Source organism: Urocampus carinirostris, chromosome 1 (assembly GCF_059441175.1).
Source record: "Urocampus carinirostris isolate Australia breed hairy pipefish chromosome 1, RoL_Ucar_1.0, whole genome shotgun sequence".
NCBI classification, from domain to species: Eukaryota; Metazoa; Chordata; class Actinopteri; order Syngnathiformes; family Syngnathidae; genus Urocampus; species Urocampus carinirostris.
Window position 1 is genome coordinate 41,711,289 of NC_142349.1, and position 70,608 is coordinate 41,781,896.

Here is a 70,608-nt window from a genome sequence, read left to right on the forward strand (position 1 = left end):
CATGCCACGCATGAGTCGACCCAGTCCCGGACGTCCTTTCTCATCCCTTTCCACACAAACTTCTGGGCCACTAGCTTAATGGATGCTTTCCTGCCAGGATGAGACAGGCTGTGTATTGCCTCAAAAACAGCCCGACGCCAGCCCGCAGGGACAAGCGGCCTAGGCCAACCCATGGAGAGGTCACAACAAAGCTTGGCCCCTGAGTCTCCGACCGCAACCTCCTCCAGCCGCAAACCAGTGTCTGAGCTCTTGAGCGTTTGGATGCCGTTATCAGAAGCCTGGTCCACACTCATACTGGAATAATCAAGCCCCAATTGCACAGCGCTGATGGTTGCTCTGGACAGGCAATCCGCAACCACGTTGGACTTCCCAGCAATGTGCCTGATGTCAGTCGTGTATTCCGATATGAATGACAGCTGGCGCTGCTGGCGGGCGGACCACGGTTCGGACGTCTTGGACATGGAGAACGTAAGAGGCTTATGATCAACAAAGACGATGAACTCACGGCCCTCCAAGATGAAACGGAAGTGGCCAATCGCCAACCAGATGGCAAGTAGTTCTCTGTCGAATGCACTGTATTTACGTTCTCTGGGGACCAGCTGGCGACTAAAAAAGGCGAGTGGCTGCCAAGCATTGTCAACCCACTGCTCGAACACGGCACCCACTGCTAGGTCTGATGCGTCTGTAGTCAGTGCGACTGGGGCTCCGGGGGCTGGGTGAGCCAGCATGGCTGCGTGGCACAGCGCGGTTTTTGTGTCCTCGAATGCCTTGGTCCTCTCAGCGGTCCATTCAACAGCTTGATTGGGTGACCTACCCTTGAGGGCCTCGTAGAGTGGGCGCATGACATCAGCGGCTCGGCGAATAAACCTATGGCAGAATGTCACCATGCCGAGAAACTCCCTGAGGCCCCGTGCTGTTGGCGGCTGAGGAAAGGTGGAGACGGCCTCTACCTTAGACGGTAGGGGGGAAGCCCCATCCTTGGTGATGAGATGCCCGAGGAAGTGGATGGAGGGTACGCCAAAAACACATTTCGCGGGATTTATAATCAGGCCATGCTGACTGAGCTTGGTGAAGAGGTCTCTGAGGTGCTCCAAGTGTTCCTCTTCTGAGGAGCTGGCAACAAGGACGTCGTCCAGGTAGACGAACACAAAAGGCATGTCCCTGAGCACTGAATCCATCAGCCTTTGGAAGGACTGAGCGGCATTTTTCAGTCCGAACGGCATCCTGAGAAATTCGAACAACCCAAATGGAGTTATCACGGCCGTCTTTGGTATATCTGAGGGATGCACTGGCAGTTGGTGGTATCCCCGCACTAGGTCCACCTTGGAAAAGAGAAGTTTGCCCGCCAGGTGTGCAGAGAAGTCTTGAATGTGCGGGACCGGGTAACGGTCGGGCGTGGTAGCCTCGTTAAGGCGGCGATAGTCCCCGCATGGGCGCCAGCCACCGCCTGGTTTCGGGACCATGTGTAGTGGAGAGGTCCAGGGGCTGTCTGATCGGCGAATGATGCCGAGACGTTCCATGTTAGCAAATTCGGATTTAGCAGCTGCCAGTCTTTCTGGATTGAGTCGTCGGGCCCTGGCATGAACAGGGGGGCCCTTGGTTTCAATGTGGTGCTCAACCCCATGTCTGGTCGTGGAGGCTGAGAAGGTGGGCTTCGCCAGACTGGGGAACTCAGCGAGGAGCCGGTGGTAAATATCACCGTCCAAGAGAGAGCTGGACAGACACTCAAAAATCCCTTTGTCGCGGACACACGCGAGAGAGGAGAAATTCAATGCGTCAACGAGGCGGCCATTTTTCACATCGACGAGTAATCCATTGGCACACAGAAAATCTGCACCAAGAAGAGGAAAAGCAATATCCGCAGTGACAAAGTCCCATGTAAACTGCTGACCCCCAAAACACACGTCCACTGTCCGTGTCCCGTATGTGCGGATGGGGGTGTCATTAGCAGAAGTTAATGGAGGTCCATGTGTTCCCCCCCCCACATCGTCCACAGTGGCAGGGAGGACGCTCCTCTGGGCGCCGGTGTCACACAAGAACTTTTGGCCGGAGATGGCGTCCCGGATGAACAGTAGCCGGTTTCTTGCACCTGCACTCACGGCCGCTACAGAGTGCAGGCCTTGAAGTTTCCCGTCGCGTTGGAGGTGCAAGGGGGACGGCACTTCTTGGCCCTGGGCCCAAAACGTGCATGGTAGTAACACAGACCTGACACATTCTGATCGTCAGTGGCCGTGCGTGCCTTGCTGGCTGGGGGCATCGCACTTGATGGTGTGTAGGTGCGTGTAGGGGCCAGCACCTCATGTGTGTATCTATGTGTGGCCAGGAAAAAACGGTCCGCTTCCTCTGCCAGTGCACGCGGATCTGTAATGGTTGTATTCGCAAGCGCCGTCTGTACATGCGGCGGCATGTGACGCAGAAAAAGTTCAGTGAAAAGAAAATTTGGCTCTTCGGTGCCAAGCAAGTTTAACATCATTTCCATGTGATCCGATGGCTTACTGTCTCCTAAGCCCTGAATAGCAAGGAGGCGTCGAGCACGCTCAGAACGCGACAGTTCAAAGATTCTGAGGAGATATGCCTTCAGTCCCTTATATTTATCCAGTTCAGGAGGGGATGTGATGAAACTCACCGCTCTGGCTGCAGTTGAGCTCCCCAGAGCAGACACCACGTGGTAATAGCGAGAGTCATCATCAGTGATTCCGCGCAGGGCGAATTGAGCCTCTGCTTGTGCGAACCATGTTAACGCCGATGACTCCCAGAACTCGGGGAGCTTGAGAACGGGCGCGTATGCCATGTCGGTATGCTCAGTATTATGCACGGCCTCGGAAACTTCCACGAGACTAATGTCGGGGTCACCAATGTAGCGAGCAGAGACGGGAGTCGTAGGCGGAGTGTCAAACAAAGGTGCCAACGAAAGCTGCTTTAATGACAGTTAAACTTGCAATAACAAAACAAAACCAGAGAGCGGCTCGAGCGGGCCGAATTGAGAGTCCCCCTAGGAACTCGCTAACTAAACAATGGTTCCGTGGGTGAATTATGTAAAACCCACTACAACCCATTCATTTTTAGTAACGTTAGCACGACGGGGAGATTTCACGCCGGCGAGGCGTTTTTCGGTTCAACAGACTCTTGGAAGTTTCATTTTTCTCGCACTTTTTAGTTTTTGTTGCCCTTTTCTTCTTTTAGCTATTTTGCTTTTTATCTTTTTCGTTTATTCTTCTTTTATTTATTATTTTGCTTTCCTCCAAGCTCTATACTTTTCCATTGATTGTTTCCCCCTTTGTTATTTTTTTCCGACCTATATTTTTCTTTGCTTTTTAATTTTTCTTGCTTTATCTTGTTTTCTTATTTTGTTCTCCCTTTCCCTATCTTTTTACTTTTTTGTACTTGCTTATTTCTTGTTTTTTTCTTTCTTTGATTCTAGATTTGTACTTTTAATTGTTTTCCCTTTTCCTTTTACGTTTTCTACCAGCTTTTTACTACACTTGTCTTAAATTTTCTACACATTTTTCTTCTTTTTACGGGTTTCTTTTGTTATTTCCTTGTTAGTAAAATTATGTGGAAACGTTGACATGGTTTCATTTATTGTATTATTCATTGTAATCTTAATTTTTTTATATAAAAGAATATAAATCATTATCATTGTACTGCATCTTGAAATTATAATTAGTACATAAAAATAATTATCCGGGGCGGCAGTGGATCAGGAGGTAGAGCGCTTGTTTTGGGAGCAATAGATCACAGTTCGAATCCCGGCTCCTCCGTGTTACATGTCCAAGTGTCCTTGAGTAAGACACTGAACCCCTAATACCCCAGGTTAGCGCCTCACATGGCTGCATGGCCGCTATTGGGAAATGTGAAGCACATTGTAAAGCGCTTAGGGAAGTCTTCATTGACTTGAAAAGCGCTATATAAATGCATATCATATCATTTCATCTGCTGCCATCTATTTGGCTGGTCATTTGAACCAAAAAACAATGCCATGCTTTTTTTTTCAAAGATAAAATTAGTGTCACAGCATACTAGTGTGCACTGGCACGCTGGTTTAAAACAGTGCAATACTGGATAGCAATCTACAATTAGCCTCTGCTACCAGCGACTGGGACTATGTGGATTGTCACTGAAATGGGCAAGACTGATTCTGTCTTTCAAAAACATCCATCCATTATCTACACCGCTTATCCTCAATAGGGTCGCGGGCGTTGCTGGAGCCCATCCCAGCTATCTTCGGGCAGTGGGCAGGAGACACCCTGAACTGGTTGCCAGCCAGTCGCAGAGCACACAGAGACAGACAATTTGCTCGCTCATTCACACCCAGGGACAATTTGGACTAGCCAATTAACTTAAAACGCGTGTTATTGGAAACTGGGAGGAAACTAGAGAGCCCAGAGGGAACCCACACGAGCATGGGGAGAAAATGCAAACTCCACACAGGAGTTTCATGAGACACAGCCAAAGACTCTTCCCGGCACAAATCTATTTTTGCTTTATTAATTTTGTGTTGAGATATAATGAATACATATTTTTACATATAAGTGCTTCCCTTTGTAGTTGTCAATCATCCAGTAATTGTGACAACTGCCTCCATCGATATTGTTGGGAATTAATTATCAAAAGGTACCGTTTACCAAATTGTTCGAATTAGTTATCTGACTCCATTAACCAAACACAACCTACATTCACCCAACAATCATGCGCGCTCGTTCCTGGAGAAAAAAATGAACAGGAAAGCCGGCATTTGCACACGGGGGCAGATTTATTTTCCCTAACAGAAGACCCAAGTGTACTCCATCGAAGACGGCCGAAGCCTTCTTCTGAAGTCCTTTAACTTTCTATTACTGGCCCACGTCTCTCCGCAAGATGGCGTCTCGGCTCCGCCGATGGGCATGCCAAGGAATTGTTTGCACCCATCGTTCTCTAAACACAGCCCCTTGATGTATGGCTTCCCAAAACAACATCGCATCCACGAGTCCTGTTATCAAAATATTAAGCATTTTCGAACAGCCTGTCCTGACCTTGTACATTGAACTAAAGCCCACTCAGTGAAAATCTTCATTGCATTATGAGTCAATCGTATGAAATCATTTATAGTCAAATGTATAAAATCCTTTAATATATTAAGTTCAACAAATACCAATATGATTGACTTTCTTCGAAGTCCACTATTAACACCAGTGCTTCATTGTTCTCAGTATACCTCCTTTGATTGACTTTCGTTTCGATTGTACTCATATTATAACAAAATCACAAGCATTTCGGAGAATGCGATGTCTCAATCATGGTAATTAAAACGCCTTAAAGGTTCTTGTCGCACTCGGCAAACGAGAAGTATGTCTGGATACTGTCAACCTTCGGGAAATGTAGTTTATTTTTTCTTAAACAATGCTGAAATAGCCTCATGTGTTAAAGATCAAAACTACAATCCCAAAAGGCTGCACACTGTAATGCACAAGGACTCCCTCTTATTTTGTAGTTTTATCGAAGAGAAAACATTCGATAGAAAGCCACTCGACCTGAAGTTTGGACTACAACTCCCAACACTTATTAAAGCCGGTCGGACCTCCTCCACACTCCCTGTTTCTTTCCCGGAGCGCCCCTGTTTCCTCGTTTTGCTAAAGATGGCGTTAGCGGCTAACACAGGCGATTGCTTTATGTATCACACAAACTATTCGAACTGTTGCAGTGCAGTAGAGAGTAATCATAGCTTTGCCTCGTCATCCGGTGTGTGAATATATGAAACATTGGACAAATACGCGTCAGGGAGCCTGAGAAAACGATTGGCTGGCCTTCAACACGACATAGGCCTGTTTGCAGAGAACTGAGAAGAAGCGACTGTACTACATTTCCCATGAGCAACCGCAGCATCAGGTGGTACATTTTTTTCCCTTCCTATAAGACCGGAACTTGTAGTTTTTTTTAAGCACGTGGGCGTGTTTTTTTGTTTTGTTATTGTTTGAAACAAAAAATTAGGAACAAACTCAGTCATGGAACTACCAAAGCACAACAGTCGACAGATTGCTGTTGAGAGCCTCCAAATAGTGGAACAATATGACACATATCCAACTTGGTTAAGTTAATTAACCTACTAGTGTGAGCTTTTAAAATACTGGGTAATAGGAATCATGAGTACTTTACCCATGCAAAGTGTTCGAAAGCCATCTCGAGGCCCTTCCAGTAGAGAAGGATCCCCATCAACGCGCGAGTCCTCCTTGACCTGGTGTCTGGCCCACCTGTGCAAAGTCCCACCTGTCTCAGGAGGCGAACAGGAAAAGAGGTCTAGATTGTCGCAGTGGCGAGCGTTGGTTGCCATTCGAACACAACACATTAAGGGCGACAAGGCCGGGATCCGCCGTTTTCGGACTCAGGGGGGTCTGCGGCCCCTCCTGGAACTGCTCGGACAGCTGGAGTGTTCCAGGAAGACATTGGACCTGGCTCTCAGCATCCTGGCCAACTGCTGCACTGAACCGGAGACCCGTACAGAGGTGGGCTGAAAAGAATCACACACTCACGCTCCAGTTTTTTTTTATAATGTTGTAAAAAATGTGTGAATCCTTGTACACATGGTTAAGGAAGGACACACAGTATTCATCAGTGTCGGGGCGTCAGGACCTGCAAGGCCTTCTCTGCTTGCCTAAAACAGTGTTTTTCAACCATTTTTGAACCAGGGCATGTTTTTTACAAAATTTTGCGGCACACCAGTAACCAAAAATGTTATAAAATGACACTGAACAGTATGTTTAATCACAATATAATTTATACTTCCCCCATTTTTTACTGGACCGACTCTTGACAATTACATAACATTTGCAGAAAAGGATTCATAAATGTTTTATAAAATTTTAAAAAGTGACTTTGGATAATTTCTCACGGCAAACCCGACGATCTCTCGCGGCACCCTAGTGTGTCGCGGCACAGTGGTTGAAAATCACTGGCCTAAAATAACTGAATCATGTGACGCAATTATATTTCGTACATGAATACTTATTGAATAATTCAAACTGTATGTTTCCATACTGTCATTGTGCTGCTTCCAGATGTGCTTTCACATTTAAACATTTAACCAGTCACATTTCAGCCATTACTTGTTTTCAGGTTTAGTAATCTGCCCGGAGGCTTTCACACAGACTTCTAAAGGTCGTAAGACATAAAATCAGTGTTCAATAGAGTCTTTGGTTTATCCAATCAGATTTTGAGATGGCAACAATAAGGCCCTCTCACTGGCGTAAGGAAACGTCAGCTAGGAGGGCAGTAATGTACCAAAGTCTAAAATGTATTATTCTAATAAATTATATCATCTATTTTTTCACTCAACAGTAAACTTTTAACTCATTTAAACGTTAAACTTTTTTTTCTTAAGCAACTTTTAGTCACTTAAAGTAACTTAAAATCTTTGAAAATCACACAAAATGTTAATTAAAAATATTGACTTTTCAGTGCAATACCACTATAAAATACAAGAACAAACCATACATTTGTTAAGCAAAACACAGTATTCCTGAAAAACACTGTAAACCTAAACTAACATATTAACACATTTACCAAAAAAGGGTAAAATAAACATTTTTAAAATCTTTTTGATACTCAACAAATTTAAAGTATACATCATAGAATCACTGAAGAAAAAAAAATGCATATTGACCAATCTCAAGAGCAAAAAAAGTGTCCCGAAGGAAAACCGACTCTTGATTGATGGGGAGCCAGCTCCTATTGTTCACTTCCAAGAGACGGCTCATAGCCGTTTTTTTTCGTGAATGACATTTTACTAAAGGCCATCACAGTAGACCTAGGTGCGGCTGGTATACATTACAATTGGACCCAAGTTGAATTTTTTAGTGGGTTTTATTTTGAAGGGGTTTTTTTAGTGATAAACTCCACAAAATATGTCTTGTCCCATTGGCATATCATTATTAGAGATTACTTTAGTGTATATTTAAAAAATGATTGTGTTGTGTGAGTAAGAAACGTGAAATATTATATTTCCTACATGTAATAATATGATACAAGTTTAACCTTTTTCTAGTAAACCAAGAAATAAATAATGAATCAAAGCAAAGTTATGATATAGGCAATATTTTTTTTTCCAGAATTTTGGTTGAATATATGGCGCTAGAAACCTAAATTTATTATAGAAATAAATAAAAAAAATGTATGCTTAACTGAATGAATGTATCTACCATCATATAATTTGGATTTTGAGGATAAGTTAATTTCTTAATTTATGAGAGATTTTTGATAAAAGTTAGCTTTAGTTCTCATAGTAAAATAGGGAACAGTACCAGAAACCTAAATTAAAATACTGTAAAATCAGAAGACAATACTTTAAATTGTGCAAAGTTGTCAGTGGGACAAGATTTTTTTAACGGTGTATGAGTAGTGATTGGTAAAATGTCGACCTAAATCGCTTGTTACAAGACAAATTTATTATAAAAACGGTAATTCCAAAGGATTCATATACATTTTCTTTCAGTTGTATTCAATTACTAAATCTTTGTTTAAATTTCTAATATAGATTCGCAAGCTTGACGGAATTAATATTGTCGGTGAGTTTCCTTTTTGCTTTTTCTGATGTAATTATTATACGGGGCATATGGGAAATCTCCACCAATGCATTTATTGTTCACAAATCTAATAGCACATTTGCTTGTTGGCCCAGTTGATGTGATGAAGAGGAATGTAGCCCGAGAGAGCATCCAGAACCGAGCTGCCCGTGCTTTGGGGAATCTGGCCATGGATTCAGAAAGCTCTGCGCTCATTCACTCGGCTGGTATGTCCACATTCAGGGATGAGAGGGTCACTCTGAAATCGTAATCCCATACAGTTACCTTTTGAAAATTGTAATCAGTAACATAATCAGAATACTAGACTATTGAAGTAACGTATCTGGACTACTTTGGATTACTTTTGGATTACTCCACTACCAAATATGCTAATAAAAAAAAGAAATTATATATATATATATATATATATATATATATATATAAATACAAAAAAAGTCCTCCAATTTTAATAAAGTAGCATATTTTATTAAGTAAAAATAAAACTTACTCTATGACATGGCAGACAAGATATGCTGTTTTAGTGTACATTAAGAGGACATTGAGAACACAATATTGCTTTAAACACATAAATTGTTCACTTTCCAAATTTCCAACAATTGTTTTACCTGCTTTAGTGGGGATGCCAAACGTTTTAAAAGTACACTATTCCGATTTATTACGCTTGATTAATTATTCTCTCAACATAACAATACAGTGATCAAATCCTGGATTTTGAATGACTATTAACTGTCTAATACTAAAAGGAGGTAATCCATCAAATTTATACAATCTCCCTGAACGCTTCACTAGCGAGCAACTTTGCTCCCTACATTGCAGCCTCACGAAACTGCAGGCTCGTGCAAATTCCACAAAAGTAGTGCTACATTGAAGGAGAAATAGTCAAGTCATGTTTATTTGTATAGCCTTTAATCACAAGGAGTCTCAAAGGGCTGCACTGACCACAGATTATTGCAAACCACAGACTATTATGACACCATCCTCTGATTTAAGACCTACACAAGGGCAAAGAAAAACTCAAAAAACAAAAACTATAAAACAAAACAAAAAAACCCAAACCAACATTGCAGTGTTGGGGAATGTCTTCCATGTTTAAGTCATTTTTAAAAGTCCAGTCTTCATTTTGTACTATTTTCATAGTAGAAGTTTTGTGGTAGATCTGTAATGTTTTGTACTATTAATGTAGTTGTATTTTTGTAGTATTTCTGTCGTAATATTTAAGATAAAGACAAAAAGAAAATTATTTTACCTGCAACACACTCCGAAAAACATGCATTGGTGGATGAGGGGTCAGTCTGTACAATCTTCGCAACGGTTCATGCACGTCGTGTGTAAACCTAATCTCTCTCCTAGTCTCTTTTGTGTCAGTGATTGAAATTATGACACAATTTGTCTATCGGCGCATTATGTATATGAATCCTGCAAAGTAATCCTTATTTCAACTAAATGTACCTGTAATTACTTTTTTTAATCACGTTAAAAAAAATTTTTCATTCATTCATAATTTGATGACATCTTTGTTAATTGTAAAAACACAATTACATTTTTTGTATCCTGATTACATAACGCTGATACGTGTATTCTGTGACTCCCAACATTGTCCACATTTCACGTGCACCAGGTGCTTAAGTAACTGATTTAACAATAGAAATAAATCAAACGTTTAAGAGATTCCAATACAGCTTCCATGTTCTTGCTAGTCTTAAAAGTTTGTTTATTGAATTGTGCAATGTTTATGATTAAGCTAGCTAACTTTAGGAAATTCTGTTTAAAGAGAATTTTTGCCCAAAGACATTTTCTTTACCATAAAACTTTCCTTGCCGGCCCACTAACCTGCTGTTTTTAGTTGATTGTAGCAATTGACAAATGTAGATTAAATAGTGAAATAAATCTGTTAAATCAACTTCCAGGGGCGACATTTTTTATACCTGCGGTCCTCTGAAAACATCATAATTGTTTATAGAGATCGAAGATCATCGTCAACGTATTGGGAGATAGCGGTATAAGCCTTTTTAATCCGGGTGTGCCACATCATCCGGGTGTGCGCAGGGCCAGAGCTAGGGAGATCCGCGGGAGGGGCCGTGTGCACGTTCTGGTTTCTTACTGCACCGACACCCTTCCCCGTCCGCCTCTGCGCGGGGATCTATCATAATTGTAAAAAAATTACGATTGTGGGTCCTTTTTAGAACGCGATCCTGGGAAAAACGAGGGGTAACTGTGATCTTTTTGGTTAACCTTGGCTTTAAGTTTGTCAGTACGGGTGCTTGAAAACCTTTGAAACTTAGTAATTGGGTAGTCCACATATCATGGAATCCCAAAATAAAACCATATCTTCTCAGAACATTGCATTTATTCAATTATTTAAATTAAAAAACTAATGTCATTTGCACCTTGTCCTTTTCCTTTACTCAGGTGGCGTCCCTCTCCTCCTCCTGTGTTTGTCTTTGTCATCAACCCCGTCCTCGCCTACAGTTGTTTCACCTCAAGACTCCTGCCCCAAGCTGGAGTGCGCCCAGTCTGCCTCACGGGCGCTGCTCTACCTCTCGGACACGCCGGCCAACCGCATGTCTGTTCTCACTCAGGGCGCGTTTTCTGCCTTGGCCCCTCTCATTGCACCAGATTACCCTGAAAGCCTGCGCAGGGCGGCCCTCAGGACACTCCACGAGCTCTCTCGAGGGTGCGGTCCTGAATGTGCCAGGGAGGTGTCCAGCTCAGGTGTCCTTGCCCAGTTAGGAGTCATGGCATCTGGTGAGGCTGAGAAGCCTTTGGAGGAGTTGGCGCTTAAGACCCTGGCCAACCTGTGCTCTCAAGGCTGTTTGCGGCCTATGGTGGGCTCCCTTGGTGTCATCCCCAAGTTCACGGCGGAAGCGAAAAAAGACCCCCTCAAGTCTATGGTCTTCCTCAAGGCCTTGTGCTTGTGCTGCAAAGAAGCGGTAAACCGTGCCAAGGTGAAAGAGAGCGGTGGCCTGGAAGTGATTGTGGGCTTCCTGGCGGCGCACCCGAATCACCCCTTGGTACGGCTTGCCATTCTGGCTTGCGTGGACTTTGTCTTCGATGAGTCGGCAGTGGAGCAGCTGCAAGAGTTGGGCCTAGTCCCCATGCTTGTTGCCCGGCTAGTGAAGCTCACTTCAGGTGAAAACACCGACCCGACTGACAGCGGCGTCTGTGTGTCATCTGGATTGTCTCACGGTGACGTCCTGTCTCCATCGTGCTTGGACTCTTTTGACTTTGCCCCTTTTGAGAGCCCCAAGAAAGAGGAGTCTGGCAGGGAGCAGGGCTCTTCAAGCTTTTTATGTCTCAGGTATGAAAAATGTTGCCCATGAATTGTTTACATTTACAAGAAGTCTGTATGTGAACTATTAAAATTGTTTCACAGTTTTTATTCATAGTTTGGCTGAGTGTGTGACTTATACTTTGGTGAGACTTATCTGTGAAATTATTGGCACATTATCACCGGGTATATCCTTTCACATTTCACTTCATTTTACAACTTCACATTTTCACACAAAACCGCTAGAGGACGCCCTATACATGTGTTGATAAATTCCCGGAAAATGGGGTTGTTACAAATTAGAATATATATACTCGCATTTAAGCCAACACTGTAAAACTGCTTTAAAATAGCTACATAATAAAAAAAAGAAGAAGAACACGTGCACACCAACCCGTGAAAGCGGTCTGATGGGTATAAGTCACACACCCGGCCAAACTATGAAGAAAACTGCGACTTACAGTCGGGAAAATAGGGTACATAGTTACTTTCCAAGTGACACGCTCCTTTTGGGTGTCAGTAGTCTGGGTGTAACAGAATTACTTTTTATTTTTTTGTTATTTCATTGTAAAAAATATCAGGGGGCTATTTACGTTTTTATGTCAATTTTTAAGAGTTGCTTCTCAGCCTAATTGTGTTCTATGCACTGTTAGTTTTTGATTTAAGTAAAAGATTAGTCATGCTAGTTGTGATGAAATTTTAACATATTTACTCTAAAAGGTTTCAAAGCGCTATTCAAGTTTTGTTCAAATTTATCACAACTATTCTTCTTTTTGCATTATACATTTTTTACGCCATTTTTTTAGGCTTTTCGAGTAGATGAATATCTGCTCCAAATATTGGTTATTGGCCTACTTGTAATACTAATAATCGGTATCAGAATTATCCCTGAAAACCCCCTATCTGTCGATCCTTATCACATGTTACAATACATGTTACAGAGAAAAGTACGCTAATTGCGTTGCAGGAAAGCAATATTTTGTAATGCGTTAGTCCCAACACAGCTATGTTATTATCTACATTGATTTTCCTTAAATCAAAAAAAGATCTTGCTTTATTGCATCCAGGTCATGGCTGCTGTCTGAGGGTATGATCTCCTCAGAAGAAGACTTACTAAATTCCTCAAGCAGTGCAGATGGGGACTGGGTGGCAACACCCCCTCAAAGCTCCCTGAAACCTGAGTGCCTTCAAGCCTGCTCTTCTCTGGGCACAGATACCTCAGAAAAAGACACTCCTAATCGTTCGTTTTCGCCGTTGAAAGAGGTCGATCTGCCACCCTGCCTCATGTCTCCCTCCTCAAATACCACCCACGCGACCCCCCTTTTGAAGTTCTCACTCAATCGAAAGCGACACCGGCTGTCTTCCACAGGGAAGATAACCATTGACACGCCTCCGTCCACGCCACGGCGTATTGCCTACCAGCACCCGTACCATCCCGAACCGTGGACCCCAGAGTCGCCCGTTCTGTTGCTGCTATCGCGCTTCTCCCATGCTGCTGACCCAAGCCCCGCCCTGGTCTCTTTGAGTACTGTGCAGGGGCTCTTGCACTACCTCACCCACCACCATGACCCCAGCAGTCGCTGTTTCCGCCTGATGGTTCGCCTGAGCTGCAATCCCAGCTGCCTACAGGCGCTCCTCCGCATCGGAGCTGTGGCACTCATACACCACCACCTCTGCCAAAGGGACGGAAGGGCGAGTCTGCAGCACGATCGAGTGAGAGCCAAGGTCAAACAGCTGGGTAAGAGGCTTACAGTACATTCAAATATCTACCCATTTTCTGCACCGCTTATCCTCACTAGGCTCGCGGGAGTGCTGGAGCTCATCCTAGCTGTCTTCAGGCAGTAGGCAGGGGACACCGGCCATCCAGATGCAGAGCACAGAGATAACCAAAGCTCACTCATACCTGGGGACAATTTAAACCTGACAATCCACCTGCCACGAATGTTTTTGGAATTTGGTAGGACACCAGATTGCCTGGTGGGAACCCACACAGACACGGTGAGAACAGCCAAACGCTGCACAGGAAGACAGGTTGATTTACGGGTCCAAACTGTCCCCAGGTATGAGTGAGCATGTTATTGGTTGTGTGCCCTGCAATTGGCTGGCAACCAGTTCAGGGTGTCTCCTGCCCACAACCCAAATACGGATGGGATGGGCTAAAGCACTTCGCAAGCCAAGTGATGACATGACAAGGCATGCAAACCTACATAAACTTTATATGCTTTATTTCTTTAGCAACCGTATAATATTTTTTGAAAAACATTAGCTTCTGGGTCACCTAGGTGAGATTGTCTGATGGTGCAAGACAGAAACACTCAATGAACCCAGGATATGTCACTAATGATGCGTCGCAGTCTTCTCGTCGGCTGAAAAATAGTCTGTGTAATATAGTGTAATAATCTGTGAAGCCCTTTGAGACTCTTTGTGATTTAGGGCTATACAAATAAAGATGACTTGACTTGACTTAAATCTTTCTATCAAGCTTGATTTTTAAAATACAGCTATAGTGCAGAAAAAAATGTAGGAATCAAAACTTAGCAGACAACATTAAACAAATGGCTGTACAAGACCGTGGACAAAACTTTATGGGAGTCATACTCACACACACACACACACACACACACACACACACACACACACACACACACACACACACACACACACGGTTTTGAGGGTGCACTATCACAAGGGCCATCATACCATTCTTAAGCATGCTAATTTCCGGATTTTAGATGTAGTGTTAGCACAATCGGCCTGCGCCTAAGCCCAACAGGGATCCCCAGTTGGGCATGCTTGGGAGATGTCGGCCAAAGCGTGGGTACTGTGACCTTCAGCACGGTACGGAAGAAATTGCCTAATTGTGAAACCAGCTTCAGATTACCCTGGCCCTCACTACTGTGGATGACATAGGTTTTTACTTAAACTCAAAATAAAGGAGTGACCTTATAAATTAAAGAGGTGTTAAAAATTGTAGAGAAACACTATTTCAAATATTTTTGTTCTTCAACATTGCCTTGTAATCATGTCAGTCCACAGAGACACAACCTTATGTAAGGACCCTAGCTGTCTCATACAATACAAAACTTCAACGTGACCAAAGAGTTCAAAATTATGACTGGATCAAATGTCAAATTCGAATGACTTGTCTTGAAAAGGTTACCGTGTGTCAGAGTACTGAACTTAGCATTGTAAAACTTCCACGTCAGTTTCAACATTGTGTTCTAGTGGCACACAACCATGGCCATATACTTTATTCCTTTCATACAACATTGTGGAGTATTCATATGGGATTGTACACGTACAAAACATAGTGGAGGGGCTACATAATTATTCAGTGTCACACAAGATTGTGGAGTGACCACATAGTACTCACACACCTTTGTGGAGAAAGCGCACGCTTGCTTATACACTGGCTTACGACATTGCGAGGGATCGCATCAGTCTGACTACTGGAATGCAATGCTAATGAGTGAACTCTCATGCCCTAGCTAATGCTCATTTTTGGTGTTGTGGTATTACAACAAATTTGAAAACTGTTATTTTGTGCAGGTTGGACTGTTTTAAAAAATCTGCACGTTCAATGCTCCTCGGCGTTTGGTCTGGGGGTCCTCGCAAACATCATGATGGCGGGTTCAGAGTCCGACCGAGTGAACTGCGCACTGTCTTTGCCCTTAATCAGCAAGTGAGTCTTCTCTCATCCATCAAAAATTCATATAGGGTATCAGTACGGTATCATCATGGAGATGCATAAACAATTGTTTTTTTTGTTTCAAAAGAATAGCAACAATGCTCTCGGTTAGTTTTATCTTGGGTATGTTTTGACTTACCAATTCGTCAATTTGACCCATTAATGACTGGTAACATAAATTCTATTGAGTAATCAACGTTTTCCACTTTATTAGTTTATTTATTAAATAATCTGTTTTACATTGAACCAGAGAACAACTTTATTTTTAGGCTCTAGTATTTGTCTCACAAATAAAAGTACTGTACTTTATAAAGGTTTTTTTTTCTTTTTCTTTTTTTTTTAAATTGGCAGTCGCAAAAAAATAAAAGCCTTATATAAGCCTCATAAGAAGGGAAACATACTTTATCCATCTATATTTATTGGACAACTTAAAGAACGTGTCCTGTTTGCGCTTTTACAAATACCATATATTATATTCTTAAAAAAATAACCAGAGAGTCGCTAGGGAGCGCCAAAGAGCCACATGAGGCTCCACAGAATGTCTAGTCATTGAGAAGTCCAACTTTGTTGGCGATAGAATGCCTCTTCCTCTGCCCTTTGGTGCGTTGACATGATAGCATTTAGAGAAAGTTAAAAAGTATATGCGCATACATCATATGGGTCCTTCAAGCTGTTCTACGAATGTCCACTGCAAGTTATTGATGAGGTGGGGCAACTGATTAGGCAATCAAATTGCAGAACACAATGAAAATCTGCAGTAGCAAAACTGCCAAGTAAACTTTGATACAGCAAGGGATTACTGTGCGTCAAATCATTTGCAACCATTTTGTAGTTGGAGCAATAGTGTTAAGATGGCCTGTGATTTTATACTATAAAGCTTTAAGTCAAGTCAAGTTTATTTGTATAGCCCTTAATCACAAAGAGTCTCAAAGGGCTGCACAGACCACAGATTATTGCAAACGGCAGACTATTATGACACCATTCCCTGATCTAAAACCTACACGAGGGCAAGGAAAAACTCAAAAACCTCAACATGAGGAAAATGAAGAAACCTTGAGAGGGGACCACACATGAGGTAATCCCCCTTCCAGGATGACCAGGCTACAATGGATGTTGCAATAATAAATAATACACAGATATTGTCAACATGAAATTTAGGTTATTCATATGCTATAGAATAGAAGTGTGTTTTAAGCCTAGTTCTATACAGTTCCACTGAGGTTCCATATCGAATCTCAGGGGGAAGATTATTCCTCAGCACCGGGGCCCGAATGGAGAATGCTCTCGAATTATATTTAAAAAAACATCAGATTTTTTTCTGCCGAATTATTGGAGATGGCATCCTCTTGAAAAAAAAACAACCCATTTGTTTAATCGTAGTTAGGATTATGGCCAGGGAATGCATTTGGCTTTTAAACCAAAGTAACACATTAATTTGTTTCTTATCTACTTTTATTTTCCAGCAACAAGTCTCAGTTACGAAAACTTCTCTTGGACTCTGGCAGTCTTCTCTTGGCCCTGCAGCCCCTCGGTTGCAACGACGACATGGACACCCACACCAGCGATTGTAGGCGCCTGCTTTCCGCCTGGCCAGAGGCATCCCTCCACTCGCTTTACTTCTCCCTTCTTATTGGTTGCTTGTCTCCCCTTTTGGCTACCATCAAACCATGTTGTGAGGCCGGATGCCTGACAAAACGTTCTCAGGCTGACTCGGCGGTGCAACCTCCCTGTAAAAGGCCTCGTCACTCGAACGCGTGCTCGTATTCCACATCGAACTTTGACCTTTTGCTGGTTCTGGATGATGGCGTGGAGGTCCAGGCCAACAGGGAAGCCTTGGCAGGGTCTGGTTCAGAGTACTTCAGGGCTTTACTAAAAGGTGATTTTGGGGAAGCTAAATCCAAAGACGCTGTACGCATTAAAGAAGTAGATGAAGGTATGTTAGTTCCGGTGCTGCACCATTTACACGGATGCCGGCTTTCTGCATCGAGCCAGGTGGACAAGTGCCAAATTTTGGACTCTTTGGTGCACGAGGGACTCGCTTCCTGCAAGTCTGACGAGCTGTCCTTTCAAAAATCTACGTTAGGCAAGATGATGACTGGAGCGTGTAGATTCCTAGCAACGGAGTTCCAGAGGGAGTTGGAGGGGCTCTTTGTGGCTTTTCTCAACTCGGAAATTAAGACAGTGAAGCCCGCAGATGATCATACTGCAGGAGGGGATCAGGATACCTCAGAGGAGCACTTGGCCAGCAGAACTTCAGACTTGGACCTGACGTGTGTTCACCTGCAAATCGAGACTCTTTTAGAGACTGGGATGAAAAGAACAACTTTGTTCGACAAAACAGACAGCAAAAAGATCCCCGGAAGGACGGTCGATGGTATTTGTCAAATTAAAAGTTTGAAACCCTCTGCAGAAAAAGACGAGTCAGAATTAAAAAGCTCAGCTCAGGATCTCAAATCAGAACATCTGGACTCTCCCAAATCCCTAGAAGGGGAATTAGTAGGGCAAGCAAGACGGGTCTTGCCTGCCCCTCTTCCGGAGGTCTACTGCTTTACGCAACGCTACGACTACCCGATTCTACGTCGGGTCTGCTTGACACTGCTGCTGTGCAGGCAAGATGCGGTGCGACAGCCCATCTACTCGATCATCGAAGCCGCTGACTGCCTGCGAGAAACTGCTGAGCAGGCTGACTGCATTGACACACTCAAGCGGGATCTTCTCAGTCTCATTGCAAATGCCCTGAGCTAAGAATCGTTGAAAGACCTGTGTGCATGTTTTTTTTTTCATTTGGGGAAAATCTTTATTTTCTATCTAGTTTGACTGCCCATTAGTCATATGTCATATTTTTGACTGACCAATAGTCATTATTTGTTAGAATTTAATTTATGGCTCTCTCTCTCTCCACAAAAACACTGATAATTTCCTGTAAACGCCTCACAGTTGTAATATGGTGGCAATGTCTAAAGAAAATTCCTGACAGCTGATTCTAATGTCCAATGTTACCCAGAAATGGCTTTTTTGCTGCAACAAATTATCAACTTTTGCTGTCTTTTTTTCACCTAGAACAAAATTCACGGTATTGAATCTCGTAACCAGATAGTAAATTATGATTCATTCAAGTTATTCAGAAATAAAGCGGTTCTATTATTCGGGGCAAATCATACCTATTCAAATAAATAAAGAAAAGTATGAATAATGGGCAGGCAAAAAAAGAGTACGTATTGATGGTGGCTCATTATCTAAAATTCAACCCAGTCTTATTTTTTTGTTAAGAGCATAGTTCTTCCATCTGTTTTTGAATGTTCTAATATTTTTCAAAGAAGACCTACGTCAAGTATGTCAGTGTTGCCTTGGTTTAGAATAGTTTGCTCGGAAGCACTGGGACAATCAGGGTCATGGCTTTTTCATTTTGTACATAGGAATAAATCGGAGACATAGGTGACTATTTCACCACCTTGATATGAACTCCAAGCTATTAAAATATAAAGATTTATGTCACACGCAATGCAATGTTGCTTGTTTTTTTTCCCCCAAATTTTAAGTTCCCCTGGACAAGCAATACATTACAGCTAACATTTTTGTAATTTCACTTCGAAAGCTTCTTGCTGCTCAATTGTTTTCTCTTAAGTCGCACTTATGGAAAGAATGTATTTTAGAACTCACTACTTCTATGTTGTGAGTCAGTGACCTAATAGTATAATGGTATCTCATTTTTAAAACTAAACCACCACGTGACAAATGGAAAATAGAAACAGAATGGGATTTCCTATGCTACAAATACTGTATTGTCAAACAAAAAATATGTTCCGAGTCTTGTTAAGGATTTGATTAATGTGCTGAAGCTATTAAAAAGAAAATAGATATTGTTTAGTTGCAGCTCCCAATGTCTACCTCTTTTGTAAAATTGACAACACTTAAATTTCAATTGGATCATATTTTGAAATACTGATTTGGGGCTGCAAATTTTGGACCTTCTTGTGTATACAGGTCTTACTTGTAAAATTTAAACATTGTAAAGAAGTTTATTTTCTTTAATGCAATAAAAACCAAAACAAATCATAATTTCTGGATTCATTACAAATCAAGTGAAATATTACATCCATTTTTTAATATTGTAGATTATGGCCTGTAGCTTTTTCACAATATTCTAATATTTTGAGATGGGATATTTGAGTTCTTGCCATAACATTAGCAACACAAAAAACTTGTCATATATCAGTTGATTTGTAATGAATTCATTACAAAAAAATAAAGATTTTTATCACTTAAGTCTAATTTTCGGAGACCGTCCCGGTAATCGGCTAACCTAATGGTTGCCAGCCACTTTCTGTAAGCAAAAAGCCGGTTTTCGAAAATGGGTGTTACTAAGTTAATTGTGCTTTTGAAGGATGTTAGTTTATCGTGAAGATTGATTTATTAATGTTTATACTTCACAGGTTCTCGCAACATTCACTGAGATGGCACCACCTTCGTCCTTCCTTCGGAAGGAAGTTAGCAACTTTAGCAACATTTTCTACTCATTCTTTTTAAGGAAGTCATGTCCAAAGTCCGGCCCAAGAGCCACTTATGGCCTGTGATCATATTTTTACCGGCCCGAAGCCTATGTCATAAAATTAATAACATGTGGCCCACCAGTCATGTTGACTGCAGTATAAACTAGATTTTTACCCCCCCAAAAAAATCACAATTTTTACGGACGATGGCAGTAGCCCTTTGACCACCTTGCCCTTTCTGTGAGATTTTCAGCCCACTTAGTTTCTGACATGGTGACAGTAAAATAACAAAAAAGGAATTACTGCAGGCTTTGCCCCGAAATATTTTTCCTCCACTAAGATTTAATCTCTTGCTGGGTTTATCAGCTGCATTTCAAAAAAAATGAATTCATCTCTACTACATAAACTCAACACAGGAAAACTTGTCTAGACAGCAAAATGACGAAAAATAGCATGCAAACTAATTTAAATGATTGATTTAATGATGAAAAGGTCTTGTTTTATGAAAATGTTCCCTTGAATATGGGAATTTCTCTAGAGTTCAGATTTATTATAGAAAGGAGCTGAAGCTTCTTTAAACATCTGCAAAGACACACAGATGCTCTTTGATTAATTTTGGATTTTTTCTAAATGCCTTAAACAACAGGTCCGTGGCTTTTATTTTAAATATGTAACATCGAGGTGGGTTTATTCAATGTTCTCTGGTTGATTATGGTAGACTGCAAATACAGCTACAGTTGCTTGGGAGTCACCTCTGGCTTTAGCGACATCTAGTGGATATATTCAAAACTTCAAGTCGTTGTGGCTTATTTTTCTCGTGTTTCTCTCAGCATTGTCTTGAGGGCCGCAAAAAATGATGTGGCGGGCCACATTCGGCCTACAGGCCTTAAGTCTGACACGTGCTTCAACCAGTCCAAATGGTTTAAGGGACAGTGTGTAGATTTGAATAATTGGCAAAATTCATGAACTCTCACACGAATGTTAATTTTTATAAACATTCATGAGTCTTTCACATAACGTTATCCATAGCTAGTAGTCGACGCCATGTTTGTGTGACATCTTGCTGCTAGCTGTGTTTATTTGGCCCTGGTTTTCATTCGCATTGGACAAGACAGCGTCAGATAGTGATCAAATATTACACAATGTACCTTTAAAGGAGCTGAGCTGCTTTTGAATATTTTGACTCATGCTCGCTTCCTCCGGCTTGTTCATCATTGCAGCCTGAAGTTGGCCTCTTTGTACTTTCACCATTTTCATGCTAAACTAACAAAAATAATGCCACTTGAATTAATGCTTAAGATGATATTTATTTCAGTGCAAGGCATGATTGCATGGATGAAGGCCGCTCAATGACGGGAGTTCTCATAGCCTTCAGGCAGAGGGTTGGCGTGAGGATTGTGGAACAGCGAGTGGTTGCCATCACCCCATGGGAATTTCTGTCAGGAGACAGTGGTGAGTGATGTCTGAGTATTCTCATAAATCCTGGCCGAGGCACACAGAGCAGTAATACAAATAATACCGAGGGAGTGTCAAGAGGCTGCTCACCTTGGTGCGGACGCGGAGGTGTTGGTAGGGCACAAATTCCGGCTGCTCGTGCGAGTGTTCCTGCATCTTCATGTATGCGTTGGTCATGCAGACGGCCACACCAGGCAAGGCCATCACAAAGGTCAAGATCTTCCAAGTCCGTGCTGTGGAAATGTTGACGGAATGAATCAAATGTTGTCATGGTGATCCACGACAAATTCCATGCAAGCAACTGCCAAGAAAGAAACAAAACCGTATATGCTGACTGTCAGCGCTAAGACACAATATTGGTGACGGCTGCCAGCTTTAAACTTCATATTCAGATTTTAGTCATCTCTGTTAGCTGAGAGAAATCTTGTCTAAACCCACATAAACCTTATCTTCAGCTATTAACGATTGGCGAATCACACTGCAGATGCACAGCAAACATAATATTATCAGTGTTTCAGAAAGAAAGTAAAGAGTATTCTGTAACAGAATTATTGACAACATTCAATGTTGATTTTTTTGTGTGTGTGTGTGTGTGTTTCAGCAAGAAAAAAACACCTGACACTAAACTACTTGTCTTTTTTGTTCTTCCCATTAAGGCTCCTATTAGGAAATTGTCGCAGTTAAAACTTAAAAGAAAACACGATCTGACAAAGACATGTGTTTTGTAACAAGTTATGGTTTTAGTGCATATTTCTGACAACCAATAATGTGAAAAATAATTTATTTTCCTGTCTTTTTCCTGCCTGCCTGGTGGTGATATGAGGGAGAAGGATTATTCGAGATGAGTCAGTGGACCTGCATCTGGACCTGAAACATGTCAACACCTGCATTGACCGGCCGACAAAGATGGGAAGCTGTCATGCACTTCTCGGACAAGTTTCAACACATTACCAATTGTTTTCTTTTATTGATTTTCACTATGTATTCTGTACTGTTACCCAATGTTAAATCTATTGCACCCTGGACATTCTAGACGGTGGATTACCACCTGTGAGGCCCCTTCCCAGGTTTCTTATTTTCCTCGCGCTGAGGTTTTGAGTTTTTCCTTGCCCGCATGTTGGTTTTAGATCAGAGTATGGTGTAGTTATAGCCTGTGCAGTCCTTTGAGACATTTTGTTATTAAGAGCTATTCAAATAAATGTGACTTGACTTAACTTAATCAAGGGCTTTTAAAATTTGTTCTAACCTCCTCCATCGTGGCTTGCATGCGACGCAGCAGCAAGCACCCGCTGAGCGGCGGACAACGACATCTGTGGACAGACAGAAAGACCAGTTTTCAGGGTGAGACATGACAGTCTCATCTTGCTTACTTCTGTGACATGCAGACTCCTGGAAACACGAGGTCGGTTTTAGTTCTAAACACACGTTTTGTTATTAGTAAAGAAATATCTAGGATAATCCATTCATGGAACTTACTGTTGCTCAGGCAGGCTAATTGTTAACAGTTCTTATTTTACCACACAGAGGCCTGTTGTTGGCTTTACCTTATGTCTCTTTCCTGCTTGTTTTGTCCTTCAGTCTGTCCTGAGTTAAACTGACTGCAGCAGGCTCCTCCCTGCTCTCAATCTGATGCCGTGCCAGGGAAGGTTGAGTTTATATTAAACCAATGTAGGCCCTCTGAATTTTGACCAGTTGCTATGAAGTAGGAGGGGGGGGTCTGCCTTCGCATGATTTTTCAATTTTTAAAAGCTGCTCATATGTAAATGCCTTGTGCGACTCAAAGTCAGATGTGTAGGCGAGGAAGTATGTAGATAACTAAGTTGTAGCAATTGTGTTACTACTGCAGGGGCAATTGCCAGATTCCTGAATATAAGCAACTCGAAAGTCAAGGCTAAAGGAATCATTCATATGTTAAACTATACATATAATTTGCTCTTTCCACATTGTTTTAAAAGAGAGTCACTGCCACATTTCACCGAATGATCACTGTAATGGAGGACAAACCCATACTAGAGCACATGCATGATATTACCTAAAGTATTTGAAAAACAGTTTCACTCTGGACGACAAAATCAGATTTTAAAATGGCACATTATGTCTTCCTAGTGAATTTTCTCTTTACAGAGTGCACCAATAACAGAAAATAGTCATTATTAAAATTAAAATTGTCTTTATTGTCAATGATATCAACTTAATGGACATTGTGAACAACAAATGTACCCCAATTTTAGCTTAAGATGTGATTTTAAGGTTCTGTTGGTAGGATACAAAATCATGCATCGACTTGCGCCTTCATATCTTTCATATTTAATTTCCCCCTATGTTCCGCAACCTCAGTGGAACTGTTTAAATCTAGGAAAAGAGAAACATAAGATCTAAAGCTATGTTAGGGTGAATAGGCAAATACTAACAAGGTAGTGCTTGTAGACTGGTTTAAATTGTAAGTTCTTTAGAAAAATAATGAAATGAGCAGCAAGATATTTTCAAAATAAGAATAGAGAAATATCAAATTATGAATACACATTTTTATACCTAAGAAGCTGTCTCTAAGCCTATTTGTCCTTGTTTTACGGGATCTGTAGCCAGAGCCAGAGCTCAGCTGGTCAAAGAGGTAGTGGCCTGTGTGAGAGGAATCCTTTATTATGTTGTTGGCTTTGCTGAGCTATTGCAAGCCAGCAATGCCCTTCAGACTGTGTATAAACCAGCCAATGATTTTCTGGGCTGTGTTGATAACTCTTTAATCCTCAGTTTTCCTAACTGTCCCTTGTAAAAACACTGTATGAGTGCTTATTTAAAGGTAGAACATGTTTTAATACCATGTCAACGCTTGAATTTGGAATTTTCAATGTCTTCTTTTCTCTACTATGAAATTCCTCAAGTTTTAAATGAGACGTATTCATTGAATTGACTTTTTGAGCTCCTGGCAATTTTTCAAATTCCTCACCAAAAATATTGCCAATGTGGTGTTTTGCGCCAATTACCCACTTAAGGGAATTCTACCAGATATTTGCGCTCCAAACATCAGTAGCCTAGATGGTAAGGCGCCCGCTTTGAGACTGGGAGGTCGGTGGTTCGCGCCCCGGCCGAGTCATTCCTAAGACTTAAAAAGTGGTCGGCGGCGCCCTCTGTTGGCTGCGGCTGCATCGGCTCGCTACAACGGGTCAGGTGCAATCGACATTTCGTTCTGTGTACATTGTTACACAGAATGACAATACAAGGAAATTATTATTATTATTATTATTATTATCTGGTGAAAACTACAACAATTTTGTACAACCAGGTACAGAACGGTGAACTTTCACCGTAAATTCATTTCGTCAGCCATGCTTGCAATAGTGATAGAAACATAGTTTTTATCAGGTGAAGCTCATCTGAAAAACGGAATTGTAAAACTGTACTTAGATTGCAGACATCTGGATTGCAAAAACAATTCAGAAGGTTAAACTTAAAAAAAAAAAAAGTATTGTGAGTATGCGTTACTCTTTATTTTATATCTGTTTAGATTTCTTTGCCCTTTCTACTTCCACATAATTCATGTCAGGAAACCAGAAGAGGTGAAAGACGATGTTCTACATTGGGCTTTGTTCTGGTTTTCTGTTGAATACTTTTACTCAAGAAAATTAACTGCCAAAGTCATTATTTTTCACTAAAATAGATAATAATTTGAAACGTGTATAGCTGAAAGAGATGCTCATCTTTCTTGGTACCCCTTTTTGGTTTGTTCTCTGATGTTGTTTGTGGACCAAGGTTTTGTCATCAAAAAAGATTGCATGACGCAATATTTGCTGATCAGTTTTTAAGAGAGAAATTGTCATGTTGACTGGTTGGATAAGAATGTTATAGTCAATAACTGGAAATAGCCAAAACTTAACAAGAAAGAGACATGAGGGACTGTCATCAGGGGCAATAGCACACACCATTACCCGAAAAAGACTGAAAGCAAAGAGAAAACTCAATAAACATTTACTGACGAGAAAACGAGAAATAATTGCACAAAGCACTGGAGGCGGATGGAGCTAAATGTTTGGAATGCAGGAGAGGAAAAACAACACACAGATGGACACACAAAGTTCACAAGATGGACTCAAAAATGAGAACATGACAGGATAAAATGTAGAACAGCAGACAAAGTTAATGTGTTCAACTTGCTGCTTTGTGAACATGAAGACAGATGGCAGAAGTTTCCTGCTTGCATTTCAGTGTTTAAACTAGGTTTTTCCCCCTCACTTTATTAGCACTATTTTTGCTGCCTGCACCTGCAGACGCTCAGACTGCCCGAGTCAGCCAATAGTGATGTCATGCAAACAGACTTCCGGCCTCGAGAAGCCATTATTCGCAATCTCAACACAAGCCCACCTTTGCCTTCCCAGCAGTCTCTCGCTTGTGTCATTTTTCCAGGTTGTAAATAAAAGTAACACTTTTTTTTTGCTGAATCCTAGTTCCACTTAAAACCACAACGTTTTATTTCACTCGCTAAACTAAAGTCTCAACGAGAGTCCGCAAATACGCTACAATAAGCACGATCCTAATATTGACGTTGCGCAGCAGGTGGTCGCTGCTGACTACACAACCATAAAACTAAGTTCTTGACAGAAGGAAAGAAATAGGTGATTTTCTTTATTTTTTTTTGCAGTGTCAGGCTTAATCCGCTTGCTGCCATGGTGATTGGATACAAAAAAAAGGTTTCTCATTTTTTTGTTGTCTCTACAGACTTGCATCAAACTCACAGTAAGTAACTTTTTAGTAAGTTTTGCAAAACTGCCACAAAACTAATTCCACGTGTCATGTACTTGAACAGAAATTTGTTCTAAAATGTAGTCACCTCTTGATCTGCTAGATTAGACCTTGAGATTCTAATATAGCTTTTTGTTCACACGTTTGTTTATTAGAAAGACTATTGGGGCTTTTGTGATTCAAGTCTACAGTACTTATTAAAATAGTGATGCAATCAACCATATTGCCTCCCCTGTTTCATGTCCTCAGCAGGGAAGCCCAGACCTCCCTTTCCCCTACCACTTACTGCACCAGCCTAGAGACAAAGTCTCTCCAGCGTGTCCTTCCCCACCACAACGGAACACTACAGGGTTCGCGTGATGGCAGATGGTGCACCTATTTGTCTGTCAATCTACCATTCCATCCAAGCCTCACTCGTTGACAAGACGAGATATTTGAACTCCTCCACTTGGGACAGGATCTCATCCCCAATCTGGAAGGACCATTTCCAGCTGAGGACCTTTGTCTTGGACTTGGAGGTGCTGATCTTTACACTATGCTGCGAACTGCTCCAGTGTGGGCTGAAGATCACGGCTTGAGAAAGCCAACAGCACTACCTCATCTGCGAAAAGCAGAGATGCAATTCTGAGGCTTCCAAATCGGACCCCTTCCCACCAAGGCTGCACCTGGAAATTCTGTTCATAAAAGATTTGAACAAAATCAGTGAAAAGGGCAGCCTTGGCAGAGTTCAACTCCCACATCTCCCCACTGAGACGCCTGATGGCGGACCAAAATTCCTCGAAACAGTTCGAAAGTCGCCTACCATGGTCTCGAGAAACTCCTCCCATACCTGATTTTTCGCCTTGGCAACAGCCAAAGGCGCATTCGGCTTGGCCGGCCGATACCTGCCAGCTGCTTCCTGAATCACACAGGCCAGGGGGGCCTGATAAGACTCTTCAGCTTGAACGCATCCCTCACCGCCGGTGACCACCAATGGGTCTGAGGGTTACCACCACTGCAGGCACCGACTATATTACGGCCACAACTCCGATCATCGGCCTCAAACATGGTCCACTAGGACTCAATGTCACCCCCTCTACCGCGGGACATGGGCATAGTTCTGCCGAATGTCTGAATTGAAACTCATCTGACGGGTAATTCTGCTAGACATTCCCAACAGACCAGTTGGGTCTGCCGGGTTGGACCAGCATCCTTCCCCCACCATCGGAGCCAACTCACCACCAGGTGGTGATCAGTTTACAGTTTCGCCCTTCTCTTCACCCAAGTGTCCAAAACATGGGCCCACAGGTCTGATGAAACGACTACAAAGTCGATCATTGAACTGTGACCTAGGGTGTCCTGGTGCCAGGTGCACATATGGACATCCTTATGTTTGAACATGGTGTTCGTTATGGTCAAGCCGTGACGGGCACAGAAATCCAATAACAAAACACGACTTGGGTTTCAATCAAGGTGGCTGTTCCTCCAAATCACGCCTCTCCAGGTCTCATTGTCATCTCCCACGTAAGTGTTGAAGTCCCCCAGCAGTCCGAGGGAGTCCCCAGGGGGCGTGCTCTCAAGTCAACCCTTCAAGGACTTCAAGTAGGGTGGATATTGTGCTCCAAGATTGGTAAGCATGATAATGGGTCAGTGATCTGCGCTACATCTGGCCCCTCACCTAGGACCTGTTTGCCATGGGTGAACCCACCTGGGACTTAAAGCCCCCGGACAACATAGCTCCTAGGATCATTAAGACGCACAAACTCCTCCACAGTAAGGTAGCAAATCACAAAGGAGAGCTTACACAGCAGCTGTGTGGTAAGTGTGTCCGCAGCACAGTTCTGGGGTCATGGGATCAAATCCACCCTTCCTGTGTGGAATTTGTATGTTCTCCCCATGCTTGTGTGGGTTTCCTGCGGGCACTCCAGTTTCGGCCCACATTCCAAAAAAATGCAAGTCAGGTTGATTGGATGGTCCAAATTGTCCTTATTTGTGAATGAGTGGGTGAGCTGTCTCTCTCTGTGTGCCCTGCGACTGGGTGGCAACCTGTTCAAGGTGTCCCCTACCCACTGTCCGAAGATAGTCGGGATGGGCTTTAGCACCCCGCCAATCTTCTGAGGATAAGCAGTTCAGATAATGGATTCTTATAGTAGTGAAATATTTTTATGCCACTCCGACTAATGTAAGTAAACTTTAAGGCTAAAAAGTGTACTAATATTATTTCATGGATGATTTTTCTCTAAGGTCAACTCATTCTGTGGGAGAGAGCACAACGTTTAATACCAACCAAACGTGCACAGACAGACAAATGTTTAGAGAGGAATCGACAGCCGGTGATTCAGATGTGCTTGATGTGTTTGTCTTGTGCTCACTACCTCCTAAGAAGACGATGTGGAGGTCCAAAGTCAGCAGGGGAAAAAAACTTCGAGTGAGTCTTTCAAGGCAGGACTTTAGTATTTGCTGATGTGTTCAAACAAGGTAAATGTTACATAAAGAACAGTAAAAGAAAAATCCCATCATGGGCCTATGCTTCCTGTTCATAGTCTCAACACTATTGCACAGACCTTTTGTTCCTATGGAAATATCTCTGCTATATTTTCTTAAGGATAAGATTTTTTTTGCATTCTCTCTTGTCTTGTACACAGATCTTAGACAATCGCTAAATTCTGGTATAATTACTTAAGTGTGCGATGCTGATTTTTGCTATTTTGGTATTTCTTTCCTCAGCCTCTGCAACTCTATTACATTTTGCTGTGTGTTTACACCCCTCCCCCCAACTCCCTTTATCAACAATTCTATAGAATCTGGTATGACTTTGCTGTTTTATCTTTTGTGAAATTATGCACAAAGCATTTTCTGATAGTCATATTAGTGAGAGAAAAAAGTATTCGTTGTTAATGACATTCTTCAAAAAACAAATTGGATCAAGGAGGGACGCATCTTCTTGATCTGAGTTGTTTCTTTAGAAAAAAATCTTTTTTATTGTTTGATGATTGATTGATTGATTGTTTGATGTTTTATTGTTAAACTGAAAACCAATGTAATACTGTAGTTCATCATAAGAGTTGCCAAGGAGATTACACTCACCAAACCTTAACATGAGCTGTGAGCGCCAGAGCCAAGGGCCCAATGGTACCACATGGTGGGCGGTGTAGAAGCACGGATATAAAAGACTTGAGAGGATGGCACATTCATGCTTTGATTCATCCATCTTTTGGTTGCTCTCCTCCATCATGTGGTGTCCAGCGGCTCTTCTTCACACCTCACTGCTTCTTTGCCTCGCTAGGCAAACTCTTCAAGGCGGTAAGCAATAACATTTCAACTAAACCAAAGACATTTTACCCCAACAATTTAAAAAAAAAATTATACTCTATTGGATGTATTTTTACATATGTGTTCTACGCCACTTAAAGGACCAACATTTCTGGAGCTCCTTTTTGGTTACAGTTCAACAAAATTATTTGGCAATTATCTGTATTATCAGGTTGTATTCAATGATTCTTAAGTGCAAAAAGCTTTTTCAAAATGCCCAATTTCTAAAGGCTTCACAAATACAAGTGACTATAGTGCTAATAATATAAATTGCTAGCAAAATGGTTGCACCGTTCTATTTTATAGGTAAACAGTGGAATGATTTATCTTACAAAGATGGCATGAATCTGTGACTTCAGTGGCCGCATCTCACCCACTTGGTAAAAATCGCCCCAGTGTACTGCACTTTGATGCATTTAATATCGCTTTGATCAAATGATTGAGGTGGCACAGCACGGCTAAAATTTGGCGGGCCCATGTGAGATGAAACTGCAGATCCAAGTGCTCCACACAGAAGACTCTTTTATTTATTGTAGCTATCTTCAGTGGATGCTACTATTGATGGAAAAAATATTCAGGAGGTCAAGTTTGAATTTGTGTGGGACTCAATTGTAATTTTAAATTTTGTTTTTCAGGGATTAAAGCTCAGAGCATGTCTTGGAGGAGAATTATGCCAGCCAGAGGTACAGTAAAAACAATCACTGCTCTTCACATTTAAATCTTTTTTTTTTTTTTTCTATCCATGTTTCTATTTACTTAGGCTTAAAACATGCTCTTTTGCGGCCAACATCTATTAAAGGGGGATGCCTCTAATTCACATGGGGTCGGTTTGAATACAAACAGCAGGCATATGCTGTTAAGGAAAAAATGTACACATCAATCAACCTGTTATGCTCCTGTAATTAATGAATTGCTCTACAAATAAGATAATATTATCACTATTGAAAACACTTGTATCTGCTCACCAGGTGTTGGCCTGGGAACCAAGGGCGGTCAGTGATGTTCTCCTTTTTTTTTTCCAAGTACATTTTCATCTGTACCGTTTCAAAATTGTGAAAAATATAAATCGTCCTTGTCTGTTTTGTCATAGTGAACAGTCCCAATGGAGCACTTGGAAACAGACATGTCAACAAACCATTGAAAGCTGGAAGTACGTTTAGTTTTCATTGTGTTTGATGCTTCGTCTACAAATGTATAAGAAAAAAATCATGCTCATTTTAAATGCTTCTGTCTGTTCAGTTGGCCATTATCCTCTTCCCAATCCTCTCGGTGTTGGTGAGTTGTCGTCATTATATGTAGAAAAAGGAGCAACATGTAAAAGCTTCAAAATGTCATATAATATGAAGGTAGAGATAATAAAGGCGATTCTTATTCAAATGATCTCAAAAGTCTAAAAATAAAACGCTTGCCAGACTAAAGTTGAAAATGAAATGCATGTTGTTTTGTATATTTCTTAGTTTTTATGTATTCCCGTTTTAAAAATAGAAACTTGCCTTCGTAACATGTTTCATAGTTTTTACTTTTATTACGTTAGAATTTTGTTAATTAAAAAACAAAATAAAATAAAAAAATAACCATAACCTTAAAAAAAACATTTGACAGCTGTAAACAATATCTACTCCTGCAAGTCCCTTGCTAATATTTTCAAGACACACATATTAATGCCTTATTTAAAACTATAAATAAATAAAAATTAAAATGGCATTCGGTCATGGGAAAGAAAATCAAGAAGGACGAGCTAAGACTATGCTTCTCAATTATTCTCTGCCCCGCCATCCTCGGAAGTAGAAATCTTCCCGCGCCCCCTGCAGAGATTGATCTTTTTTTTTTGTGATCACATTATACTGGTGGGGACTAAACAACAATTGCTTGATATTGATGGTAACATGTTACCTCTGTCTTTGCAGAATCTATGCCTATTGGCATATATTCGCTGACAGCTCAAGTGTCTTATCAGCGTAAATAGGTTGTAATGTCTTGAAGCGACATTTGGGTTTGTGCTGTCCACTGCCAACATTTTTAACATGGCAAGCACACCAGTCCTTGCTTGTCCCCCTTCGTGGTCGCAGTGAGGTGCTACGTAACTTCCTCGTCTAAGCATTTAAGACTTTTGATTGTCTCTTTACCCTGTCTTGCTTCTGTGTTAAATATAATTTTTATGAAGTCACTTCAGGGTCTGCTCCATTTCGTTGACATTTCATGCTCAATACTTATACTCTGCTATATGAACTGTGTGGAGGCTAAATGTAAACAAAACAATCTGCCAATGAGAACGCCCCTGCGCCTCAGGGTAGTGAAGTTGCAATTGCATTTTATTCTGGTAAAGTTTAAAAAAATGTTTCCACAACCAGTTGTAGCATGTTTTCCTATTTCAAGTTAAATTAAGCCACCACTAAATATCTTTACCAAAATGTGAAGCAACACTGAATGTCTGGTTTAATCTTGTGCGCTTTTCTTTTTCCAAAAATGAAATGATCTGCATTTATATAGCGCTTTTCAAGGCAATGAAGCCCAAAGCGCTTTACAATGTGCTTCACATTTACCCATTTACACACACTCACAGACCAATAGCGGCCGTGCAGCCATGCAAGGCGCCAACCTGCTTATTGGGGGCATTAGGGGTTCAGTGTCTTACCCAAGGACACTTTGAGATGTAACACCTGGGAGCCGGGATTCGAACCTGCGATCTCTTGATCCCAAGACGAGCGCTATACCTCCTGAGCTAATGCCGCCCCATTTATACTTTCTTGTGCTTTCATTTGCTTCGGCCATGCTGGATATTCATGCTTCAATTTATGTTATCCGCTTTATCCCACCCAATGCCACCCTTCAACAATCTACCTCCAAGCACTTTACATTTGGTCTGAAGACACGACAAAATCTGTCAAACTGACAAAATAGGCACAAGCAAGTCTATTGACGAAATTCCTTTTTTTCCTAGGCGGCTACCAACCTAATGGACGGGGTGTTGTTCCTGGAAGATTTCCTGTTTATGGAAACCACTATGGTATGGAAGTATGTTTTCAGTCTATCGCTTAACCATTCTTGCTAACGGTCAGAGAGAACTGTACACATTTGCAGGTGGCAAGCTTGGCAATGGCATGCCCTTGGGGCTGGCACCTGCAAATGGCCTGGGATTGGGCCACGGCGGAAAACGAGGTAACACAAGCAGCTTTCCCATCATCGTCCTTTTGGAATCATGCAAATTGTTTTGATGGTGTGAATAACCTCGCTGTTGATATTTTGTGACTTTACAGTTTATGGCGTCGGCCCTTTCCTGGGTAAGTGCACATTTTGAAACAAGTTCGTCTATGTCATGCGATTTATATCCATACAATCTTTTCAGGATATGCTCCATATGGGTACCATGCACTCCGACCAGGTAATTCACAACGTATTTGAACTCTGGGAAGTTGCATGAAATTTAGTGAGATAATGTGTAGAGCGATGCTTTTTGAAGGTAAGATCTTAAGCCAAATTTTGTTCGGATGAGGCCCAAAATGTCAATTATTACGTTCGGGTCGGGTTGGGCATCTCTTTCAGTGATTTCAAAATAAATAAATATTTGTATATTATGTACAATGCCGTTTGAATAGAGGATGAGCCTCTACTGGGGTTTTTGTCTTTTAATTCAATGAGCAATAGCTCATAAACATCAGAACCCTTTGTTTAATGTTCAACCTAAATTCAACTCACTTCACTGTAATTCACCACATTTCTCTTTTAGAGCTGAAACAATAAAACACATACAAATGATAAGTTAACGCTGATTACTTTCTAAACTTATGACTGACAAAACATTTTGTTTTTTACAAAAAGGGTGCTAGTAAACGAATTATTTGTCAAAGCTACGTTACAAGTTCTGACGTCTTCATTATCAGGTTACCTAATGTAAGTCTACGCGAAACAGGATGTGAGCATAAAATAAAAGCATTAATGTAAGAAACGAAAGTAGTGAATACAATTACAGTTTTTTTTCGGGCTTACGCCTGCTAATCAATCCTTATTACACATGGACACGGGCTGGACCGGGTTGGGCTGGATTTATTCCAATATCAATATATTTGGACTTTCATGCTGGTTTAAGATCAGGTAATTGTGTAATTTTGTAACTGTAATCCTGTGCAGTCCTTTGAGACATTTTTGTGATTAAGGGCTATATAAATAAATTTGACTTGACTTGGACTTTCATTACATTATTTAAGAGGAATCCTCTGCCCAGGGCCTCGTATTAAAGATGTATTCATCTTCATTGTGACAATCTCGCTTTCAATATTAGTGAAAAGCTTTTAGTCAGCAATGCCATATTTTGGTGGGCTACTGTTGTAGTTGCTGTCAAGTTAGTTCTCGAAAAGAGTTTGCATTATGTAGGACATTACTGAGGCATGACGTGACCATATTTTGACAGCATTCAAACTTAAATTAGAGGTATTTCAGAATAGCAAAGTCCAACAAAGGCAATAATACTGTAATTGAACTGAAAATATGTAGGTGCATTTGCAGATCATTTTTAAATTTTCTTTTAGTCTTATGTTGTTATTCTGAGGGTTTATTTTCATAAAATGTATGTTTACAATGTCTTCCATTCCTTATTTAATTAACCTGTTTCTTGATTATTTTTGTTACTATATTTAATGATGATCGGTCAACATCCTAAATTCAGGTTGTTATATTATATCAATTGTTTTATTCTCATCCACAGGTTATATACCTGGTGCTGGGAACTATCTTGGAGGAAACCTAGCCCCGGGGGCTTATGGGCCAGGTAAAGCTGACCCAATAAAAAGAAAAAAGTAACCTTGATCTGCAGCATTAGATTAAAAAATATTTCATGTATACGCTCTGGCCGCAGCTTTAGGGCATGGGGGATACCAGGGAAAGCCTGGGAAAATTGGAGGTAATCAGACTAGCTATTATTGCATCATCCAAAGTTTCTGTTTCTTGTGTAATAAACAAACATATGTTTTATGTTACACATGTTAGCTCCACCTGCTCTTGGTCAGGGAGGATACACAAAAGGTCCTGCAAGTGTATCTAGAGGTTTGAATTTGTCTTGATGCAAATATCCGTGTTGCATTTCCCTTTACAAGGCCAAAGTGTTTAAAGTGCGTTAACTAATAGGTCATGGCAATGGTGCAGGAGGATATGGAGGTGCGTTGGCGGGTAATGGCTTGGGTGAGACACCAACCATTTTGAAACCAAACTAAAGAAAAATGAAATGTAGACTAATGACTATTACTTGCTTCTTCTTTTGACAGGTTATGGAAATGGTTATTCCAATCCATACGGAACCGGTAAATATCTACAAAACAATTTTTCATTATTATGTGTTATTTCTAACACTATTACCGTAATTAAAAGGACAGTGAATATTGTATATCACCTCTTGGTGATTGTGAAAAAAGTTTAATTTAAAAATCAACATCGACTCAAATAATCAGCAAAAATAGACAAACTCTCATATAAACATCAATTTTCAAAAATACTCGTAGATTATTTGCATTTATTTTACACATCATGAGCCTCAACTAGCGAGAGCTGCCATCTTGCTACTACGGGGACCCAAAAACTGTCAGAGACCAGAAACGGAGACAGGACATACTTGCGTTCGTTTTCTCCGCTTTATTCAGAAGGAGGAAAAGGCTTGCACCCACGATCCGGTGATCGTTGGTAACGGGAAGCAGATCGTTTGGAACGCGGAAGTGGCGCTTCCGTGGCGAGCGAAGGCAGTGTTGAGAGCGGGGGAAGAACAGGTCGATGGCCGGGACCAGTGTTCCCTCTAAACTGCGCGCGTGCGCAATTGCACACTGCTCGCACATTCTCAGCGCACAAGAAAATCTAGCCAGCGCACAAAAATGAGGGCTCAAAATTACTAATTAAGAAGCGACTCAAGTCAAAGTTACAGTGCATGAAGGTAAAAATACACTGGTTCCCCTGACGTTGTGTCCTAAATGCGGTATTTTGAAGTCGAGTCGAAGGAGAACGAAGTTGAGTAAAGTTAGTAGAGTTTGTCGGGGAACCGGCTTCTTCGGCTCGGCTCACTAAAAGGAACCGACTATTTCGGGTCCTAAACGGCTCTTTGGGTTGTTTTTGCTTCTTTAATCCCAACATGACCAAATATTATGTAAAATTATGCACAAAATGACTTAAAGGATGGGGGGAATAAAACAAAAAAAGAAAAAAATACCAAAATGAAAAAGTAGTGAAAGGCTGAGGAAAAAAGAAACAAATGGAAGAGAAAAAAGAAGAAAAATTTAGAAAAATCCAGAAAAAAAGAAAAGAAAGAAATGTTAGAAAAAAGTAAATAGAGAACAAAAAGAAAAAAAGTAACAGCTCGGAAAAAATAAACACAATGAGGTTTTTTTAGAGGAATTAAAAAAAAAAAGTAGAAAAAAAAAACAGAAAAAAGAGAAAAAGTTTGTGTTGCATTCAAATAATTTCCAATTATATCAAGTGAATCTTGTTGCCAACATTGTACTTCCACTAAAAAATGTGATTAAGTACAGTTCTGTATCTTACAACCGACTAAATAAGCCCCCCAAAATGTTAATATTATGCGACAAAATATATCAGGAAATAAAAAGAAATGGATATCTTGTGAAAGAATTGTAAGAACAAACGACGTAGGCCGTACAACCTTTGCAATAGTACATGAGTCAATTCATTCAAAAGAGAAAAATAATTTTGCATTGCCGGAAACTCAGCAAAATGTAACTTGATGTCAAGTTTTGGACAAGTTTGATAATTAATTTTCTTGCCACACTTGGGATTATGGTTGCTCACTGTTGTTTCAAGCGCTGCTCACCGACTTTGTGTGAACGCTCAGACCCGTGGAAAATTAGAGGGAACATTAGCCGGGACGGAGGAGCAGAAACGTAATCGAGTTCAGAAAAGGCGTCGGAGCCGGGAGTCAAACAGGAATCAGGACATGATAGAGTCAGGGTCTAAAGGGCTTGCCTCGCGTGGGCTGAGATTCGCAGATGGACTGACAATGGGTGACCGGAACATGGGGGTTTAAAAAGAGATGAGCAGCCAATCAGCGTCCGAGGCAGTTGGCGCCAAAGGAGCAGACTCGGGTGCTCCGCATCAGTAATCATGATAAAAACATTGCAAAAGGCTGGGTAAAACATTTTTAAAAATGGTTCGGTTTGGTCACTTTGATCTCTAGACATGAAAAATTGTTGAACCAGTTCAAGTTTTTCCCTTCCTGATTGTTGCAGGGCTAGGTACTGGGAACTATGCTGGGAAGCCTCATGTACCATATGGTAAGAAATTGTCAACCTTTCTGGTGGCTAAGGCGCTAGACCAGTAGACACAAGATATTCACCATTTATGTTTTAGCAGGAGGAATTGGTCCTGGACTAGACCCAGCTGCTGGAAAATATGGTTAGATCTCTCAATTTGTTAAGAAATTTTATGTATTAGAGAAAATAGAACTCCAATACTTTGTTTTCATACTGTAGGAGGAGGAGCACAGCCCGTAGCAGCAGCTCAGGTCCCCTATGGCGAAGGACCAGTTGCTCCCAGCAGGCATGAAGGTTAGGGTTTGGATTTTTTTCATTCTAATTTGTTGCTTTCTTACAACTACTTTATTACCACAGATATACTGTCTCTCCCCCTTTAGGTGATGGCGGGTACCCGTACGCCACTCAGCCCATCGGTCTCAGCGGCGATGGCAGCAAAAGCGCCAGTAGACACAGTGAGAACGAGTGATGGTGTTGGGGGGAAATATACGCATTTTCTGGGACCGGGCTCACTTTCACTAAGATTGCCATGTTCAACTGCTACCAAATGATAGTTCCTCAACTTATTTTTACACTACTCATTTTCAAACATTTGACATCTGGTACTACTTTAAAGGACTTCCATAAATATGACAAAAATGTATGTGGAATGTATGTTAAGCCTGTATGTGATAATAAATGTGTTTACTGTTGGAATTAAAACATATTTCACATAAGAGTCAAATTGAAACTTTATTTAAAATAATGCTTCAAAATGGTTTGTACAATTATAACTGACCTGTGTTGTGCTGGATGTAAAGCACATTTAAATAGGTCAAATGTTTTGGAACCTTTTTTGACACATTATTATTATTATTATGCTTATTATTTCAGGTTGGGTGGCTCCTCTCCTTGTATGCTCTGGAACTTGTCTATTAATGAAATATATTACAATATAATGTTCATTGCTGAAGTAGGACTCCACAAAACTACCTGATTTTGCTGAGGCTCCAAATATGATCGAGTTTATTCTGATGCAAATAGGTCACAAACACCTGGGAAATGTTGTTCGTGACAGAGTTGCAAATTTTACCTCTTATTATGGAGACGATTTTAAGACATTTTTAGTAGAAAGAGAGTTATATGTTGTGTACTTTCAGGTTCTACGTATGGGGTTCCACAAACAGGTGACATTTTCTCATTGTTCACTCATTCAGTTGGTCAGTTGTTTTAAATGTGTTTTAGTTACTCAAATGAATAATTAAAAGTTTGTCAAATGTTTTCATTGCTAACATTGAGTTTATTATTTTATGTTTTTACCAAGGCTATCTTCCACAACAGTTAGGTCCAAGTCAAGAAGCGATGGGTAAGTGAGACAGGTGATAAACATGCTTCATAAGAGACTTTTCTGTATTTTCACCAAATGGCACAATTAACTCCTTGTCTAAAGGAGCACCCCTCACTCCAAATGAATGCTTGGTTTTCTAGTATTTAAGAAAAAGACTTTGTGTTTTTATTAAATTTGGATGAATTATTCGTTTGTACATTCATCTGACTCAAAGTAAATGAACTGTAATTGAATCCCATTGAGAAATTGGAAAACTTAAAGTAATAAATTGTGAAGATTAACCATTAGCAAACAATATATATATTTGAGAAATTCACATTTTTACACATAATTTGTATCTCATAAACCACCAGTGTTGAAACACTTGCAAGTAAATAAAGGAAAATATGTTCACTTCGCTGCTGGTGTCATACCTGTCAACCTGTACGGTTTTGCCGCACAAAGTACGTTTTTTATGCATTTTAAGACGAGTACGACGTACAAGGGAATCTGTACGGAAAAACGCAAATTTGTCAATCGCATGCGTCTGCCGCCTGGGGATTTCCCATCATGCATCATTCCGAAAAAAGAAAAAAAATGGTGTACGATTATTTTGTATTTTGTACGGGAAAATACGACAGTTTGTACGGGCATGGAGCCGTGGAGGTTGACAGGTATGTGGTGTAAACCCAAACTTCTTTAGTAAAGGGTTTCTCATAAATTTACAGGGTTTTTTGTTCATAAACACATTTCTTACCTTTTCAAATGTGAATGGGCTTTTCCACAGACGCAAAAGCAGCAAAGTACGGTGTCGGTACTGGACCATTTGAGGGCGGATACAAAGGTGAGATGGAGAGTTTTAACAATACAATAAAACCCTGAGAATATTTTGCATCCAAACTTATTCTATTTCTTAAAACAATGTCTGTTTGTTTCCTTTTTAGGTTGATTCAAATAAGTTGCTGAATTTCAAGTGGATCATTTGTCATTTGTCTGTTTGTAGTACATGTTTTTAAGTCTCCATGTCTGTATGTGGTGTTTTTATTGTCTTTATATTTAACACACCCCTTAAAGTATTACTTCACTGGTAAAACGGACCCATCAAGTGGATGTCATGTTTTGAAATAAATATAGAAGAGGAAATCATCGCCTTTGTATTTATTCTATCCTAACATTTGATTTACAATATAAAACCGAGGGAGGCTTAAAACACATTTCATACATTGTTTGCATGCACACTTATTGATGTGTCATTTGTTCACAGGAAACGTCACCACTTCCTGTCTTGAAGGCACACAGGATATAGAGTGGAATTCACAATACATATTGCAATGAGTTGACAGCTCCGAATTAACCTCTACACAAACTAAGTTGGAATTTCATCTTCATTGACGGTAAAACCCATTCGGGGCAGCTTCGCTTGGTTTCTCTGACTCAGTTGTCCAAAGCACATCAAGGAGACTTTGTTTTGTTTTTGTGCCCTGACTTCACAAAGACACCCATCTTCAGCAGTATGGCTTGTGGTATAGGATGAGCGTGACGGGACACGTATGAGCGCATCAATCTTCGGCTCATCGGTGTCGCTTTGTAGTTCTTGCATGACTTTCCACCCAGGCTGGGTGCACATTCCACATCCAACTTGTAGAAAAACATTCCATGGTGCATTGCGCACACATCCATTTTCACACCTGCCGTCAGGACATGTTCGCAATGTCCGAGAAGGTCGTCATCCCAGCCACTGTCTTGATCCCAAATTTCAAATCTGACTTTAGGGTCCACTGACAAATCCTGGCCACCCAGGTCCATGACGGTGCCCCAGTGGGGGTTGTTGTTGTTATATATAATGGGAGAACGATACTCTTTCTGGTTGAAAATTACCTTGACATAGCCGTCGGTAGCTGTGGTAAGATCCCCATATAGGCCCGAGGCCTTTTGGACGGTGATGATGACCCGGGCCATGCCCCTACGTGTTGGACAGCAGTCTGGGTTTACGGATCGCTCGTTGTGGCATTGGCAGGAGCAAGGGTCCCGGGAGCCACTGTGGATGCCCACTTGACAAAAACCACTGCAGTTCCTCATCAGAGCCCGCTCCAAGATATAGTGGCTTATGGCCAAACGGAGGTTCTTCCGAACGGGAGTGTTAATCGGCAGCAACTCGTGCAGAGACTCCAGGGAATATGTTACAATGTCTGGATAGTGAGGCAATGAGTTTAGCCATTCCTTGTAGGCGGAAGGATCTTTTTTGGCAGAGAAGAGAAGGTCCATCTCTGTGGTGTGACCCCCCTTAATATCTGTTAATCTGTTGGAAAGAACGCTGTATCAGATGCACCCAGGTGGCATTTTCAGATGGGTTCAAATACATGCGAGGTCAGAAACTTTGAATAGGGACTACGCAGACAAGGTCACGCCTGAAATGTGTTTCTTTTGCAAGGTCGCTGCATTAGCTCTTCGAGATAAAGTAAGAAATTTTGTTATCCCATACCTGTCAACCTGTACGTTTTTGCCGTATAAAGTACGTTTATTATGCATTTTTAGACGTGTACGACGTACAAAAAAATCTGTACAGAAAAACGCAAAATTTGTCAATTATGGGTACCATCCGGTATACACCGACTATCAAGAAACGGCAAATCAAACGAGTTCTCCGTGGTAGCCTCTATCTCTGTATGTTTTTCCCCCCTGCAAACGAAGCGAGCGTTTGATGCTACTGTGCGCATGCGTCTGCCACTGTAGTACCTAATTTCAACTCACCTGCAAAATCCTCCCCCCTCGCGTGCACGCGCATTCTGCTGCGCTTCCGACAATAGCGATTGTATTGTATATGATAAGCTTATTAAAACAATAAAGCGAGGGGGGGACAATTTTGCAGGGGAGTCTAAATTAGGCACTACACCGGAAGACTCCTCAACAGCTGCAGAAGTGATGTTTTGCCATTTCATCGCAGAGCAAAACATACCTCCAACAGTTGCCGATCACTTCACAAGGTTTATGAAAAACATGTTTGCCAGTCACAAGGCTGCAAAGGTTTGTATTTTCTGTCCCTGTTAAGTCTGTTTGCAATTTAAAATACAAGCATCAATGGTTGATATTGTGGTTTGGTTTACAAAATAGAAATGCCAACTAATTTTTTTCCTCCCAAAAATATCTTTACAAATTTAAATTGTTATTTACGGATATTTTAGTTACGGCGATATCAATTGTTCCTGATTTTTTATTTTTTTTTTAATTAAGAATATGTACAGAATGATATAACGAAACACATGTACAATACAACAGGTTAAACTACATAAATAAACACGATTGAAAAAAAAATATGGTGTAAGATTATTTTGTATTTTGTAAGGGAAAATACGACAGTTTATAAGGGCATGGAGGCGTGGAGGTTGACAGGTATGTTATCCAGAAACTGAGCTAGGATGATTTTTGTTTTGGGAAAAACTGTATAAGCGATTACAGATTTGTATTCATGCTCCATTTAGTAGGAATGGTAAATAGTCTGCATTTATATAGAGCTTTTCAAGTCACTAAAGACCTCCCAAAGCGCTTAACAAAGGAAGGAAGAGGAAGACACCGCAATTAAACTGGATGAATTGATGTCTACCTTTATGACTTGATCTGTCCAGACTTTTAGGAGGAATGAGTCAAGAGATTGTCTTTGCTTTATGACACAATCTCAGTACAGTAAGTTCAGTTACCAACTTACTTGGTAGTATGATATTTGATCTATCTGAGTATTTTTGGGCAGCACGGCGGCGCAGTGGTTAGTGCGTGTGCGGCATAGTTCTGAAGTCATGAGATCGAACCTACAGTGTGGAGTTTGCATGTTCTCCCCGTGCTTGTGTGGGTTTCCCCCGGGCACTCTGGTTTCCTCCCACATTCCAAAAACATGCATGTCAGGTTAATTGGCAGGTCCAAATTGTTCCTAGGTGTGAATGAGCGAGTGAGTTGTCTGTTTCTGTGTGCCCTGTCACTGGCTGGCAACCAGTTCAGGGTGTCCCCTGCCCACTGCCCAAAGTTAGCTGGGATGGGCTCCAGCACCCCCGCGACCCTACTGAGGATAAGCAGTACAGATAATGGTTGGATGGATGGATGGAGTATTTTTGGTTTAATTAATGTCGTTGAATTTGACATTACAGACTTACAGTAAGTAACAGACTGAACTGTTAAGACTGTTAAAAGTAAAATACAATATTTGGGAATGAAGCATGGACACCATTTTTAGACCAAAGTGTGTACCAGAGGGGATTAAACATAGTAACGTGATTAAAGATGACTTATACAAGTACAGTTTGCTTTCTTGTGCATCTCACCTATGACAAACGCTATAGAAAGATCAAAAGTAATACAAATGTACCCTCAACAACTGTCAAAAAACCCAGCTCTAACATACAAGGCATATAACAAAGACAAGATTATTTGGGTGGGGAAAGCAAAAGACACACACAGCAGAGAACTTGTTGCTGCTATTAGCACTAAAAAAGCTAGCTGCACTTATTTAAGTCAGGATGCTGGAAGGCTAAGTTGCCCTCACCCTCAGGCTGTTCGGTGCCTCACTAGTCATGACATGTCGGTGCCTGCAAGATATTCCCGCTCTAGAATAGAGTATAAGATGGACCTACAAGTTTGACCTCCAATAGCAGCTGTGTCATGAATATGATTGACTTGGGTATTGGGACGTACATCGCAAGGCACACCGTTTGGGTTAAGTAGCTGCCATAAAGCTCGAAAAATGGCGTAAAGTAGGGACCCGCTGTCTAGAAATAAAGCTTTTACCTGTCATTAAAAACACTGGAGAAATCTGTCTTCCTCTCCGTCTTGTCAATCTTGTTGTTGCAGTGTTTGGTCTCGGTTTCTAATGTGAATTTGACAGTGGCAGAAGCCTCGACTTCCAGGCACATATTGATCTCATCCACGTTCAGTCCCTGCAGGCTGGCCTCACACTGCTTGATGCTGGTGACGGACTGGACCGACCCTCCTAGTTTTACCTAGATTTAAAAAAAAAGTTGTAATTTTGATTTTCCTCATGTTCAACTAATGAGATACCTTTGTGATGTAATGGGTGCCAAAGTTGTCAATTAGTCTGTAAAAACGTTGCTTATTTTGAGGGTTGTAGGTCTTTGGAAGGTCTTTCAGTGCTTTTCTAAATTCACTGTGCAGTAGAGGCTTGCCGGATACTCTGTAGCTGCACACACCAAAATGCAAAGAAAGAATCGCACCAAGTTATTGCTGTGGGAAAACATTTTAATAGATTCTGACTCTGTTACCTGTAGAACTCGCAGGACATCTTTTGGCTGGTGAAGCTAAACTTGTCACTTTTGGATTTTTCCATTGAGTACTGAGCCATTTTTGACTCGGTTCCAGCCATCATAAATTTTACCCCAAAGTCCTTAATACCCAGGTCCAGACTGGACATCCAGTTGTTTTCTACTGAAGAGTCAATGGAGTTGACAAAAGCTTCACTGGAATGGTGAACGGTACTTGACACCTTGAGGCTGCAGGACTGCTTTGGCCTCCAGTCCACTACAGACAGAGGAATCTTATGTTTTGCGTTCTCCACGAAGGGGTTGCTACACAGAGTGCATGTTTTGTCCTTGCGTTTCCACCGATTCATGTCCAGAACAAACGCTCCCTTGCTCTTCATCTTGGTGATATCGAAGCCCTCCCCGGCCAGATTGCTACCTGGGGCCATCGCTGCCTGGAAACACTCCTTGGGGGATCCCACTGTGCAGGACTGATGTGTGAGCTGAGGCAGGAACAGCGCAAGAAAAGCACAAATGTTGAACAAAATCATAGTGAAGTTGCCTTGAAGGAGCACTGATTGTTGACTCACGAAAACTGAAAAAACAAAAAACAAATATTGTATTTCATATATTTTGCAGTAAATGGTGTGTCCTATTTGCCGACCGTTTAGCATTCCTAGAATTATATAACGCAGTGTCAGAGATTGAGGTATTATGTTTAATTACGAAGATTAAAGTAATGGATAATTTAGTAAATAATCTTAATAGTGATAAAAGCAAAATAAACTGCTAATGTGGTACTACACCTAATTATTTAGCAGTCGGAAACACGCAAATATGTTGTGTGACTCATCAAGAATAAACGATTTGTACTTAATTGAGTAATGCTGTAAACTTGGTCAAAACTTGCCCTGGTGGATTGATTTTTTCCCAACCAAATTTGGGACTTGAAGAGGGTTGTGTCTATATGGTGTATGTCAATTGATGGCATTGCTTTAGCTTTTTTTTTTTGTTACGCCAAATTCTTTGGGTCAGTCATCTTGGCTTGCTCACTTGAAAATCCTGTTAAACTTGGTGTCATTGTGCTAGAACCTGAGTGCACGTTATGCCACGCTTTAATGACAGCAGTGTACTGTGGGAGGGTTTTGTGGGTAATTTAGTTTAGTCTTGCACTCCAAAAATAACCCAAATTTGGGTAAAAAATGGACCGACCAAATGATGGGGTTATTTGACCCAATGCCTCGTGTTGTTTTGCAGAAAAACTCAAAACGTATGTAATGTGGAAAAGGGAATACGGTAAGAATAATATCTTTATTTAAAATAACACAGTACAGAATTTGTTTATTTGATATTATACATCTGGGTCATTTTGTCTAGAAAAACCCAAATATTTGAAAAACTGATAGAATTGACCCAAGTAAAGGGTTGGTCCAGTTTTGGACTCTAGTGTTTTTTTCAGACTTCAGAAAAAATATTTAAACAAATGTCTAGAATATTTAGTGTGAGCTATTAGCAATGATGGGATTGTCAGATGAATCATCTGGGTTTCAATTCGTATGAGCAAAGTTTCAGTTTCACACACCCTGCATAGACTGAAATAGTATGGCTCTTTTCTTTGTCAAGTGGTATTTGAGCAGATTTGTGTGTGAGGGTTTTATTTTACACCTTAACAATCAAGGAACCCGGTACAGTGGTTGAAAACTTACGATTCACGCCTTTGGATCCCTCAAAGTGTACCATGAAATATTACATGTTTTCTCTTTAAACTCAAAATAATTTCCTTCATTGTAATGAATATGTTATCGTTGTATGAACAGGGTTGGGTAAGGTTACTTTAACTGGATTACTTTCAATTACTTTTGGATTACTCCAATACCAAATATGCTAACAAAAGACAAAATAAACTAAATATGAATAAAATGATGACTCACAACACGTGGTAAGCTTTCTCTCCTGGCTTTGATCTCTGGCAAAACTAACATAAAATGCGACAGAAACAAAATGAAAATAAATCCAAACAGCTTGCCAACATCATTTTTGCCATTCCATGAATTCCGTTACTCCCCAAGCCTGCAAAAAATGTAATTTTATTGATATTTAGTTTCTTTTATTAGCATATTTGGTATTGGAGTAATCCAAAAGTAATTGAAAGTAATCAAGTTAAAGTAACCCTACCCAACCCTGTGTATGAAATATAGGTCCAGCCGTTTGCGGCTGAATCACGGCCAGAAATTTCTGCCTGTGAGGCGGACGCTATTGGACGCTTTGAGATCGCCATACAGACGAGATACAGCAGTGCTTAACACGCAGTCGTGAGGCAGCGCGAAATAGTTTTGCGCTGTTCAATACTTCAGAGTACGGGTGCACAGCCTTTCACGGGCGTATCGAGGCTGAATCACGGCCAGAAATATCTGGCCGTGAAGCAGATGCTGTTGGGCGCTGTTGGACGCTTTAAGATCGCCATATAGACGAGATACAGCAGTGCTTTACTCGCGGTCGGAAATTCACACACGATCAAAAACTTTGAGCACTTGTTAACCGCGGGCGGCACACGACACGAGGTAATGACACGGAAATGACGCGGAACGACGTGCTCTGGCCGCGGCCAGGGCGTGGTTACACATGGGTAGGACGGGAAATTTCAGCGGGTCATCGTGGGTGGAGCATGGTAATAGCATGTTCTGCGCCTGTATCGCGGTGTTTTTACGTGAAATTAGCGTGTTACGCGTGTGACGGTCAAACGCCTTTCTCCGCGTATATACAGCGCGATTTGCCGAGCACACGTCAGTTGTGCTCGAGACGTCAAGGGGTGAACATAGATCTCCGTCACCGTAGTGACCTCGTCTTAATCCATTTTTATTTCTTGACATTTATTTTCATTTCATAACAAGATAATAAAATAAAAATGAGTCGGATTTGGGCACAACACCAGCTCGGGAGCTTTTATACCCGTGGTCCACACGAGAAAATGACACGGAAATGACGCGATGAGGAAGCGGAACAGTCGCCGGCGTCTGTTTTGCGGGCATACCACCGATGAACAGCGGGTTGGCCAATTTTGCGCATTTTCCATCGCGGGCAACCACGGGCAAAAAAAAACCCGCAAAATTTTACCCGCGATACAAACGCAAACGGCTGTGTGACCGGGCCCTTAAGGCCTGAGTGTGTAATATTTGCCCACTAGAAGGCCCTGTTGTCCAATGCAAACAAAACCCAATGCCACAGCAAGCAGAAAGACGCCAGACAAACATGGCGGATTACTACTTATGGATTCCAACATGTGAAAGAAATACAAATCTCTCAACCTATGATTTTAAAAAAAGCCCACACATTTGTAAGATTCGTGTATTTCTGCCTATCATTTAAATCAATGTTTTGGTTGTTTTTGTTTTTTTCTTTTTCACTGGATGAAAGTTTTTTCTTACCACTAGGAGGCACTGAATTCTGCAGACTGTCCCTATAACTATAAATGAACAATCAAATCGACCTGCAAACTTAGTTGGAAAAAACTGGGGCCAAAGACATACAGATGGAGGGTTTTCACATTCTCAGCTTCTAACCGTACCAGCAGTTCATTGTTAACAACAGAACGAATTGATCATGTCACGATTACCGATTTGGATCACCTGTGCCTGCTCATTCGGCGCCAGCCGCTGCGGGCTATCTGATTGGTTCCTTGTCCCTTTTTAAGCCCAGTCCTGTCACTCTCTGGTTGTCAGTCCGTCAGTGAACCTCTGTTGTTACAAGGCAAGCACTTTTGACCCTGACTCCCGCCTGTCCCGTTTTTTTGCACCCGTTTTTCCACCTGTCCCTTCCTGATCTCCCCGTTTGTCTCCAGCTACGACCTGTTTTCAATCCCGACCACGTCTGCTCTCCCGTTACGGCTAACGACCCGTTTTTGATCCAGATCATGTTTTTGCTCTCCTGTCCCGGCTATCGACCTGTTTTTCCGTCCCTGACACCGCCATCTCCGCTACGGAGGATCCACTTCTGTATTTGGATCACGATCCGATTGCGAGAGCGACTTGCTTCCCGTGTCGGGCGAGCACCGGATTGCGGGAGCTGCCCTTCCTCTTTCTAGTCAATAAGCTTGTGGTTAACGCTACGCATTTGGGTCCTGATTCCGTTCTGGTCGTGACAGATTACGTTGCAGGCCAGAATGGTAATTGGCATACCCTTTTTAAAAGAAAATGTATTTTGCGGTATGTTTTAAGAGTTTAATTTTTAAAACTGAATTTCCGTGGAAGCTCGTTCCATTAAGGTTGAAAATAAATCCATAATTAGCTTCAAAGAATTGAGAAAGTCGAAAGAAGGGTGACCTATTCATCAGATTCTAAGCGATATGACAACATAAAATTTCAGCACAAGAAAAATCACTTTGTTAAAATATGTGATATGCAGACCCACCTTTGTTGTTAATGCCGTTGGCTGGATAGAAAATGTAGAGGTGTGGAACTGTGAGAAAGAAAGTTGTCTGATGGTTCTAACTTCGAAATGTAGCAGTCAGGGGGAAGGTCGAGTGTTTTTTATTGAATAGGTACTGGTTTGACAGTTTTTTTTTCTTTGTGGGTTGAGGTTGCAGGTTGGACTGGTGGTCGGCAGGGTGCTGGCATTCCGTGTGAACAAGGAAACCGAGACCATGCAATTTTTTCTTCTGAATGTGTTTAGGTTGATTGTGTTTGTTTTGTTTAATTTAGAATTAAATCTATAACATTTTTTTTTCATTCTTTGTCATCATCAAATGTTCGTTAACTCTTGTTTCGTTTGTAACCAATTTTTTTCCCAACCGCATGCAGTCTTTGCACATCTCCGTTCTCATGCAGACGAATGGTGTTCGTCCGTTAGGTCGTTTGAGTGTCTCAAAGCTGAAAAGTGGGGTGAGAGGTTGACTCATTCAGCCACAATCTTGATGCTTCTCTTCCATTAGATGATTGACTGCGTCAGCTACACATGCCGCCTTAATTGCCCATTCACGATACATGCAAGGTCAGTAGTTACCTTTGTAGGAAAATTTTAACAAATAGCACTAACACAAATGGCAGCACCGCGGCTGAGTAATGAGTGGGACCGCGGCACAGTTCTAAGGTCATGAGATTGAACCGTCCTGTGTTGAGTTTGCATGTTCTCCCCGTGCTTGCGTGGGTTTCCTCCGGGCACTCCGGTTTCCTCCTACATTCCAAAAACATGCATGTCAGGTTAATTGGCCGGTCTAAATGTCCCTAGGTGTGAATGAGCGAGTGATTGTCCGTCCGTGTACCCTGCGACTGGCTGGCAACCAGTTAAGGGTGTCCGCTGCCCAATGCCGGAAGATAGCTGGGATGGGCTCCAGCACCCCTGCCACCCTACGGAGGATAAGTAGTGCTAATAATGGATGGATGGATTTCAAGTTCTTTGTCACTGGTATTCTGATCCTGCGCCCTGATCAAGTCACTATAGGAATCTCTGGAATTACTCTGTGGTTTGATCGGTTTCTCTGAGGTTTCTACTGAGAATAAGCGGTGCAGACAATGGATCGATGGATGGACAACTAAAACAAATGGCATATTTAATACATAGTAAATTAAACAATCGGAATAGTGCCCTTCTAAAAGCGACATTTTGATTATTTAGTGCAGGGGTCAGCAGCATCCTAAAGCTGAGAGATACTTTTTGTTAGTGATTGGCGCAAAGAGCTACCTATAGTTGGGTGGTTGATTGGGTCCCTTAACCACTCGGTTTGTAAGGGCACTTGTGGTGTGTCTTGGGCAAGTACAGCCTGACGGCGCCCATCCCTCTCCCTTTCCGAACCAGGGACCTTTCACGTGTTGGGCGAATATACTCACAACTATCTATCTATCTATCTACCTTGGTCATATCCCTCAAGAGGGGTGACCGACAGCAAGACAAACACGTACAATAACAAAGAAAATAAAAGGGAAAAAAATAGCAAGAAAAAACCCTCACAAAAATTTTGGGACCATGGCCAACCCAATTGCCCAAACACCCAAACAAGTTAGGCACCTCAGCACCTAAGTTGGTAATGCTTTCGTCCCTCCAGATGAAAAAGGACACCAGAAAGCGGCCACTCGGTTCAGGGTGACACAACACACTCTTTTGTTCAACAGCAGGGCCCGACAGCTTTCACTGGTTTACCCCTGCCGCATCATATGGGTGCCCAACCCACCCTTAAGAACGCGTCCACAATCCTTTCACAACACCTCTCCACTCCATTCTATCACCAACAAGAGCTCTAGCTTCCATTATATTTTGACCTCTTTCCTGCAGTGCACTCATAACATGATCCATCAACGTCAATCGCGGCCTTCCTCTTGGTCTCCTTCCATTGACTTCTGCTCTGTAGATCCTCTTCAACATTCGCTCCTCATCCATCCTCTCCATGTGTCCAAACCAACCGAGTATTCTCTTATCAACACGCTTGCTCAGTTCCACGACTACTCCAGTTCTGTCTCTCTTAATATCATTTCTCAATCTATCCAATCTTGTCCATCCTGACATAGTCCTCAAACACTTCATCTAAAAAACACTCAATTTCCTTCTTAAATCTGCGTTCAGGCTCCAAGTCTCTGCACCATACAACACAGTCGGCACAATCACACTCTCATACAGTCCCCTCTTAACATCCATACTCATACTCTTGTTGTTCATCACTCTCCTCGGAGCACCCAAAACCTTGCTTCCTTGATTCACTCTGTGCAATACCTCGCACTACATTCCACCAACTGCAGCCACATCACAACCCAAGTACCTAAAGCTTTCAACTTCTTCCAGCACCTGTCCATGCAACCTGATTTCTAACGTCCTGCCCACTCCATCACATGAACACTTCATCACCTTACTCTTCCCAACATTGACACATAACCTACGCCTATCACATACACTTCCAAACTCCGTTACCAACCTTCTCAATGTTTCCTCAGAATCAGCCACAAGCGCTGTGTCATCTGCAAACAACAACTGACTTACCTGCCACACTGTTCCACTGTTGTCCATCATCGCTACACCTCTGCCAAATACTCTTGCATTCACCTCTCTCACCACACCATCCATGTACACATTAAACAGCCATGGTGACATCACACACCCCTGTCTCACACCAGTCAACACAGGGAACCACTCACTTGTCTCACTCCCTACTCTTACACATGCTCTGCTGTTCATATAAAAACTCTTCAATGCTTCCAACAACTTTCCACCCACTCCATACATCACCATCACTTGCCACAACGCCTCTCAATCAACTCTGTCATACGCCTTTTCCAAGTCCATGAAAGCCAAATAAAAATCCTTACCTTTTGCAAAACATTTCTCACACACCTGTCAGACTGCAAACACCTGATCCACACATCCTCTTCCTTTCCTGAAACCACTCTGCTCCTCCATCACCACCTCATTCGTTCTTTCTCTCACTCTCTTAATCAAGACTCTTCCATACAGCTTACCCGGCACAGACAACAAACTAATACCTCTCGAATTGCTACATTCATACTTATCACCTTTACCCTTATACAATGGCACTACTCATGCACTACACCAATCAACAGGAACCACACCATTTAAAAAGCACACATTCAACAAGCGTACTAACCAGTTAATCATAGCCGTGCCACCTTTTTTCAGGCATTCAGCAGTACAACCATCCAACCCAGGTGCCTTCCCCTCTTTCGTTTCTTTCACTGCCTCTTGCACCTCCCATGTTTCCACAGGCTTCACATTTGAATCACCCAAAACGGGCATTCTCTCCATACCATCGATCCCCTCAACTCTCACTTCTCTCCCATCCTCCACATTTAGCAACTCCTCAAAATACTCTGCCGATCTTGTCCTGACTGCACTACCGCTAACCAGCAATCTACCATCCTTATCTTTCACTTTCTCTTCCTTTCCAGACTCCCTGTTTCTTACTCTTTTCACTTCTTTCCAGAACACTTTTCTCCTTTCCTCAATGTTCATTCCTATCTTTTGACACCATTCATCGTTTGCTTTCCTTTTTGCTGCTTCTGTCACGGTCGCCTTGGTGACCAGTCTGCCCCGCCCCCTGGGCAACAGCTGAAAGCAGTTCCACTAATGGTGGGTCTGTATTTAAGGCTGCATGGTGGGCTCTGCGGTTGCGGGTTCATTACTACTCATTATTCACAATCCCGGTCTGTTATGCCTTGTCCTGTTTTAGTCTGTTATGCCTTGTCCTGTTTTAGTCTGTTATGCCTTGTCCTGTTTTAGTCTGTTATGCCTTGTCCTGTTGAGTTTGTGCCGGAGGAACTCTGTATTGTTCTGTTTTGCCCCGGAGTTTTGGGCGACTTTTGTTTTATTAAATTAAACTTATGGATCGTCAACGCATTTGAGTTCTCCCTTCATGCCTCCTGCTTCCGTTCTGGTCCGGTCTTTCCTTCCACGCCACCACGCCTCGTGACAGAATGAACCCGCCAACAATTGAACTCAGCGAACGATCCCAGCGCGACTTTGGGAGAGCTGGAGTGCGCAGTTTGGCATGCGCCTACTGAGTTGGCCTTCCCTGCCCGTTCGAACCACGGCCCCGCCCGTCGTGGCCCTTGCTGTGCCTCGAATGGGGTCCCAGGAAGAATTGACGCCTGCCTGCCCGACTCCCGTGCCGATTGCCTGCTATTCCCTCTCCCCTGCGTGCAAGTCCGACTCCGACTCCGCTGCCCGTCGGGCCAACTCCGACTCCGCTGCCCGTCGGGCCGACTCCGACTCCCAAGCCTGCCTGTTCGACTCCCAAGCCTGCCTGTTCGACTCCCAAGCCTGCCTGTTCGACTCCCAAGCCTGCCTGTTCGACTCCCAAGCCTGCCTGTTCGACTCCCATGCCTGCCTGTTCGACTCCCATGCCTGCCTGTTCGACTCCCATGCCTGCCTGTTCGACTCCCAAGCCTGCCTGTTCGACTCCCATGCCTGCCTGTTCGACTCCCATGCCTGCCTGTTCGACTCCCAAGCCTGCCTGTTCGACTCCCATGCCTGCCTGTTCGACTCCCAAGCCTGCCTGTTCGACTCCCAAGCCTGCCTGTTCGACTCCCATGCCTGCCTGTTCGACTCCCATGCCTGCCTGTTCGACTCCCATGCCTGCCTGTTCGACTCCCATGCCTGCCTGTTCGACTCCCAAGCCTGCCTGTTCGACTCCCATGCCTGCCTGTTCGACTCCCATGCCTGCCTTGAGTCTCCCTGTACTGATTTTGTTCAGTCTTTCCTGTCCTGTCTTGTCTGTTCTGAATCTGATCCCCCCCTGAGTCTGACTCTTCTGAACCTGATCCCCCCCTGAGTCTGACTCTTCTGAACCTGAACCCCCAGAGTGCGACTCTTCTGAACCTGAACCCCCAGAGTGCGACTCTTCTGTAGAGGCCTGTCCTGTTTACCTGTTCTGATTTTGCCCTGATTTTGCCTGTCTGTTATCCCCTGTCCAGCTTGCCCGCCGGACCCCCCCCCTGCCGAGCGCCGATTCCGATCCGCCCGACGCAGATGGCGCCTGCCTCTCCCCGTTCCTGCGTGTTCGGAGGAGGGAGCGGGGTTGCCCCAATCGTGAGCGTCGAACCATTCCGGGGCGTGAGGTTGTAATTTTTTCTTTTTTTGGGACCTCGGGAGCTGTCCCTTAAGAGGGGGGCTCTGTCACGGTCGCCTTGGTGACCAGTCTGCCCCGCCCCCTGGGCAACAGCTGAAAGCAGTTCCACTAATGGTGGGTCTGTATTTAAGGCTGCATGGTGGGCTCTGCGGTTGCGGGTTCATTACTACTCATTATTCACAATCCCGGTCTGTTATGCCTTGTCCTGTTTTAGTCTGTTATGCCTTGTCCTGTTTTAGTCTGTTATGCCTTGTCCTGTTGAGTTTGTGCCGGAGGAACTCTGTATTGTTCTGTTTTGCCCCGGAGTTTTGGGCGACTTTTGTTTTATTAAATTAAACTTATGGATCGTCAACGCATTTGAGTTCTCCCTTCATGCCTCCTGCTTCCGTTCTGGTCCGGTCTTTCCTTCCACGCCACCACGCCTCGTGACAGCTTCCATTGCCGCTTTTACCAACCTTTTCTTCACTTTATATCTTTCATACGCATCGCCACTCTTATCTTGCAGCCACTCCTCAAAGGCACGTCTCTTTTCTGTCACAGCCTCTGATACCTCATCATTCCACCATTCACTTCCTTTCCTAATAACTCGACCAACTTTTCTCATTCCATACACTTCTTTTGCACTCCTCAACACTGCCTTTTTAAACCACTTCGATTCAATTTCCACACACTCCATTTCTCTTCTACTAATCCGCTCATACTCTTCCCTTATCCTCTCTTTAAACTCTCTTTCCTTTTCTGCCTTATTCAACTCTGACATTTTCACCTCTTCCCTTACACTCTTCTTATAACTAGCCCTCCACGATCCATCTATTCTGTTTTCCTTCAACATAAAAATGATCAGACATACCACTCATTTCACCTCTGTAAACATGCACATCCAACATTCTACTTAACATACATTTCTTAACCACTACATAATCCATCAGTGCTCTGTCCACCAGCTTGCCACTATCCACTCTGACAAAGGTATACTTATTCACGTCCTTCTTTTTAAACAATGTATTTCCAATCACCAACTCATTTTCCACACATGACTCAATCAATTTCTTCCCACTCTCATTTCTTCCTGGTACTCCATATCTACCAATCACATTTTCAACCGTTTCATCACCCACTCTAGCATTCAGATCATCTAGTATTACCACTTTCCACCCTTCTTTCACACTTGGCACACATTCGGACAAGTCCTTCCAGAACTACTCTCTCTCCTCAGCGCTTCTTTCTGAACCAGGTCAATATGCACTTATAAACATCCATACTTCTACACCCCACTTCAACCTCACCCACATCAATCTGGAAGATATCTCTTTCCACTCCACCAGTTTTTCCTTTGCTTTCTCACTCACAAGCACAGCCACTCCTTCTCTAGCATGTCCACCCGTAACTCCAGACCTGTAATCTGTAATTCACCCTTTCCTTTCATCTTTGTTTTACTCAAGGCTAACACATAGACCCTCTTTTTAGTCATCATCCTTCCGATCTCCTCTTTCTTCCACTCAGTCGCTTTACTTCGAAATCCTCTCACATTTAGTGACCCTATAACTAGGGTTTGCGAGACCTTTCGGTCTCCCGCCCCCCTTTCTTTGCCTTGCTGTCTCTTAGGGAGTAGAGATAGAGAGGAGAGGATCCCCAGTCCCCTTGCTCACTCTACTTTATTCGCCTCTTACGACACACAGTGTACCATGGTGGGAGAATTCTCTTACCTGTCACAAGGAGAGGGCACCCTCACCACAGGGACTCACAACTACTCCACGGAAACATTTCTATAATATTACCTTATGTGAATACTGTGTTATTACCAGGTTGTAATTATTAGAAGTTAAGTCTACCAATAAAACATCATCTCAGTTGGAAATGAAATTGACAAGAAAATCGCAATGACCCATCACTGGTGAGCTACAGTATTTTCATAATGTGTAAGCAGGCTACCTGGTGCTTGCAGGCACATTAGTGCCTTCTAGTGGTGATTTTTTTTTTTAATTAAAAAAAATAATAACATCAATTTGAATAATAAGCAAAGATACATCAACTAGCTGTTAGTTGTTGTAGTTTTGATTATTATTCAAATTGATCTTGTTTTTTAAATGCTAGTTACTAGCATATAAACATGCCCCTTGTGAAACGCTTTGAAACAAATAAGAAGAAAATGCTGTTTGGTTCCTTTGAGTCTCCGTCCATAGTTTCCAATCTTCCTTGAGCTTATTAGCACCTTTTCTTCAGTTGCTTACACTATACAGCAAAATCTGGAGGTCAAATATTACAAACTGTCCCTTCAACATTGCAGTTCGGTCATCATGGAAGGTGGATTACCCCAGTTGTGACTTTTTCACAAGGATTTTTAATGTTTCTCTGGCTGAGATTTTTGGGAGTTTTTCCTTGCCCTCATGTAGTTTCTAGATCAGGGGGTTGATATAATGAAGGCTCTCTTTAAATCCCTTTGAGACTATCTGTGAACAAGGGTTATACATATAACTGTGACTTGAGGAGGGGTGTTTTCCGCTTTTTTGTCTTTCATTTCCCGCCGGACAAAAGGGGCAAAAATCATCTTTCATACATGTCAACCTCAGCCGAGTGTTCCCCTTATAAACCCATTTCCGTGTTAGTAAACAAGTGTGACGTAGCCTACATGCGCGCACGGATCGTTGAGGCACAATGGCGGAATACAAATCAGTTTATACCAGCCGATTTACAGAAAAACAACAAACGTATACGACAAAGTTAACATTAACCTCTTATTCATGACATGCATACCGACCAACCGATATTCTGACATCTCCTTTGAGTGAGATAGTAGCCACATTTTTTTAACATCAACAAATGCTTTTTAGAAAAGGCAAGTAATTGCAAGTTCTGGGCGGCACAGCAGCTGAATGGTCTGCAGCACAGTTCTGAGGTCATGGGATCAAATACAGCTACCAGACTTTCTGTGCGGAGTTTGCATGTTCTGCCTGCGCGTGGGTTTCCAGCGGGCATTCCGGTTTCCTCCCATATTCCAAAAACATGCATGTTAGGTTAATTGGTCGGTTCAAATTGTCCCTAGGTGTAAATGAGCGAGTGAGTTGGATGTCCCTTTGTGCCCTGCGGCTGGCTGGCAACCAGTTCAGGGTGTACCCTGTCCAGTGCTCGAAGATAGCTAGGATGGACTCCAGCACCACTGCCACCCTACGGAGGATAAGTGGTGCTAATAATTGATGGATGGATTTCAAGTTCTTTGTCACTGATATTCTGATCCTGCGCCCTGATAGAGTCACTATAGGAATCTCTGGAATTACTCTGGTGTTTGATCAGTTTCTCTGAATACTTCCTGTGGACAGCTCGATGTTGTAAGACCTTGGTGTCTGGGGTGTCTGGACTGTACCTGTGTTCTTTACCCAGACATTCTGTCCTGGTCGCAGCTTCTTTCCTCGCTGTGCGCCGTGTCTTACGTTGAGACAGGATACTTGTTCTCAGTTGTTTGTTGATCTTTCTTTGTGAGAGATTTAAGACCTGCTCCCACACATTGCTTTAGTCCGGCCGGAAACTGTGTTGTCCTTGGCTGTTCTGGGAGGTCATGAGCCTCCTTGTCGCAGTGTTCCACTTTTTATCTGATTTGATAGACCGGACCACTAGATGGATTGTTATGCTCTGGCGATACACTTTGTGATGCCCTGGTGACCTTCAGGAACTTTGTTCAGCAACTCTTCTGACACCATGCAACAATGTTCTATGCATTATCTGTATGACTAAGACTCATGAGAGGATAGTATCTTTTCATGTTGCTTTAATCATACATCAAAGCTCTTTCGCATCTCGCGACACACTCTCTCAGGGAATGGGCGTTACCTTTATTGCAGGCGCTGATCTAAGTTTACCCACCAGGGTGGGCACTAAGAAACTGCATTTCTCTGGTCTTGTGTCCAGTTGAAGCTGAATTATTTAAAAAAAAGTTTTATCTACCTAGCTACAACTATACAGCCCTTTGATTAAGGGCTATACAAATAAAAATGACTTGCTTTGAATTGACTACCCACCTATCATGTCTGTCTGTCTATCTAGTCACATCCCTTTCTCTGTTTTCCTATCTGTCTGTCATAATTTCTATCATGTTCATGTCTGTCTGTCTCTCGGCTGCCCACCCGTTCATGTGGTAAAGGTACAGATATTTTACTAATTATTTTTATGTAACCGGATATTCAGTGTACCGACACCACAATGTTATTGGTGTTCTATGTAATCTCATTCCTACCGTTACTGAGCGCCTTTTGTACGGGCGGATGTGTGAGGTTGGGTGAGCAGGAGGTGGGGCAAGCGTTTGTATGTGGAGCGAGAGGATGCGCGCAAAGAGGTTGGAAACGCTGCTTATTTGTGTGATTGCGCATTCAGCGTGGTTGCCGCCAACAGTAACCGTTGAACCTGCATTCAGTTGTTAGGTGAGATCAACTCTCCATCCACCATTTTCTGTATCCAGTGCCACGCTACAATAGATATTCACGATATTTTTAATGCCCTGGTCGACTCCTATATCTAACACAGGCTATTAATTCCGCCCATTGGTTCGTACCAATATTCCCACAGTCACTTATATCTGATGTAGGCAGAGGTGGGTAGTAACGGAGTAATTAACTTACTCAAGTAAATGTGACAAAGTACATTTACTTTGTTACATTTACTTGAGTAAGTTTTGGGAAATGTACTTCTAGAAATATTTTTAGATCCCCATACTTTGACTTTTACTTGATTAAATTTGTGGAAAAAATCCATACTTTCACTCTGCTACATTAGCCATCATTGAAGTCGTTACTTTTTACTTAATAAATCCCCTCCACATAAATACGCGTCTGTCTGTCTCCACCAAGGCGCATTCATTTTGTCGCTTCACAATACCAGCTATGAAAACACAGAAGAGGAGGAGCACCCCTGGCCTCACATCAAAAGCATGGTCCCCTTAAAAAGGGTGCGAAACACCAGCTACAATGTGCGACGTCTCCTTTGTTTGAGTTCATGGGCTAGCTTGTTATTCTGCTTGCATTAGGTATTGGGGCTTTTAATGTGCTTCTTGGTGCTACATGTGCTCATATTATTTTCATCCATCCATTATCTGCACCGCTTATCCTCAGTAGGGCCACGGAGATGCTGGAGCCCATCCCAGCCATCTTCGTGCAGTGGGCAGGGGACACCCTGAAGTGCTTGCCAGCAATTCGCAGGGCACACAGAGGCAGACAATTTGCTCGTTCACACCTAGGGACAATTTATGTCGGCAAATTAACCTGACATGCATGTTTTTGGAATGTGGCAGGAAACCGGAGTACCCCAAGGAAACCCACGCAGGCACGGGCAGAACATGCAAACTTCACACGGGGAGGCTGCAGTAGCTGGACTTGAACTTGAACCCTCAACCTCTGCACCGTGAGGCTGATTGTTAACCTCGCAGCCGCACTGCTGCCGTAAATTATTTATACTATTCTTATTCGATCGTTTTTTTAAAGCACTTGATTTTATATTGATTATTTTAATCTACTTTTAAATTGAATGTATTTATTGTTGGATGGACTTTGATAATGTAATGATCTGATTGGTTGTTTATAAAAAAAATACAACAAATACGACGTTGCTACAGTACTAATTTTATCACCAAATTATTTTCTATTTTTACTCAAGTATTTTGATGACTACTTTTACTTCTAATTGAGTAATATTATTCTGAAGTAACAGTAGTTTTAACTTGAGTGGTATTTTTGGCTACTACAGTATACCTACCCCTGGATGTAGGTTTACATGCAAGTTTATGCGATACTGTACTTGAAGTCGTTTTGGTATTGCTGGGTAAAAGGTTGAATATACACACTACACAGCATTATCTCCAGACAGAAGAGCAGTTTCAGCGACAGACTGCTGTCACTGTCTTGTACTACGGACAGACTGAAGAGATCTTTTCTTCCTCATGCCATGAGGCTCTTTAACTCTACCCGGCAGAGTAAAAGCCCACAGTAAACCACATTACCGAATATTACCGAATCTTATTGCAATATGTATTCTGTGTAGCACTATTTAGTTATTCTATATAACACGCTACAGTAGGCATTTGCACGTCACACTGGTTATTTGTATATTGTATTCTTTTTTGCTTTATTATTGTATTGTTCTCTATCTATCTATCTATCTATCTATCTATCTATCTATCTATCTATCTATCTATCTATCTATCTATCTATCTATCTATATTTAACTCTATCCCTGCTTAAAACGACACAGTATTTTCATTTGATACATTTGAGATGTGGAGTGTTTTGCTTTATTTGTGTAGCAGCTTGACGTTGGAGTGAAATGGTGGGTCCTCAAATCAAACAAGCTGAGAACCACTGCTCAGGCGACGTCAAGCACACAGCCAGCGGCGAAATAGATGTGAAGATTGTAATACACGTTTGACAGGAAAGCATTCAACGGACCTTCAAATTAAAAGGTTTATTGTTGCTATTCGTTATAATAACAACGTAGTTGGGTGTTTATTCCGTCATTTTAATGAGTATGACTGTTTAAAAAAAATATACATCCAAGTTAACACATCATGACATAATTATTTAATTATTACAGGAGGTTTCGTTTGATAAATGCTAAGCGGAAGTAGAGCATTTAATCTATGGTGTTCTGGACTCTCTGCATTCCACTTCCAAAGCTCCGCAGCGTATTCAAGGCCGCCTTGCGGGAATCTCAAACGACCTCTTGTTTAGGACTGAAAGGGGGAAGCAAGCCTCCATTTAGACAAGACGCGACAATGATAGGTTTTTTTGTTGAGGAATCGCGAAGGAGCGGCGTGCCCCCGTAAGGCGGCGTCAGGAAGGAGGTAGCCCGGACTGGCTAGCTCCAATCTCAGATCCCGTTCACATTTAGGGAGGAGCACCAGTTAGTTAGCTAAGCCTTTCAATGCTCACTCCGTGACCGGGGCTGGGGATCAAAGACGGAGCGAGGTGAGGCGAGGGTGGCGTCCCCATCCGTATGGACGCGCGCCGGCCAACGCCAGCATCCTTGCCCGTCTCGCGCCCCCAGACGAGAAAGCGTGTGTGTGACATGAGACAAGGCGACCGTTGACTTATCTCCTTTGTGTGCGACGCTGACTTCGTCCCCATGACTCACTCGTGCGGACGTTGTCATGTACGCGGGCGGCCGTACGGCACCGCAGCCCGGCGGATGACACTCTGCCTGGTACCGGCGGGCCCGGCGCCGGGCCACTTTTCGTGCCTACGGGAGTAGAGAACGACAGCAGAGCAGGGAAAATGGTGTCCCATAAGATTCTCGTGGCCGTCCTCTTGCTCAACGTCTACATCGGCGTGCAGTCCGTTCTGTGCTTATTCGGCGGCGTTCTGTTATCGGCGGTGTTTGTATTGGCCTTTCTGAATGGACCGAGGCTGTTGGATTGGGCCAGCTCGCCTCCACACCTGCAGTTCAACAGGTATGTTCTGACCGGGTACCGGCCCGTCTCCTCCGTGCAGGACTGCATCCGGAGCCTCTTCTACCTGCACAACGAGCTGGGGAATATCTACACTCACGGTGAGCGCGCTTTGAATTTACCAAAGAAATCTCCCGAGAAAAGTCAGGCGACATGCATTCGTTTATTATGTGTGATGACGCAAGGCCATTGAAACGTCACATTTATTCTGAAGTAACAGTCGTTTTAACTTGAGTGGTATTTTTAAAGATGGGGTACCATGGTGTCCTTAAAAAGTTGAAAGTTAAATAGTTTCTCTATTAAGTATATGTTAACGATGCCCAACAGAGTTCAAAGATCCTTTATGATTTTTTTCCTACTGTGCTTATCTTATCTTGTTTTTAGCAGAGCTGTTCTGGCGGAGCACATTAGGCCCGAGGAATAGTGGCTGGATAGATACGTCATGCTCTTCCTTGCGTTTGTTCCCCCCAATTTTGTTTTTATTGGTTAACGCAGTAAGAAAAGGCCATCTCCAAGTACAGTCCAAACACCAACCCAAACCTCTAGAAATGCACATACAGTACTTGCACGTCATGACCGCCTGCCTTGAAAAGAAACACAAAAAAAAAAAAAAACAAGAACTGTAATTAGTTTGTATAAATAACACCCACATGTTTGGATTTACTTAAAAAAGTAAAAATGTTGCTCAACTACTGAATTCTTTTATCATAAAGTATAAAGACAAAAAAAATTGCTAAACCTATATGAAAAAGCTGGTGTACTGATGTTTTGGTTGTTCTTGTCACTCAAAAACTAGAAAAATGATTGATTATGTAAAACTAGTTTTTCATAGATTGATACCTTGTCAATTAGTTGATGAAGTTTTGCTTGTCTACTTTAGCCTTTCATTTAAAAAGGATCAGGAAATATTTACTTCAGTAAACTCTAAACAGCACTTTTACCTTTAAATCACACATATGCAAATAAATGCAGTATTAAAAGTGTTGTAAACCGACCTCTTCTTCCGTGTGTTCATTTTATTCTGGGTAGAGAACGATAGGTTATCAAAATAAGGGCTGGAGATGAGGAGCTGTTTTACTCAAGTATTAATCGCAGAACATTCCAGACACGCTTTTTGTTTTACACACAATGGCAAACTAGAAACACAAAGACATCATGACCTAAAAATCCTTCTATTATAAAGGTGGTCCACAAACTGAAACGAAACTTTAACAAAACTGAAACTTAAGGTACGGCAGTGTAAATCTCCATAACCGGTTCTAACAGGTACTGATATAATAACGCTCAAGACCAATGTTCGCTCTAATTTGCCACGGGTCTGAGCGTTCACACAAAGTAGGTAAGCAATGCTTGAAACAACAGTGAGCAACAGCAATCCCAAGTGTGGCAACTAAATCAATATCAAATATGTCCAAAACTTGACATCAAGTTACTTTTCGCTGAGTTTCCGGCAATGCAAAATTATTTTTCACTTTTGAATGAATTGAATAATCTACGATTGCAAAGGTTGTACGGCCTACAAATGTCGTTTGTTTTTACAATCCTTTCACAAGACATCCATTTCTTTTTTTCCCTGATATCTTTTGTCGCATAATACTAACATTTTTGGGAGCTTATTTAGTCGGTTGCAAGATACAGAATTGTATTTAATCACATTTTTTAGTGGAAGTACAATGTAGGCAACAAGATTCACTTAATATAATTGGAGATTATTTGAATGCAACACAAACTTTTTCTTCTTTTTTCGTGTTTTTTTCTACTTTTTAAAAAAAATTCCTTTAAAAAATCTCATTGTGTTTATTTTTTCCTTGCTGTTACTTTTTTCTTTTTGTTCTCTATTTACTTTTTTCCTTTGTTTGTTTTTTTTCTTTTTTCTGGCCTTTTTCAGAATTTTTCTTCTTTTTTCTCTTCCTTTTGTTTCTTTTTTTCTCAGCTTTTCACTACTTTTTCATTTTGGTATTTTTTAATTATTTGTTCTATTTCCCCCTTCCTTTAAGTCATTTTGTGCATAATTTTACATAATATTTGGTCATGTTGGGATTAAAGAAGCAAAAACAATCTCCATAAGGCGTTTAGGACCCGAGCCGAAGAAGCCGGTTCTTGAAAACTCTACTGACTTTACGCAACTTCGTTCTACTTCGACCTTGACTTCAAAATACCGCATTTAGAACACAGCGTCAGGGTAACCCGTGTATTTTTAACTTCATGCACTGTAACTTTGACTTAATTCGCCTTTTAATTAGCAATTTCGAGCCCTCATTTTTGTGAGCTGGCTAGACTTTCTTGTGCGCGGAAAAGCTCTGGGTAGTACGCAATTGCGCACACACGCAGCTTAGAGGGAACATTGCTCAAGACCGCTTCTGTTTACAGTAAAAAAAAAACACACAACTCAAATAATGGAGAAAATATATCTCGACTAATTAAATAAAGAAGTTATAAGTTACTGTAACTAAATAAACCAATAAAGTATACAATAATGACTAGAAATGAGCATTTACGCATTTCATTGTTACAACAAAAGGGACAGAAAAATAAGTTTAGATCTTTTATAAAAGTGAGTCAGCTCAAATGGTGGAGTTTGGATTATTTGATTAACAAGATTGGCATTATACAAAAGAGGATAATAGCGAAAACAATGCTAGCTTTGTTTGATGAAAGTTCTTTAAACGAATAACCAGTTTGTCACGCTCCAGGCATCCCTCTGCTGTGCTTCCTGGTGCTTCTGCCACTCAACATCCCCTGGTCCCAGATCAGCGTGACCTGGCTGGCCGTGGTTCACTTCCTGGCCTGCTTGTCGCCGCAGCTTGGCTCGGTGCTCTACCACCTCTTCATGAACCACGAGGGGGGCGAGCCCGTCTATCACACCCTTCTTAAGCTAGACGTGTGTGGAATTTGCATGATCAACACGTTGGGTAGGAATCTCCTTTTTTTTAATGCTAAGCAAAACCCGTCACTCATTTTCGTGCACTCACCTGACAATTTCATTGTGTAGTAGGGAGAGGACTTATCAATCACAATGAATCCATTTTTGAAATGAGGAATTTTCTCATTTATAATAATCAAGGTTGTTAGTAATAGACCATTATAAACAAAATTGGTCATCACCTCTTTGCTTAACATGCCTAAAAAAATTTTAATGGGATTATATGAAATGAAATGAAATAAAAACAATTTTAAGTCATTAAAGAATGGGGAATGGGAATGATTAAATTAATGAAAATGCTGCCATTATATCAAAATCAAGGAAAATCGCCAGAGCTCCATTAGTCTATCAAAATTACAAAAATAGAGTTGAAATTTTAATTCATACCAGGGCAAAATGGAAATTACCCCTTTAAAATGTTGACATAATTGAAATTTAGAGACATTGTCTATTTAGCGCCACCTAGTGGTAAATAACTTATAATCCATTAAAAAATCAAATATTGATTTGAATAATAAGCAAAAATACATGAACTATCATATTAATGTGCATTTATTTTAAATACCTTATTTTCATGACTATAAGGCGCACCTAAAAGCCTTTATTTTTTTCAAAGGCTGACCATGCGCCTCATAATACAGTGTGCCTTATATATGGATCAATATTGAGTCGCAAGGTCTCGCAACTAAGGCAAGCGGCCGCAGACTAGATTTTCCCCCGTAGGTGAAGTAGTCCGCGGTGTATGATGGGATATATATATATATATATATATATATATATATATACCGGTGTTGCATTTCCTAACCAATGTTTCAATTATCATTTGAATCGGTCACATTGTAAGTTATTCGGAAGTAAAGGAGGCGGGTCTTTTTTAGCATTTACAGGCTCGCATAGGCCAAAGTGGGGCAAAACAAAGCCTGCAATTTGCCAAAAAAGATGTGAATCACATGTTTGGTTGCACTACGGCATGGAGAAAACTTTTTTTACGCGTCTATATTTATAAACAGGAATTATGGGGCTAAACAGACAGCTAGCAACGTCTATCGATGCAGATGCTTCTCGGCAGATTTTTTTCTTTTATTTGTTGGCATTATTGCGGTCACTATTTGTCCCTATTTGCTAAAGTTATTCGGAGGTAAAAGAGGCAGGTCCTTTTGAGCATTTACAGGCTCGCATTGGCTAAAGTGGGGAAAAACAAAGCCTGCAATTGGGCGAAAAAGATGAATGTGAATCACACATTAAGTTGTGGAGAAAACATTTTTTTACTAGTCAAGTCAAGTCATGTTTATTTGTATAGCCCTTAAGCCAAAAGAGCCTCAAAGGGCTGCACGGACCACAGATTATTGTAAACTATTATAACACATCCCCTGATCTAAAACCTACACGAGGGCAAGGAAAATCTCAAAAACCTCAACATGAGGAAAATGAATAAACTTTGAGAAGGGACCACACATGAGGTAATACCCTTCCGGGATTACCAGGCTGCAATGGATGTTGGAATAACAAATAATACACAGATGGTTTGTATTTGTAAACAGGAATTATAGGGCTATATGGATGTAGATGCCTCTCGGCGGATATTTCTCTTTTATTTGTCGGCATTATTGCGTGTTTTGGAGTATGTAAATATTTTACACGGTTGGATTTGCTACACTCATGGATGTAAGAGGACCATGGTTGCGTATTATTTTTTAACATGATGGCTGCAAGACGACTTTGGTGAGATACCCTGGCTTTATATTTTTCCCAGTATCTTGTTTCAGACTGGTCTTGATGTTTCTGTGATGACTATTTTCAAATTAAATTAAATTCTATTCAAAGTGTTCATTGTCATATGCACAGTAAAGAACCACGTTTCTCTACATAATGAAATTCTGACTTTGCTGTCCACACAGTTGACAGCGAAAAAGAAAATAGAAATTAAGAAATGGTTGGCATTTCTTTAATACCAAGAGTTTAACCTTCCTAATGATATGTGGAATGAAGCATTTGAATGATTGGTGACATGGTACAGACACCGTGTCCATACGTGACACATATTTGCTTCTTTGCAAGCCGTCCGAATGTTAAGGGGTTAATAAGTTTGACTGAGCTACCTGACTGTTTTGTTGACGTTCCCACTGTAGCGCCTTATGTATGGAAAATATATGACAAAAAAACATCTATTGGGGGTGCGCCTTATATTCATGAAAATACGGTGCTTGTAAGTTGAAAATCTGTACTTATTTTACTTAACATTAGGATCCCTAAACAGCTACACTACACAATACAGTGGCATCTAGTGGTCAAATATTACACCGTGTCTCTTTTTAAGTACATTTAAAAATAGTCATTATACAAAATTAAATTGGAGGGCTTCTCCTTTCAGTGTAAGAGAGTGATTTAGAGAACGACTGGCCTGCTGCCAGCTAGCATCGAGTATCCTTGAATCGAATCAGGTTTCCATGATGGTTAAATTACAATGGTCAGGAATTTAGCGGTTTCCACATGTTGCAGCTCCAGGTCATCAGTTTCATGTGTAATGGATCTGGCCTTAGGGAGATATAGGCTCAGCATAGGGAGCTTGTGAGAGATTTCACGTAGCTTAACCGCAGTAGGCCAGACCTGGAGTGCCGCTATTGCCTTCTCTCCTGACGTAGCCCCCAGTCTCTTATCGGGCATGATAACAATCCACCGAGCACCCACTGGTGATCAGCATTTCTTTGCGCGCTTCTTACTTTCCTCAGAGTAAGTCTCCTTGGGCAAGACACTGAATCCCTAATGCCCTCAACAAGCAGGTCGGCGCCTTGCATGGCTGCATGGCTGCATGGCCGTTATTGGTGTGTGAGTGTGTGTGTGAAAGGGTAAGTGTGAAGCACATTGTAATGCGCTTTGGGAGGTCTTCATTGACTTGAAAAGCTCTATATAAATGCAGACCTTACCATTTACCATTTGAGGAATTTCTTTTCAATGTTACAAGCCAGTGAAATACTAGCTGTAGCTGTAGCCATGCTTCGAGGTTGGTTTTGGGTGGACACCAGAGTTGGGTAGGGTTACTTTAACTGGATTACTCTCAATTACTTTTGGATTACTCCAATACCAAATATGCTAATAAAAGACAAAAGAAACTAAATATGAATAAAATTACTAAATTTTGTTCAGGCTTGGAATACATGGAACGGCAAAAATGATGTTGGCAAGCTTTTTGGATTTATTTACATTTTGTCTCTGTCGCATTTTATGTTAGTTTTGCCGGAGATCAAAGCCAGGAGAGAAAGCTTACCACGTGTTGTGAGTCATAATTTTATTCATATTTAGTTTCTTTTGTCTTTTATTAGCATATTTGGTATTGGAGTAATCCAAAAGTAATTGGAAGTAATCCAGCTAAAGTAACCCTACCCAACCCTGGTGGACACATTCAGTTATGCGGCAGCCCCTCTGTTTGAAACCAACCTATCTCAGTTGTGCTCACGGTCAGTCATGCCCATCCAACACACACGCACAAACACCCACGCACACCTACAGACACATGCTATCCCGTAATAGCAGGGACGATTCCATTCAAAATCCACAAAGCAATGAACCAGCAATAACCGAAGCCCAAAGTAGCGAGGTGTATCTGTATACACGAAAAAATGCTATATAAAGAAAAAAAGTGTTTTTTCTTTCTTTGCAGCCTCATACCAAACAACCCACGGCCCTATGGTTGCTTACCACTATATTAGTGTATCTAGCAAGCTAACTCAACTATTACGTTTGACATGCAATAGAAAAAGCCCGAAGGAACAGAAGCTTCCAACATAAACGCCACTCTCCCTTTGTCACACGTAGCATAAGTGAGTCCAGTTTGCTAAAGCGAAATGTACTTGTATGCCATTTCAGGAGCACTGCCCATCCTGTACAGCACCCTGCTGTGCTACCCGTTGATCCGAACGGCGGCGCTTTCCGTCTACATCTTGCTGTCCAGCTACGCCATTTACTGTGCGGTAACGGCGAGTAGCAGCGTGCGGCGCCTGCGCTCCTTCGCCTGGCAAGCCCTCTTCCGCTTCTCCTTCTTCGTGCTTCGCTGGGCCGGAGTGGGCGGCGGCAGTCCCACCTCACTGCGCCACTTCCTCACTATGGACGCACTAGCCGTGCTGGGCGGCGTCATCAACATCGCCCGTATCCCCGAGCGCTTCCGCCCAGGCCTCTTTGACTACTGGTGCAACAGCCACCAGATCATGCATGTGCTGGTGGTGGGCTCAATCCTCTACCTGCACTGGGGCGTGCTGGACGACCTGCTTTGGATCAACAGCTACAACTGTCCCTCCGACTGAGGACCTCCGTGTCCCGTGGCTGCCCCCGGTGGACATCTGAGTAGTACAAGATGCTGTAAAGCTGAGGTGGGGAAACTAAGTCACACTTGACCTGAGTTGGCAATATTAGCACTTTACTCTTGCTTGACTTAGACTTTCAAAAGTTTGTAAAAATACAGGTAACCCACCAAAGCATTTTCAATATACCAATACCATTTTTTACAACAAGACACCTAAACCATCACCCAATTCTTCAGTATTCATCAACAGTACTGAAAAAAAAGTAATATGTTACATGTACTGGTGACGTCAGTAATGATGTATTGCAGTTACTCCCCAAAATATTGACACCAAAAAGAAGCATGTTACTCTGAAAGTAACTATCTAGGTAAAAAAATTACCGTAAATACTCGCATAGAAGTCAAGTCCCTAAAACTGCTTTAAAACAGCCACACTACAGAAGTAATGGAAGAAAACGTGTACACAGACCTGCGGAAACAGTGAACCCTTCATATTTCTTGGCATGTACAATCTTAGGCTATTTTGTCTATAGGTTTTAAAAAAAAGAAAATATCTCGTTCTCCATTTCTGGGTAGTGTACAACATGTTTTTTTTACCCCCAGGTATGGTGTATTGCAAAAGTAATTTTACAAATAAAAAGAACAAAATCTAGCGCACTTTTACCATCAATTCTGTGCTTAAATTTGCCCCATTGATTGAGTCAGTTTGTTGTTCCTTATGAGCCACACGCCCCTCTCCATGCCCTGCCTACCAATTGCTACAGGGACACACAACCAAATATGCGCATATTATCTGACCCCCTGATTTGACACATTTTTTTTATAGTCGTAAATGAAACGGTGCGGAAACACCATCAGAGGGCAAATTGGACCCTTCGAACAACTGTTGCCAAGATAATTCTCCAGGAGACAGGAGAAAGGGAACAGAAAAGAACAGGGCCAAAAACATGAAGGAATGGACTGATGCCAACTTTGCCACGACCCAAGAACAGGCCAGGGACCGTCAACAGTGGAGAAAGCTTTTCAGAGTTGCGTCCTCATTGGTGCCCTGGCGACCAATGCGGTTAAGGGATCCGTGAGCTGTAAAATATGACTTATATATGATTTTTTACGGTAGGGAGAATATTTGCATGAGTCAAGTCATGTTTATTTGTATAGTTCTTAATCACAAAAAGTCTCAAAGGGCTACGCAGACCGCAGACTATTACGGACTACAGACCATTATTGCACAATCCCCTGATCTAGGGCAAAGAAAAGCTCAGCAGTCAAAATGAGCAGAAATTAAGAATTCTCGTACTCAGCGTAACTGTACTCGGCACCACCGTAACTGTATTGTATTGAGTTGTGCTTTGAAGGTACATGCCCATTCATTGGTCGATGTGAAATCAGGGTTTATGTGACAATATTAGTGAGGCAAAATTATTCAGCAGTCAGTGAACATAGCAATTCATCATCTGCATTAAATGAGTAATGCTGTAATGCAATAGTCATCAATATCTACTCAATTCCCTCTGCAAAAAATAATTTTTTTCACTAATTCATTCATGTCCATGCCAATGACGTGAGTGAGTTAAAGACATACCTTTCGAAAAAAACCTTAAAAATCACAATTAATATCGTTCCCAATCTTGCATTTGAAAATAGCAATTTATCATTCCTCTAATTGCATTCTCCTGATTTTATTGGCCCCTCAGGACAGACTGTCTGCCTACAATGTGAGTAACTGATTGGACACCAAAGGGTAGCTTACACAGTACTAGCATCAACCAACATCATAAATATCACTCCCCTAAAAGGGACAGTGTGTATTAAAAATATAAACTTTATTCAATAAAACAATCTGATGTGAAAAATAGTTCATGTATTTTACTTACTTAAACGTGTATTTTTAAGACACCCGTAGGTTCGAGAAATTTAATTTACCCGACTAAAGCCTCAACTAGAGGGAGCTGACCTGATAGTCCACCATGTTGCTGCTAAGGGTACCCAAAAAAGAAAAACCTAGCTAAAGGCTGGGCAAAAAAAGTAGAAGAAAACAGTTCAGCTAGGTAGCTTTGAGTGTCCAAAGTTTGTACATTTTTTGTGCTTATTAGCACTTGTTTTCGGTTGCACTACACAATACGGCGACGTGTAGTGGTCAAATAATACACTCTGTTCTTCGGCTTTTATACTAATACATAGTGTTGTTACCCGAAAATCCCTACTTTCAACGTTTCGTAACGTGTTCTTATGGCCAAGGAGGAAAGTTTAATTTGGTGACATAAAACTATGTTGACGTGAGCTCAGCTATGTTTGAAAAAAGTTGAGGAATCTCAACTGTCTGATGTCTCAACAAAAGAAGTGTTTAGCCGCCATCTTGTGACTTTTTTGGATCAATTCAGTAATTGAGACGTTGTTTGGGTACAGTTTCTTAATCGAGGGGAAATTGTATCACAAACTGAGAGCAAATATATGCAGTTTATGATCCATCTTGCTTCGGCCAAGCAACGACTTGACTCAACTTGCACGGATGTTATATTTTTGTTGCAGATCCTTTGAACAGCTTGACATTGGAAGTTAACGCTCCAGGACTTGCAAGTTCGTGTGTGACTTACTCCCACCTCGGCTTAAAGTTTAGGCTGAGGACGTTTGTTGTTGGATGAGGGTGACTTACTGGGGGATGTTAAATATTATCATGCATCGCCACAGGTTGCTTTTTAAGTACATGCGGTGTTGATTGTATCCATAAAGCAGCACATTTAAAATAGTTAAAGATATTCCCAAAGATTTTTTTTTTCAATTAGGCACAGAACGTGTAGTGTTCCTCCGCACACTTATTGTAATATGTTGCAAAATATTCTGCGCGCTAGGGGATTTGCCTGTCCTTAGCGCCAGTTTTGCCGTGTCCCTTGATTTATTCCTTGCCGGTTTCGCATTTGTCATTGTTGACGTTTTTCGTTGTTGGTTTCTGGTTAGCTTGGCTGCTCACTGCATGTTATTTTGGGTCGGCCAGCCTTATGTTTTGCCGTCGAGGCTGCGGCCACCTTTAGCTAAACCAGGGGTCGGGAACCTTTTTGACTCAAAGAGCCATAAAAGCAAAATATATTAATTTTATTTTGGGAAAGAGCCATATATTATGAGACAAAT

The 70,608-nt window shown here is 41.8% G+C and overlaps 5 protein-coding genes across 9 annotated transcripts in view; 3 read left to right on the forward strand and 2 right to left on the reverse strand.

Annotated features, from left to right (window-relative positions):
* The first annotated feature begins 5,590 nt into the window (after nucleotides 1-5,590).
* Nucleotides 5,591-19,013, forward strand: armc5 (armadillo repeat containing 5). The gene is made up of 7 exons (XM_088339560.1): nucleotides 5,591-6,479; nucleotides 8,507-8,537; nucleotides 8,651-8,761; nucleotides 10,965-11,853; nucleotides 12,891-13,561; nucleotides 15,373-15,505; nucleotides 16,975-19,013. The coding sequence occupies exons 1-7, from the start codon at nucleotides 6,120-6,122 to the stop codon at nucleotides 18,254-18,256; spliced, it is 3,477 nt and encodes a 1,158-aa protein (XP_088195686.1). The 5' UTR covers nucleotides 5,591-6,119; the 3' UTR covers nucleotides 18,257-19,013.
* A 2,196-nt stretch (nucleotides 19,014-21,209) lies between these two features.
* cox6a2 (cytochrome c oxidase subunit 6A2) lies at nucleotides 21,210-35,213 on the reverse strand. Of its 4 annotated transcripts, none has more exons than XM_088339610.1 (4): nucleotides 35,084-35,213; nucleotides 22,703-22,766; nucleotides 21,547-21,689; nucleotides 21,210-21,437 (listed from the first exon to the last, which is right to left on the reverse strand). In XM_088339610.1, exons 2-4 carry the CDS (start codon nucleotides 22,764-22,766, stop codon nucleotides 21,348-21,350), a joined length of 297 nt encoding a protein of 98 aa, XP_088195736.1. In that variant the 5' UTR covers nucleotides 35,084-35,213; the 3' UTR covers nucleotides 21,210-21,347. The 4 variants fall into 4 exon arrangements, with proteins under 4 accessions (XP_088195736.1, XP_088195709.1, XP_088195728.1 ...); XM_088339583.1 differs by lacking the exon at nucleotides 35,084-35,213 and adding an exon at nucleotides 22,933-22,995 and having other exon boundaries at nucleotides 22,703-22,845; XM_088339602.1 differs by lacking the exon at nucleotides 35,084-35,213 and adding an exon at nucleotides 22,933-23,001 and having other exon boundaries at nucleotides 21,211-21,437.
* On the forward strand, nucleotides 27,163-37,194 carry LOC148374686 (uncharacterized). Its single transcript, XM_088335702.1, has 22 exons — nucleotides 27,163-27,238; nucleotides 27,337-27,477; nucleotides 27,674-27,771; nucleotides 27,852-27,987; nucleotides 29,416-29,472; nucleotides 30,117-30,164; nucleotides 30,450-30,473; nucleotides 30,572-30,631; nucleotides 30,721-30,756; nucleotides 32,423-32,488; nucleotides 32,563-32,640; nucleotides 32,739-32,762; nucleotides 32,828-32,863; nucleotides 34,184-34,246; nucleotides 34,334-34,378; nucleotides 34,465-34,521; nucleotides 34,603-34,656; nucleotides 34,740-34,775; nucleotides 36,702-36,746; nucleotides 36,823-36,867; nucleotides 36,945-37,019; nucleotides 37,106-37,194. Exons 1-22 carry the CDS (start codon nucleotides 27,163-27,165, stop codon nucleotides 37,192-37,194), a joined length of 1,389 nt encoding a protein of 462 aa, XP_088191828.1.
* Nucleotides 37,195-39,174: 1,980 nt separating this feature from the next.
* On the reverse strand, nucleotides 39,175-50,177 carry LOC148374687 (perforin-1-like). Its single transcript, XM_088339572.1, has 5 exons — nucleotides 50,170-50,177; nucleotides 43,296-43,774; nucleotides 43,075-43,213; nucleotides 42,805-43,016; nucleotides 39,175-40,330 (listed from the first exon to the last, which is right to left on the reverse strand). The coding sequence occupies exons 2-5, from the start codon at nucleotides 43,718-43,720 to the stop codon at nucleotides 39,484-39,486; spliced, it is 1,623 nt and encodes a 540-aa protein (XP_088195698.1). The 5' UTR covers nucleotides 43,721-43,774; nucleotides 50,170-50,177; the 3' UTR covers nucleotides 39,175-39,483.
* Nucleotides 50,178-59,400: 9,223 nt separating this feature from the next.
* The window catches only part of paqr4a (progestin and adipoQ receptor family member IVa), an 11,716-nt gene continuing 508 nt past the window's right edge, over nucleotides 59,401-70,608 (forward strand). The window contains exons 1-4 of one of the 2 annotated variants that reach the window (XR_015850849.1): nucleotides 59,401-60,363; nucleotides 62,956-63,174; nucleotides 67,050-67,549; nucleotides 70,012-70,608. The exon at nucleotides 70,012-70,608 is cut by the window's right edge and continues 508 nt beyond it. Coding sequence is in view for 1 of the 2 variants with exons in the window: in XM_088339621.1 (XP_088195747.1) it covers nucleotides 60,090-60,363; nucleotides 62,956-63,174; nucleotides 67,050-67,483 (927 nt within the window). In the remaining variant the exon portion in view is untranslated. Of the gene's footprint in view, nucleotides 60,364-62,955; nucleotides 63,175-67,049 lie in introns of both variants that reach the window. The other variant, XM_088339621.1, reaches the window with a different exon arrangement.

Excerpts from the sequence above, each read along its gene's own strand:
- LOC148374687 (XM_088339572.1), bottom strand. The coding sequence starts at position 43,720 with ATGGCCCCAGGTAGCAATCTGGCCGGGGAGGGCTTCGATATCACCAAG. Across the intron at positions 43,214-43,295 it reads ATGTCCTGCGAGTTCTACAG|CTACAGAGTATCCGGCAAGC; the intron begins GTAACAGAGTCA and ends TGGTGTGTGCAG. Across the intron at positions 40,331-42,804 it reads TCCAGTGTTTTTAATGACAG|ATTAACAGATATTAAGGGGG; the intron begins GTAAAAGCTTTA and ends TCTTTCCAACAG.
- cox6a2 (XM_088339583.1), bottom strand. The coding sequence starts at position 22,817 with ATGAGACTGTCATGTCTCACCCTGAAAACTGGTCTTTCTGTCTGTCCA. Across the intron at positions 21,690-22,702 it reads TGCAAGCCACGATGGAGGAG|CACGGACTTGGAAGATCTTG; the intron begins GTTAGAACAAAT and ends ACATTTCCACAG. Across the intron at positions 21,438-21,546 it reads ACCTCCGCGTCCGCACCAAG|AAATTCCCATGGGGTGATGG; the intron begins GTGAGCAGCCTC and ends GTCTCCTGACAG.
- LOC148374686 (XM_088335702.1), top strand. The coding sequence starts at position 27,163 with ATGGGTCTGAGGGTTACCACCACTGCAGGCACCGACTATATTACGGCC. Across the intron at positions 32,864-34,183 it reads GTACCATGCACTCCGACCAG|GTTATATACCTGGTGCTGGG; the intron begins GTAATTCACAAC and ends TCTCATCCACAG. Across the intron at positions 34,247-34,333 it reads CCCGGGGGCTTATGGGCCAG|CTTTAGGGCATGGGGGATAC; the intron begins GTAAAGCTGACC and ends CTCTGGCCGCAG.
- armc5 (XM_088339560.1), top strand. The coding sequence starts at position 6,120 with ATGAGTACTTTACCCATGCAAAGTGTTCGAAAGCCATCTCGAGGCCCT. Across the intron at positions 13,562-15,372 it reads AGCCAAGGTCAAACAGCTGG|GTTGGACTGTTTTAAAAAAT; the intron begins GTAAGAGGCTTA and ends TATTTTGTGCAG. Across the intron at positions 15,506-16,974 it reads TCTTTGCCCTTAATCAGCAA|CAACAAGTCTCAGTTACGAA; the intron begins GTGAGTCTTCTC and ends TTTATTTTCCAG.